The sequence below is a fragment of the Phalangium opilio genome, unplaced genomic scaffold, assembly GCF_054372755.1.
Source record: "Phalangium opilio isolate 3A_F unplaced genomic scaffold, DU_Popi_V2 ptg000352l_1, whole genome shotgun sequence".
Classification (NCBI taxonomy): Eukaryota; Metazoa; Arthropoda; class Arachnida; order Opiliones; family Phalangiidae; genus Phalangium; species Phalangium opilio.
In genome coordinates this window covers 1,679,981-1,751,633 of record NW_028324228.1, presented here as the reverse complement: position 1 = coordinate 1,751,633, position 71,653 = coordinate 1,679,981, and the positions used below count along the sequence as shown (strand labels likewise).

Genomic DNA, 71,653 nt, shown 5'->3' with positions numbered 1-71,653 from the left:
CAGCGCCATTTTCCACACCAAACTAGGACTGAGACTCAAATCGGCCACCATGCACGTTCTGTACAAAAAAGTAAGTTAGTCTTATCGTGATAGTGGGACACTATATTTCATTAATGAGATTCTTTCAACAGACATTTCGCTTGACGAGCAGCGATCGACGTGACTTGACAATGGGCGAAATACTGAACACGATGTACGTCGACACGAACAGATTCCAAATTTTGTCGCCACAACTGGGCCTCTTGTGGTCGGTCCCGGTACAAACAGTACTGTGCTTCGCCTTCATGTATCAAGAACTGGGCTATTCAGCCTTTTCTGGCATCGTACCTATTGTCGTTCTTCTTCCACTGAACAAGATGTAACAACACACATATGAACACCTTTTCTGAATGTATGATAAATGTCTGAAATACGACACTGCCTTTAAAACCACAAATCAGAATGAGGGACCTCATTTTAGGAGTAGTAAAGCAGGAGTAGTAAAGCGACATTTTACTCGAAATAAGTGTTCTTATCTCTTCCACCTTGAAAAACTAAAATGTTAAAAGCTCATTTTCTATTTTTTCGCTTTAATTATTTGACAGGGATAAGTTTTTAGGTGAACAGATTCTATATAATTTCATACGTGAAAATCTAAGCTCCCTTTATCTCGAAACGCCGCATTTATACCCGTTTTTGTTGTAAAATTTCTAATCATAACAAATGTTTGAACTACGCAATTAAAACCAAATTTCTCATATCGATTAAACTTAATTTCAAATTGCAATACATAAAATAATTTCCAATTTCTGGCCCTTTGTGGGTTTGAAAAAGTGCCGCGGATTGTGTATAAATGCAGTTTTTTAAGGACTGCGAAGCAAAACTCGTTTTTGTATAATAATAAGTTAGTTAAATATTAAAAAAACCTCCTCCTTAAACTTGATTCAAGCCGTATCTGAAGATGTTTTTTTCTATACCGGACTAATAAAGCGCCGTTGGTAGGAAGTCGAACCCTGGAATGGAAACTCAAGTGTTGTTGAAACAACACAGAGCTGGACGCATTACCACCAGGCAACCACACGGTTTGTTAATAAGCTCCTTTTACACTTTTTTAGTCGCCGTATATGATTTTGATACTGTTTAGCAATTTTCATATCGTTAATTTTTCGATTTGCGGTAAAAGCTTTTAGGAAAGCTTTCGTACTTTTCTTCTTACTTCTATGAATAAGATAGAGGGCGCTATACTGCCCACATACGCTACTTTCTAGCCTCTGAAGTTGTCGCTTACCAAAAGTCCATTTTCTGGAGTTTAAAGATAAAAATCTTCTTATACTAGGCAGAAATGGTGGCAAACCGTAGCTATCGAAATAATACCCTACACGAGCTCCGTCTATGAAGACCGATACCCAGTGAGACCCCTTTTCATAGTGGTGATCTAAATTTATAATTAACGATGCGGGATATCTGGTAACCTTAGGTAACCTATTTGACGCGAAAACACCCAAAAAGTTGGGCGTATCTGATAAAGCGAGAATCAAGTCTACGGTGGTGGTTGCTGACATTTTAATAATCTACAATTACTTTTCTATTTTTATCGATTTGAATCATGCTTTGAAATTCGGCGTATACAATGCAGACTGCGGCTTCGGGCAAAGGTTTAGCGAATCCCATGTCCAATCTTAATTGTCCTTGTTTAACGGGATTCCAGTGGTTTGTTTCGCTAGCAGATAGGTCCGGTGTCAGATCAAAAGCGTAGAGAGTTAACCCGTTGGCAAACTCGTTGGGAGTAATATCGTTACCGTCGTCTTTATAATGCATACCCGTGCCCGCGAACAATGTTTGATAAGCTTGTATATACAAGTTTTTACCGAAATCAGGAGTCAACGGTTTCGAAGGTATTTGTTCGTTATCGAGGTACAGAGACAAAAAATTTAAATCCCAAGTTTTAAAGTTAAAGGGATTCAGAGTGTAACTGCCCTTGAACGCCGCGTTGGATACTAATCCAATAATGACGCGATTAGGCTGAGGGCCTAGATATATATTGTTAAAACTCTCGGTGCTACTTCCGGTAGAGATAGTTTTAGTTTTAAGTTCGGTGCGCGTAAAATTATATTTGGCAGTACCGTTATTAAGCGCTGCTTCATGCGCTAACAATATTTTAGGACTGAGTTTAACTTTACGTACCGCGAGTGCAGCGTCTAGTATCTTGACTTTACAGTTTTTGAGAGTGGCTGTTTCTTGGCACATTTAGGCAAACTCGTCCTTGTTGCGAGTAAACACGACTTTAAGGTCCACCCCGTTTAAGAGATATTCGGGAATATTAAACACGTCACTAAACACGGGTGTAAAAAATTCAATCACGGCCGATTTAGCAGTTTTAGCCATTCGGGCGACGAAACCTTTATTTGAAAAGTCGTCAAACTTTCCGGCTTCGTCCTTTTCCCATCCGGCCATCATAAGGTGAGATTTTTTGGCCGCGGGTCCGTAATTTGAGACAGTTTCGATAAAAGACGTGAAGGCGTAGTTTTGAGCGGCTGAAGAAACTCGGGTATTGTTCAAGAAAACATCGCAAGTTCTCCACAATGCATGGCCAGCGTTGTTCACCAGAGCTACCACGGCGGCATCAGGAAGATCACTTCCATCTTCGTTGGTGATTTTGACTTTGTTGTAATGCATGGTGTGGGCTACATCGATGTAGCTATCTCCATTGCCCGAGATGAGGTATTCGAGGGTAGAGCTATCACCAATGGCCGCCAAGGGTTTGGCCCATACACCTTGAGCATGTTCGACACTAGTTTGAATCGGCACAGGGGCAAAAATGTCCAATTCACTCTTAAGAGCTTGGAGAGAAAACATGATTTTTTTCAGGAGCTAAATATATCGCGTGGCGTCTGCTTTGAATGACGGTGTTAAACTGATAGGCGTTTAACTTTGCGTCTCTTTATCTTTAATCCTGAACCTTGCTGTGCAGCAGTCATGTTCTCATAAGTTTCCTGCAATCTCTTTTTCGCGGCACTTTTCACATTCTGACCTTGCATTACGTCACCAAGAATCTTTTGTCCCGTACTAATGGCTCTAGGTGCCAGATACTTTGCACCTCTAATTAATAAGGGGCGTGCCCATCTAAATAACCCTTTCAGGGCGCTCCCTATACCGTGACCTTTTTGGTGGGGGGTCCCGACAAATACTTTTGACACCCCTCCACCCCCTACCTGATCTAAATAATACCTCCTATACTCGCAACGAGACTCTAATGTTTGGGGTTTTGGCATGGTCTAAAGTGTAGTTTACAGGTCGACGTTCCAAACTCGAATGACGCGGCTTGGCCTAAACTATTCCTTATATCAATGTCTATAGTATCAAAGTAACGTTTAGCAACTTTAACGTAATGAGGAGAGTTAAATGATTTAGTTATAGTCGAACCGTAAGGTTTTTCGCTGTCTACGCCTACTATACGAAGTAGTGGGGCTACCCTATCGCCTATAAATTCATTAGCTACTATATCGGAATAAATAAACAATTGGTCGGGAATATAATAATTTAAATTAGCGGGAACAGAGCTTCTATACGATTGGCTGGTTTTATCTGAAGGGCAAGAGAAAGACGTACTTTGGCCTTTTGGGGTTTTAAATCCTAATATCCTTTTCAAAGTGGGAGAAAGAGCCAAGATACCGTTAGGTTGAATAGTTTAAGAAATGTAATCAGAGAGGGGATCCGAATCAAATTTAAACTTTGAACCGTATTGAAAGCCGCTTAATCCGGAAGCTATTTGTTTAAGGAGGGCTTCTAATGATTTGTAATAACCCCCGGGAACTATAAAGGCCTCGACTTTAACAATAGGCTGTGATTTTCCGTCCCGACCTTTTTTATTTTCATGCGAGACCACCTGCACGTGACCTTCCTCACTGGGTATGTTAAAAAAGGACATTGGGTACAAAACTTCTACAAGAGCAACCTCCCAGTCATCCCCGATCAGCTCTATAGCCTGGGCCAACTTGGTAGTGTAAGAGGAGGTCTTGTTGTTGTCATAAATTTTCATGCTAGCGTTGCTCGGTAGCGTTAGGTAAAAGGGAGACTGCATCTTTAGCCGGAATCCAAGAATTCATAGAAGGGGGATAGCCTAGCCACTTTACAAAGAGCTCCTTTTGTCCTCTCCTAGTCCGCTTACGAATTACTTTCTCGATCTTGTACGTCTCGGGTCTAGCTACCGACTGAAGTTCCATCCCGTAAAACACCCCCTTTATTGGTTCCCCGTTTAAATCTTCTAGTTTGAATACCGGAGGGCGTCTGTCAATTTTTCCCACTATTTTAAAAACCTCTATTGTGTAAGTTCGTTCGTACCCTTTTTCAAAAATCATCTTATTCCTACTTACTCGGACGTATTCGCCCACCTTTAATTTTCTCCCGTAAACTTTCTTTTCGCTAAAGTACTTTCCGTAAACATTTTTAAAAACCTGAAGGACATTGGTGCCAGTAACTTCCAAAGGAGTCATTTTTAACGCGGAATGCACCGAGTTATTGTAAGCATTTACCAGGTCATCTAAAACATCTATATATCTATTGGTATTCTTTTCTGTAAAATACCTGTACATGCGTGACTTTAAAGTTTGATTTAATCTTTCTACCAGACACGCTTTTATATCGTCATTCTCAGTTGTAAAAAATATAACCCCTTTCTCCTTCAAGTATCCTTGTAAATGGGAATTTCTAAATTCGGTACCTTTATCCGTCTGTAGCTTCCTAGGAACCCTTTCTCTAAAGACAGACTTAAAAGCCTCAACCGTTTCAACACCGCTTTTTGATTTTAAAGGTACGGCCCAAGCTCTTCTGCTAAAGCAATCTATTACGGTTAATATGTATTTGTACCCGTCGTTGTACTGACTCAAAGAACGCATGTCGTTCAAATCCGCCTGATATTGATCCCCTATGTTAGTTACAACCACCTTGTTTCTTTTAAACTTTCTAAAAACTCTCTTATGTAAAGTGTACGCGTCTTTTCCCTTTAACCAATCTAGTACTTGTTTCTTACTAATCCCCTTTAATTTTACTGCTAAATATAATTTTTCAGCACCCCCAAAACTGGCGGGGTGGGAAGGGTTAAAGTAGATACCTTCTAAAATTTTGGAGATTTTACGTACGCTGCCCATTTCGGAGACTCAGTTTTAAGCTTTTTAGCTGCTGTCTTAAGACTATTCTCAGATTTAAGTTTTTTAGCTGCTGCCTCAAGACTATTCTCAGATTTAAGTTTTTTAGCTGCTGCCTCAAGACTATTCTCAGATTTAAATTTTTAGCTGCTGCCTCAAGACTATTCTCAGATTTAAGTTTTTTAGCTGCTACCTTGACACTAACTTTGGGAGCTCTAGTTCTTTTGATTTTAATTTGTTGGGGTATTGTATACGAAGCTAGAGGGGAAAAACTAGAAAGTAGCTTTGTAAATGCGTAAAAACCTCTAGGTTTTGGGTCTTTGTTAGAGGAAGGCTTGACAAATTCTAAAGCAATATCTCTAATGTTCGAGCCGGGTATTAATGAATCATTAACTATAACTTCCCCACTATCTGTCCACCTAAGCTTTTCAGGGTTAGTTGAAATCTGATCAACGATACTATGTACATGCCCTATATATTTAAGGGGGATATCGTCTAACCTAGCCAAGTTAAAATAGTTGGATGTTGGTTGGGGGACCGTGGGTATAGGTTGCCTAGCGATATTATGTAAATTATTATATCTCTGTACAGTCTGTTCGTTAAGCGCCATTTTGAAGCTTCGTCTAAATCTTTACGAGCTAAAATAACATTCATCTCATTGTCCAATTCCGAAACTACTTGTTGTTGGGGGTGTGGGAACGGGTCGCTTTTAAAGGTAGAGCTAGGGACAAGGAGCATTTTCAAAGCGTACTGCATATTTTACTGACTACCTCCTGTTATGGCGCCGATAATAGGGGAAACGAGAGGGAAAAGGAAAGAAAAGAAACTACCACCTTCCTGAACTAATATATCACGTTTTGTTTTCCAAGATATATGTCACGTTTTGTTTTCCAAGATATTCTCTTATTAGCAATTTTTCTAAGTTTTGCGGAATGCCTAGCTAATCTAGCTTTTTGACTTTTATTTAATTTAACGTTACCGTGTAAAGTATTTTCAACACACTCTGCGATTGCGTCAATTAAGGGCTTCTTGGCGTTACGTAAAATGATTCTACGTTGTTTTCGAGGGGATTTGGCAATAACGGAGAGCAAATTTCTTTGTGACCGAACGGCATAAGGCATAGTGACTAAATGAAGAGATGGCTAAACACCCATCTACTATTATAATTATTTGGGGATGTAAACTTCGCAAGGGTTGTCGGGAAATATTCCTGTCCTAAGTCTATGATTCTCGGGGCATCTTTGGTGTAGATCGAATAATAAATATCCGAAAGGTAAACTAGTAGCGTCACGGTAGGCGTCGACAGCGAAACGCCATTTATCGGCAAACATTTGTCTAGCTATTATTGAACTTTGCAGTTTGTCTCTAGGAGATTTCATAAGTATAAGATAATGAGCGTTCAAAGAAATATCTCTAGAGTCTTTGGATCGATGGAATACGTTTTGGACGATATAAATCACGCTCAAGTTGCGATGATGCGTTCCCTTGGTAAAAAGAGACCCAACTTCTCCTTTGTTCTCGGTCATCAAGTCATCGATGATTAAAAGGCAAGGCTTACCGCCGGTATATTCTGATAAATCTGGCATACCTTGTTTGAAAACCACAAATTTTCTCAAACTTTCGAAAAAAGGTTGCCATTCACCGTAGAACCAATGTATTTCGCTTATATTAGGGGAAAACATGACTTCCCTGTTCTCTAATATTTTTAAAACTAATTGAGTTTTCCCGCTTTGAGACGCGCCTGCTATCACCATGTTAAAAGGATGGTAGAAAGGATACATGAACTTACACTTTGACTTTCAACGAACGAATGAGATAAAGATTGTAAAGTGTTTGTATATATATATATATATATATATATATATATATATAGATGAGATCGACACGTAAAATGAACAATTGCAATTTCGAAAATACATGGGGTATTTAAGGAAGCATTGACGAAAAAATTAGTTAATCACAGGACATTTAACCGAGACGAAAATGACTAATTGACAATATTGATCAAAAACAATATGGCTAGACTTTATAACGACTAAATACATGTTGACTAGATAAATATATAAATAAATAAATATCACCGGGACTGACTAGATAAATAAATAAATAAATAAATAAATAAATAAATAAATAAATAAATAAATAAATAAATAAATAAAAAAAGAAGAGACCCCTCACAGAAATATATACTGTCGAATGTGCTCAAACTCGGTAACCGTAAGGTAGCGTGCGGAAATCTTCAATTAACCTAACCTTATCCACCACAGTTCTATAAACCTTGGATTGGTCGACACTTATTACAGTGTGATCAGCCTTTCGGCGTATTTGCTTGGGGATTGGTACTTGGATTGGTTCCGCCGGCGGTTCGTAAATGCCTATAAGCCCCATTAACCGATCCATGTTAACCAAATCTCTGGTGGTATGGTTAAGTCGGAACCCCTTAACCTTCATCTCGACGGCTGTCGATCCGGTATCAGGGTTCACAACTCGGTATGCGTAGTTCTTACATCCACCACTCGCATATTCTTCGATGTAGGCCGCGGGTCCGTACTTTTCAAGCTCATTGGTCATTTCACCTAGGAAATTCCCAGTTTCGATTTCGACGCCCCCTGGTGTGTAAACGTACAGTATCGAATCAGTGTCTGTATATAAAACAGACTCACCCAAGCGTTCGAGGTAGGAATAAAGCTTAATCCGAGCCATGGCCGTGGTGTACGCTGCGATCGGAACACTGACATTTTTATTAATTGGGTCAATCTCGTTGATATAACGCCACTTAGCAACGCAAATGTCGTCGCTAACTGGTATCAACGTCTTGACCTCAATTGCTGGGTCATAGAACAAGTTAAAGAACTTCTGTGGATCATCAAAGACTTCAACCGTGTCAAGCCGAGTCCTTTCACCAAATTTGCCCCAAAACGAATTCAAACACAGTTTGGCGATGGTACGCTTGCCAGCGTTCTTCTCGATACAGCTAGGATCAAGTTTTACCCCTTCCTTTTCGTAGTACTCGGCTACGTATTGGTCTTTCTGCGCTTGGGTTACTACGTCAGAAGGCCAGCCGCTACTTTCCTGTTTTAGCTTCAGAAAGCAGTTGACGTAATTGTTAAAAAGCCCGCCACTTTTTGTTAAGGGGTCGTACTGAGATATTTTGTACGACCAGGCTTCGTGGATTTTAACAACCACGTATCCCTTTCTAACTGCTAAATGGACTTCGTCCGCCACAAACGTCCCCCTAATAACTCTTTCCTCGTCGGAATGTGTGCAATCCCCCTGATATTTGTTTTCAGCGCACAGCTGACACAGGGCAAAGCACAATTTCCCCCGATTTTTTGGGGTAAAACTGGGTGGAAGAGGTTACGAGGGGGCTGGATATCCAGTTTAATAAAACCTTCAATCTCGTTAATGGGTGGGAAGTTGTCTGTCAAGATCGTAGGGTGGCCGTATGGTAGTTTGCCGTATTTGTTACACCATGGATACAGACTAGTGACGTCGACATATCGAATCTCCTCTCCCGGCTTAACCTTGTGATGAAGATATAGAGCGGAAGTACGTCCCCCGAAAAATGCGTTACGGGGATTGAGTGGTTCCCACGCATCGATTTGGACATGAATGGAAGAGAGAAAGGTGTTAATTTCGGGCTTTTGCTCCCTCAATTTGTGGAATACGCATTCCCACATTTCGATTACCTTATACCCCAGCTCCCTAAGCCTCTTATTACAGTTCAAAGTATCAGTATAGCGGGAGTGCAAAGTTTGGGTGACGTCACCGTGCAAAACCAGGTCTCTGTTTACCGGGAAACAGGCTCTACACCCGTGCCAAAAACAACCTTGGAATTGGTAGACGACCTTTTGATCTGCGCCAAGCTCGTCTACTAGAAGCCCGTCGACTTTAATGTTCAAAATTTTAGATTCTGAACCGTTAAAAGCCGACTTAATAACGACCCCGCGCTCATGGGCTTCCCACCTCAACCACTCGATGGCTACTTTAGATTGAGGGTCTTTCATTCTATAGCCGTGAGGTGGAACAATTACAATTGAATTTGGCGCTAGGTGGTCCTTCCTGAAAACGGCGTTGCAAAGCCCGGCAATTGTCACGGCAGTGTTAAAAGGGTTAACGTCCGCAATCTTCTCAAAAATCTCCCTGTACTTTAAGCACCCCTCTCTTAAAATCCTAACGTCCAAACGGCAATAATGTATCAACTCTTCAACATAGTTGAAACCTTTTTTGGCTTCAACTTGTTCGTTGTACCATGAAATTAAAACCGAACGTTGTTTTTCGGTTAGCCTGTCTGGCGCGTAAGATTCTAAAAGAGGCATGCTTTCCCTCAAGACATAATTTGTACGCATAGGATCTTTTGGATCAAACACGTGTTCGGGAACAAAGTTGAAGAGCAAGTGCGGGAAATGTCCCTTAATTAAACTAGGGTCTAAGCCAAAAGTGGAAACAAAGCTAGATAAGGGGGATGGGATGAAATTTAAACTATCTATAAATGTCAAATTCTCATATCGAATTTGCATAATCTTCGTTCCTGTCATTATCACTTGAGGGCGCCACGCTTTGATGGCTAACATGGCTTTGTACAGAAATTGTAAATCGTATCCCTTCGCATTATGGGCTATAACCGTTATTTTGGGAGAATTGTGGTATTCTTGAAGATAATTTAAAAAATCCAGAACAGGATCATTCCCGAGAAACCTAGGAGGATGGAACTCGTTCCGGGAGGGGAAAATAGCTTGCCAATAGTACAGAAGTCTTACACCCATGCGTGGCAGTGTGAAAAAGTGGGCATACGCTTTAACTGCTGCCTAGTGGACGAAAATCAAATCATATTTCTTGAGTCCCCTACTCCCCCCCGCCCCTTCTCTATGACCCTGAGAAAAAAAATTTGAATTCTAACCGTCCGTCTGCTTCACTCTTCAGTAAGTTCAGTGTTTGGATGTCTTCTGTTCGTTTCATTTCGATTCATTAAGTTTTAATGATTAAGTAGTATTTAGTTTTAATGATAAGTAGTATTTAGTTTTAATGATAAGTAGTATTTAGTTTTAATGATAAGTAGTATTTAGTTTTAATGATAAGTAGTATTTAGTTTTAATGATAAGTAGTATTTAGTTTTAATGATAAGTAGTATTTAGTTTTAATGATTAAGTAGTATATAGTTTCGTGGAAGAATGAAGTATTGTTGCTTTCAAAACTGCAATAGTGACTCTAGATGCCACAAAGATAGAGTTTTTTCCCTGTACCAAAACCTGGCAGAAATTTTGAAAAATGCATTAAATGTATTAACGTTATTAACCGCCCCGATATCTAGGAGGATGGAACTCCATCCTCCTAGCCGATATAACGGTTGATAGTCTCAAACCTCATCACCGAGAAAAAAAAAACAATCCAAGGAAATAACTAACAAAGCGCTCGATAGGTGGTGCCACTATCTTATGCCCACCTTTTTACACTGCCAATCATGGCGCACCCGCTCAGCTCTCTTTTCCCCTCCCGGAACGAGTTCCATCCTCCTAGGAGAAACACCCGTTCTCGAGGGCCGCAGGTGGCGCAAGTAAATTGATCAGATTTCTCGAGAATGCATTGATCACAGATTTTTTGAGAAATACATAAGATAGGAGTGTGTAGGAAAGCATTAGGGTTTGAAGGGTCTGGGGTATTTTGAACACATTCGAGATCATAAAAGATAGTAACCGAAGGATGGGTCTTAGCTTCTTTAGCCGCAGGGTGGGCTTTAGAGTCGGTAACCTGCATGAAACAATAGTGGGGGTGTGGGTTGAATTTATTACAGATGACGCAATAGACTTCACCGCAGTTGTGAGGTGACTTGCGTTTCCCCATATCTATTGTTTTCGCGCATCGGGGGCATTTAAAAACCCTTTGGCAAACGGATAAGGTTTTGCTTCCACTAGCCTTATGGGCGTCAAAGCATTCTTGCCCCCTAAAGTCGCGATGGCAGGTACCGCATCTAATTTCTCCCCCCTCGCAATCTTCGGCCCTTTGACAGGAAGAACAATACTTGTTGCAAGCGTGATTAAAATCTAAGTTGTTATACCCCACAAGGCAGCTCTCGCAGAAATATTCGAAATGGAAGAGAGGCTTAGGTTTAGTGATGACGTCAAAATGATTTTCATAGTTAAAAAGGTATAGCCGCGGCTTTGGATTACCATCGGCACCTGGAATGAAATTTGGTTCTCCGAAAATACGGTAGGGAACGTTTGCTCTAACTGTAAATACTATTATTTGGTATTCAACCAAGTATGATTGAAATCGAGGTAGAGCACCCGCCCCCGCGCATTCGTCCAATGGTATTTCCGCCGCCAGGGCTAATTCCTCCGCCATCTTCCTAAGCCTCTCTCCTTATTTTTTACTGATATCGGGACGACATAGTGTTTTGAAATCCGCCTCGAGGCTTTTCTCAAGGGGATGCATTGTATGATCCCTGTGTATTCTAGCAAAAATTAGAGCATATGGGAGGCATAACCGATCGTTGTTTCTGATCTGTACAATACATTTTTTCTCCCTGGATAAAGTCTCGAAGCTACAAATTCCAATAGCCTTACCTCGGCGAGCGCCTTGGGGCAACCTCACGCGCTGTATGTTTATTTCTATCGGACCGAGAAAAAACCTTGAACCCCCTTCGGAATTATACGCCTTATCAGCGATTACTGCAAGTATGAATTCAATATCTATTAATAAAAACTGTCTTTGTACACAAAGGCGCGAAAAAGTAAGAGATAAGTGTAGAAAATTAATTGTTTGAAGTAACAGATATTCAAATTTTCATTTTTGAAGACGTGATTAAAAAACATCAATTATTTGAAAAAATTTCTTATCTTAGTTTTTTTCACCAAAGTTCCTTAAGTAAAATATTTTATCCTTAAACATGTGCATCATTTTAGAAATAGAAAACGTATGCATTTTATTTTCTTTTTAAAATTTAGAGTTAGTTTGAGTACTCGGGCCTATAAGGAGAATAAAATGGGCAGAAAATTGTTGATAGCAGACAAAATAAAACAAGCATGAAAACTTAACAAAACGTGTTCGTTTATTTTAAAGTTTTCGAGGTTTCAAAAATTGACGTGTTGTATATCTCTCAAAGCTACAGATCCTTTTGACTCTAATAACTACATCACAGTCAAAGGGCGAATGTAATTTTCGGTTCGCAATATTTTCAATTTTGAAATATAAAAATAGATACTTCTAGCTCTATTTTTCAGATATCCCAGTATTTGAACTTCCTCGAAGCAAATGTTTCTCGAAAATAAACAGTAGTATCAAGGTAGTTTCTCTGAAATTTTTGTGAAAAAAACTAAGATAAGAAATTTTTTAAAATAATTGATGTTTTATAATCACGTCTTCAAAAATGAAAATTTGAATATCTGTTACTTCAAAAAATTAATTTTCTACACTTATCTCTTACTTTTTCGCGTCTTTGTGTACAAAGACAGTTTTTATTAATATCTGTCACTTCAGTCTTAATATGAATTAAAACAGTTTAGAAACTAGTATTTTAAAACGTATACTGAAAAGCAGGCGCTCCATTTAAGTCTTGTGGTGTTGCGCGTATATTAGTTACCACGTTTGAACTAACAAGGCCCTAACCATCTATTATAGAAGTATTAATCTTGATTGCTTCAACGCCCAGTCCAACTCAAATTGCCTTCCCGTCGTTTTCACGTGCAAAGCACAGTGGATGCAATAATACAAATAGATTCCGAAGACTCAGGCTAAAAAATTATTACGTAGGCCTGTGTACAAAAACAATCTATACACCTGTGCACAAACATATTCCATAGACCTGCGCTGGGTGACCACATTTCCTAAATTTTATAATTTTTCCTATTTTCGGATGTCTTCCTATTAGTTCCTATAATTTCGATAATTTTCCTATATTTTCCTATTTTTTGAAATTGTAGATATTTTGTGCGCTCTCACTTTTGGTTTTGTTATATATCACCAAAGCTATGGAAGCCTCTAAAAATATTTGTCAGGGAAGTCTGTGATGTTTTAAAGTTATAGCATATCTTTCTAAGATTACGTTCCATAAGTATGACACTTCCTATATTTCGAAATGATAGAGACTTAATGAGAGCTAGTTCGAGAACGACGCGAGAATTGACTACACGCGATTTTCTACTCCATCTTCCTATTTAGTCTGTACTAAGCCTTTGACAGGGCCTCATCAGGCGTCGCTTTACGAGAATCTATGACGTTTCATTTACGTCACTTCGAGACAAGCTCTCAGTTTCCAGTGACAAATTTATGTAACATATCTTACGAACTTATGGTTATAATTAAACCAAAGCTCCTTTGTAAATCTTGTCTTATTACTTTCAAAGCATTTGCAACCTATATTTTGCTATTTTTTCAAGAGTAGTTCTCTTGTCTTTTCCTGTTTTTTTAATTATACATCTATATCTATATAAATCAAAGTCCTGACTGACTGACAGACTGACTGATAATCATCGCCCAGCCCAAACCGCTGGCCCCAGAAGGTTGAAAATTTGGAGGAACGTTACTCGTAAGTAGTAGGCGCGTACTAAGAAAGATTTTTCCAATCCGCCGCCAACTTCATAAATGGCGCCCAGAAATGTAACAAATCTTCTCTTTGTAAGAAAGTCCGTGAGTTTCAACCGATTTCACAAATATTTAGTACACTGGATTCCTTTAACCTATAGACGGGCTATATGGTCTTTCGGGATCGATTTGTTGCCATCATTTTAAATGGCGGCCAGATATTAAAAACCATTCTTTATAGAATGTCTGCGTGTAAAGTAATAAAAAATGTCCCGACGAGCTGATGGGCGACGCCGAGTGCCTTCGCTCCTAGGATGCTACAAAAATATTAGTCGAATCAGTAAAATGTACCCATACTTGATGGAAGTTCTTACTACACTCAAGCGATGCCGCGGGTAACAGCTAGTCTCCTATAATTTCGTGTAAATCAATTGAAAATTTCCTATTTTCCTATAACTATTACAAGGTTATTTGTGGTCACCCTGAGTGCACAAACATATTTCGTAGATAACATAGACTTGTGAAAACACATGTCATATAATTGTGTACAAACAGATCCCGTAGACTTGGGCACAAACAGATCCCTTAGAATTGTGCACAAACAGATCCCTTAGAATTGAGCACAAACTGATGTCATAGACTTGCGCAAAAAATGTCATAGACTTACGCACAAACAGATGTCATAAACTTATGCAAAAAGAGATGTTATATACCTGTACACAAAAATATTCCATGGACCTCTGCACAAAAATATTCCATGGACCTCTGCACAAAAACATTCCATACCCCTATGTTCAAAAATATGCTCAAGAATATCTCGTACACCAGAGCACAAAAATACTGCTAATCCATTTGCACAAAAATATCCCGTATCCATTTGCAGAAAAATGTTCTTTAGACCTGTGAACAAACAGATGCAGTGGCCTTTGCAAAGACAGATTCCTTAGACCTCTGCACAAACCGATTCAGTAGGCTTGTGCACAAAAATATTCCGTAGACCTGTGCACAAACAGATACCGTAGACATGTGCACAAACAGATACCGTAGACATGTGCACAAACAGATACCGTAGACATGTGCACAAACAGATACCGTAGACATGTGCACAAACAGATTCCGGATACTTGGACACAAACGGAAGTCACAGGGTTGTGCACAAACAGATGTCATAGACTTGCACAAAAAACACATCGTAGACTTGCGCAATAAGAGATGTCAAGGATATGTGCATATCAGATTCCACGGACTAGTGCACAAACAGAAGTCTTAGACTTGTTTACAAACAGAAGTCATAGACCTGTTTCCATAAAGATTCCATACCCATTTGCACAAAACAATTTCATACCCATTTGCACGAAACGATTCCATACCCATTTGCACAAAACGATTCCATAGACCTGTGCACAAAAATATTCCATAGACCTGTGCCCAAAGAGATTCCATAAAACTGTGCCCAAAGAGATTCCATAAAACTGTGCACAAAAGATTCCCTAGACCTGTGCTCAAAAAAATATGCCGTGGCCTGTGCACAAACAGATGCCGTAGACCTGTAAAGAAACAGATTCCGTAAACCTGTGCACAAACAGATGCCGTAGGCCTGTGTACAAAAAACATTCTATAGACTTGTGCACATCAAGTTTCCATAGACCTGAGCGCTAAAGATTCCATAGACCTGTGTACATAAAGATTTCATACCCATAGCACAAAACTATTCCATAACCATTTGCACAGAAATATTCCCTAGACCTGCGCACAAAATATTTCATAAAACTGTGCTGTGCACAAAAAGATTCCATTGACCTATGCACAAAATATTCTATTGGCTTTTGTATAAACATGTGACATAGACCTGTGTACAAAATATTCCATGGACCTGTGCACAAAAACATGCCTTGGAACTGTTCAGAAACATTCCATACCCCTATATGCTCAAAAATATTCCACACCCATTTGCACAAACATTTTCCGTAGACCCGTGCACAAACAGATTCCGTAGACTAGCGCATAAACAGATTTCATAGATTTGCGCACAAATATATTACGTAGACTCGTGCACAAATAGATTCCACAGACTTGTACACAAACAGAAGTCACACGGTTTTGCACAATCCGATATTATAGACTTGTGCACAAACAGATGTCATATGCTTGTGTAAAAAACTGATTTCATAGACTTCCTCAAAAAAAGATGTCATCGACATTTGCACAAGAGATTCCGTAGACTTGTGCACATAAAGATTATTCAGACTTGTACACAAACATATTTTGTAGACCTGTACACACAGATACCATAGACTTGTGCAAAAATAGATGTCGAATATTTGTGCAAAAACACATACCTTAGACTTTTGCACAAACTGATGCCATAGACTTGTGCACAATCATATGTCCTAGACCGGTGTAAAAAACATTATATAGATTTGTGCACAAACATGAGTCATATACCTGTACACAAAAATATTCCACGGACTTCTGCACAAAAACATTCCATATACCTGTACACAAAAATATTCCATGGACTTCTGCACAAAAACATTCCATATACCTGTACACAAAAATAATCCAAGGACCTCTGCACAAAAACATTCCATATCCCTATGCTCAAAAATGTTCCTTACCCATTTGCACAAAAATATCACGTTCACCTGTGCACAAAAATATCACGTACACCTGTGCACAAAAATATTCGGTATCCATTTTCGCAAAAATATTCCGTACACCTGGGCACAAAAATATTCCAAATCCATTTTCACCATAATATTCCATACACCTATATGCACAAAAATATTCCGTACACCTGTGAACAAAAACAGTTCGTGCACCTGTGCACAAAAATATTCCGTACAATTGTGCATAAAAATATTCCGTACACCAATGCATAAAAATATTTCGTACACTTGTGCACAAAGAAATGTCGCAGACTCGCGCAAAAAGAAATGTTATAGACATGTGCACATCAGATTCCATAGAGTTATGCACAAACATTTTCAATGCCCCTATGCTCAAACAGATTTTAAACCCTTATGCTCTAAAAGATTCCATACCCATTTGCACAAAAATAATACGTAGACCCGTGCTCAAAAATATTCCGTAGACCTTTGCACAGACAGAAGTCACTCGCGTGTGCACAAACAGATGTCATAGACTTGTGAATAAACAGATGTTATAGACTTGTGCACAAAGAGATCTTAAGACTTGTTCACACACAGGTGTTATAGACTTGTTCACAAGCAGGTGCTATAGAATTGATCACAAACAGGTGTTATAGACTTGTTCACAAACAGGTGTTATAGACTTGTTCACAAACAGTTGTTTTAGTCTTGTGTACAAACAGATGTTTTAGACTTGAGCATAAACAAATGTTATTGACTTGCGCAAAAAGAGATGTCATAGAAATGAGCAAATCAGATTCCATAGACCTGTGCACAAACAGAGGTCGTAGACCTGTGAACAAACAGAAGTCGTAGACCTGTGCACAAACAGAAGTCGTAGACCTGTGCAAATAAAGATTTTTCACTTGGACACATAAAGATTCTTCAGACTTGTGTGTGCACATAATGTTTCTTCAGACTTGTGTGTGCACATAATGTTTCTTCAGACTTGTGTGCACATAATGTTTCTTCAGACTTGTGTGCACATAAAGATTCTTCAGACTTGTGTGCACATGAAGATTCTTCAGACTTGTGTGCACATAAATGTACCATAGACCCATGAACAAAAAATTCCATAGACCTGTGCACAGAAGATTCCATACTCCTATACTCAAAAGGATTCCATGCAGATTTGCACAAAAACATTCCATAGGCCTGTGTAAAACAATAATCCAGAGGCCTGTGTAAAACAATATTCCATAGGCCTGTGCACGAAATGATTGCATAGGCCTCTGCACAAAGAGATTTTATACTCCTTTGCACAAAAATATTCTGTAGGTCTGCGCTTAAACAGATTCCGCAGACTTGTACACAAACAGATGTTATAGTTTAGACTCGTGTAAAAATTTAATTACCTATAATTGGTAATTATCTTTAATTGCTTATTTTGTTTAATTATCTTTAATTGCTTATTTTGTTTAATTATCTTTAATTGCTTATTTTGTTTAATTATCTTTAATTGCTTATTTTGTTTAATTATCTTTAATTGCTTATTTTGTTTAATTAAGTTTAATCTGTACTTCGCAACTAAATTAGTTGGAAGCGCAATAGTTATAATGACAATTAAAGGAATAGCGACGTGATTTAAAAATTATCTCAAATCTAAAGAAAACCTTACTTTTTTGAGAGTTTAAACTCTTCTGATTCCAAAAATATGCTTGATCAATATTTAAATATGAAGGAAAACACAGAAAAACACTTTGAAAACTTGAAATTTGGGGGGACAAAAGCAAATTTGCGAAGAAGATTTTTGGCGGGTTTTCTCCTTGCTACATCACTCACGGCATCTCGCGGAAAAGCCAAACGCGCGCGCCCGAGACTCCCGAGTCTACTAATGCCGCGTGAATCTGAATAAAATAGGCTTAACACTTAGGCTGAGACACTAACAGGCGTCACGTGAGCGACATCTACAGTGAAAGTTTCTCCTTACTACGTCATCAAGCGAAACAAAATTTTAACTAGGCCTTTTCCAAACACTAAACTTTGATTGCAATTTTACAAATTTCTACGAAACCAAATACAAAAGTAAACATATCATAATAAACTAGATTTTTCAAGGATTTTTTTAGCATTTTAAGTTTGTGGGTGACGAAAATTATGTCACTAACACTTTAAGCTAGCTAATTGTCCTACCAATTTGATTATCCGCAGTAAAACGACGTAAGTCCTAGAATGACTTTCTTTATTACTTAACCCAAGCAAAAAAGTCTTAAGTTCCACAGTTTAAAGGTAAACCACGTAATTCGGAGCAGGTACTTAAAACTATTAAGAACAATACTTAAACTTTGTTTTTCTTAATGAAACAAAAATTGGCGCCCACTTTAAAAATGGGGCTTTCATTTAAGACCGTTTTCAAATCTATCAAACGTATAGTTATTTTTGTAAGAGTAGTTACAAAATGGGTAAGTTTGGAAAATTTCCCATGTTATTTCTATGGAGATTCTCAAGTTTTTCGCCAAAATCTGTGATTAATTTTATGGAAATGAAAACCACCCTTAGCAACTTTATGCTTTATAAAATAAACTATTAGGTGGATCATCTTGAAATTTTTACCACATATTAAGGGCCCGGATTTTAGTTCAGTAGAAAAATTTCGAAACAATAAACTTAATACGAAAAAAGTTAAAACCAATCCAAAAACCTTCCTTACACATTAAAGCCGTCATCAGGCCTTATCTAAGGGAGCTACCGCTCCCTTAGAATTTGGTCTCTTCTTCTAAAACTAAAGTCCGCGGTTTGAATGCCTGGATTACTAATGCTTGTCATTGAAATTGCAATCATGTCATCGGGCAAACAGTCGTCCAAAACGTATTCTAGGAAGTCGCTTACAGATTCAACGATGTTGTTGTTGAATTGTACTTCCATTTCCCATAAATCAAGATTAAAATTGGGGAAGGACACTACCCCGCTAGAAAGTACGTTTACACCTGGTGGTGCAACTAGCGAAGATGGGGGTGGAGGTGGAGGAGTAAGAACCCCACCCCCTAACTGTCCTTCCCCCAAATCCATTGACTCATTCTGAGATGGAGCTATAGGAGGGGTAGTATAACCGTATAAGAAAGAAACATCGTCGTTTTGAAACGCCTCTTCCAGAGGCGATAAAGGAGGAGAAGGGCTATTGTTTGCTATAGACTGCGGGGAAATGTTAAACATAGTCGGGGGTGTAGAATAGTTTGCCATAAACGTATCATCGGCATTTAAAAAGGCTATTTCTAACGAGTCTGGAAAGTCGACTAAAAAACTATCAACTTCAATAGGGAGTTCAATTTCTACATTAGAGTTGGCCATTGCGATAATTTAAAAATACAAATAAAACAAATAGCCCAGGACTTTTAGGGTTTGACCTAGAACATTTGAACATAAAGATATACTAAAAGTCCCCTGCTGTAGAGCGCGAGCTTTCGCCGCCATCTTGGAAAATGGCCGCCGGGAATGCCAGCTACAATGTATTCCACGTTCTTCTTCAAAAATTATGAAAATTGGTACACATAATGATTAAAATCTCATGAACATCATGACAAAATTTTACAGCTCTGTGTTCAATAGTTTGGTCGCCATATTGGAAAATGGCCGCCGCAAATGCTAAGTACAGTATATTTCACAATGTTGTTGGAAAATTATGAAAATTGATAAGTATTATAATTAGAGCTGTGTGAACCTCATAGTAAAATATTGAAGCCATTAATCAGACAGTTTGGCCGCCATCAATGTCATATAGATACAGTATATGGTTCAAAAATTATGAAAATTGGTAATAATTATATTGAAGACCGTCTAAACATCATACTTGAATATTGAAGACGTGCTACTGATAGTTTGGGCACCATCTTCGAAAATGACTGCTGGAAATGCTAAATATATTTCAAATATACAGGGTGTTTCTGATAAGTCTGCCATAAATCAAGGGGCGTGTTCTTTGGGTCAAACTGAGTGTAAAGTGTCAAAGAACATGGGGTGTAAAAGAATTTGCAACGAAGATATGGCCCCCCAAACATTGGCCCCTAAAACAAGAAAATATTCGAATATGTAGACTAAAACAAATTCAGCCTTATCAACTTGTTTAGAAATAATGAGACAATTTCAATAGTTTCCCTCTAACATCGTTATTGAACTTTCACCTGGCAGAAGTGTATTAAATGAGTAGAAGTATGCCTACTCTAGTAAAGTAAATTCAAAGTATCATGGTACCTTTCGGTTGGTATTACTTTTATTCTTAACAAGTTAACATGGACGTTACAGGTATTGTTCAAAATGTCCACCAACGGCGTTAAGACAAACATGAACCCGTCTTTCGAAAGATTCTTGGACATGTTGGAAGATTCCTGGCATGTTCCTGATTGTTTGACAACCTTCAATAATTCGTCTTCGCAAGTCTTCCTCATCACGGACTTCATTCTTGTACACGATGTCTTTGAGATGACCCCAAAGATAGAAATCGCACGGATTTAAATCCGGAGATCTGGCTGGCCACGCAACTGGTCCTCCACGCCCAATCCACCTCAAATTAAACGTAGCATTAAGATGTTCTCTAACTGCACGGCTGAAATGTGGGGGTGCCCCGTCGTGCATAAACCACATGTCACGAAGTAATGCTAACGGTATGTCCTCGAGTAGTTCAGGTAAAGTGTCTCTTAAGAACGTGAGATATGCTTCACCATTTAGTCTGGGTGGAAGAAAATGCGGACCTAGTAAATGATTACCGACAATGCCGCACCATACGTTTAAAGAAAATTGCTGTTGGTGACTTCTAACACTAGTTGCGTGTGGGTTTAATTGGCGCCATTCGTGGTGGTTGTGATAGTTCAGAATTCCATCCCGGGAAAAATGTGCCTCGTCGGTTACTAAAAGGACCCGTGGAAATTGATTGTCCACTACTCTGGCCAAAAACCACTCGCAAAAGTCGATGCGTCTTGGATAATCTGCCGGGTTAAGAGCTTGCACCTTTTGAATATGATACGGGTGAAACTGATGTCCGCGGAGAATTCGCCACACCAAAACGTGATTAACATGTAATTGTCGTCCAACTTGTCTGGAACTTGTCGAGGGGTCCTCATCGAACATGGCAAGGACGTCTTCCTCGATTTCCTCCATGTCGTCTGGAATGTCTCGCTCTCGAACGTTGTTGGGTTGTACTTGTCCGATGTCCCTCAAGCGCCTGTCAACAGCCTCGAACGTACGACGATTTGGTATGCGTCGTTGCGGAAATTGTTCCTGGTATCGCCGCTGTGCTTCCACTGAATTGCCCTGCGCCAGTCCATACATGAGATGCATGTCTGCATATTCTGCATTGGTATACGCCATACTGTACTACCACACGTTCGTTCGAAGTGATACTGTGACGTTATCAACAACATCGCGTTACTTTATACCAAACCACCGTTTAGTTTTTACGTTTGCGTCATGACTGTCAGCATTGTTTTTTATTCACGGACTTCATTCTTGTACACGATGTCAAAAAAATCTTTGAGATGACCCCAAAGACTTTTTAGCAAACCACCGTTTATTGTTTACGTTTGTGAATAAAAAACAATGCTGACAGTCATGACGCAAACGTAAAAAACTAAACGGTGGTTTGCTATAAAGTAACGCGATGTTAGGTTAATTGAAGATTTCCGCACGCTACCTTACGGTTACCGAGTTTGAGCACATTCGACAGTATCTATTTCTGTGAGGGGTCTCTTCTTTTTTATTTATTTATTTATTTATTTATTTATTTATTTATCTAGTCAGTCCCGGTGATATTTATTTATTTATTTATTTATATATTTATCTAGTCAACATGTATTTAGTCGTTATAAAGTCTAGCCATATTGTTTTTGATCAATATTGTCAATTAGTCATTTTCGTCTCGGTTAAATGTCCTGTGATTAACTAATTTTTTCGTCAATGCTTCCTTAAATACCCCATGTATTTTCGAAATTGCAATTGTTCATTTTACGTGTCGATCTCATCTATCTATATATATATATATATACAAACACTTTACAATCTTTATCTCATTCGTTCGTTGAAAGTCAAAGTGTAAGTTCATGTATCCTTTCTACCATCCTTTTAACATGGTGATAGCAGGCGCGTCTCAAAGGGGGAAAACTCAATTAGTTTTAAAAATATTAGAGAACAGGGAAGTCATGTTTTCCCCTAATATAAGCGAAATACATTGGTTCTACGGTGAATGGCAACCTTTTTTCGAAAGTTTGAGAAAATTTGTGGTTTTCAAACAAGGTATGCCAGATTTATCAGAATATACCGGCGGTAAGCCTTGCCTTTTAATGATCGATGACTTGATGACCGAGAACAAAGGAGAAGTTGGGTCTCTTTTTACCAAGGGAACGCATCATCGCAACTTCAGCGTGATTTATATCGTCCAAAACGTATTCCATCGATCCAAAGACTCTAGAGATATTTCTTTGAACGCTCATTATCTTATACTTATGAAATCTCCTAGAGACAAACTGCAAAGTTCAATAATAGCTAGACAAATGTTTGCCGATAAATGGCGTTTCGCTGTCGACGCCTACCGTGACGCTACTAGTTTACCTTTCGGATATTTATTATTCGATCTACACCAAAGATGCCCCGAGAATCATAGACTTAGGACAGGAATATTTCCCGACAACTCTTGCGAAGTTTACATCCCCAAATAATTATAATAGTAGATGGGTGTTTAGCCATCTCTTCATTTAGTCACTATGCCTTATGCTGTTCGGTCACAAAGAAATTTGCTCTCCGTTATTGCCAAATCCCCTCGAAAACAACGTAGAATCATTTTACGTAACGCCAAGAAGCCCTTAATTGACGCAATCGCAGAGTGTGTTGAAAATACTTTACACGGTAACGTTAAATTAAATAAAAGTCAAAAAGCTAGATTAGCTAGGCATTCCGCAAAACTTAGAAAAATTGCTAATAAGAGAATATCTTGGAAAACAAAACGTGATATATATCTTGGAAAACAAAACGTGATATATTAGTTCAGGAAGGTGGTAGTTTCTTTTCTTTCCTTTTCCCTCTCGTTTCCCCTATTATCGGCGCCATAACAGGAGGTAGTCAGTAAAATATGCAGTACGCTTTGAAAATGCTCCTTGTCCCTAGCTCTACCTTTAAAAGCGACCCGTTCCCACACCCCCAACAACAAGTAGTTTCGGAATTGGACAATGAGATGAATGTTATTTTAGCTCGTAAAGATTTAGACGAAGCTTCAAAATGGCGCTTAACGAACAGACTGTACAGAGATATAATAATTTACATAATATCGCTAGGCAACCTATACCCACGGTCCCCCAACCAACATCCAACTATTTTAACTTGGCTAGGTTAGACGATATCCCCCTTAAATATATAGGGCATGTACATAGTATCGTTGATCAGATTTCAACTAACCCTGAAAAGCTTAGGTGGACAGATAGTGGGGAAGTTATAGTTAATGATTCATTAATACCCGGCTCGAACATTAGAGATATTGCTTTAGAATTTGTCAAGCCTTCCTCTAACAAAGACCCAAAACCTAGAGGTTTTTACGCATTTACAAAGCTACTTTCTAGTTTTTCCCCTCTAGCCTCGTATACAATACCCCAACAAATTAAAATCAAAAGAACTAGAGCTCCCAAAGTTAGTGTCAAGGTAGCAGCTAAAAAACTTAAATCTGAGAATAGTCTTGAGGCAGCAGCTAAAAAACTTAAATCTGAGAATAGTCTTGAGGCAGCAGCTAAAAAACTTAAATCTGAGAATAGTCTTAAGACAGCAGCTAAAAAGCTTAAAACTGAGTCTCCGAAATGGGCAGCGTACGTAAAATCTCCAAAATTTTAGAAGGTATCTACTTTAACCCTTCCCACCCCGCCAGTTTTGGGGGTGCTGAAAAATTATATTTAGCAGTAAAATTAAAGGGGATTAGTAAGAAACAAGTACTAGATTGGTTAAAGGGAAAAGACGCGTACACTTTACATAAGAGAGTTTTTAGAAAGTTTAAAAGAAACAAGGTGGTTGTAACTAACATAGGGGATCAATATCAGGCGGATTTGAACGACATGCGTTCTTTGAGTCAGTACAACGACGGGTACAAATACATATTAACCGTAATAGATTGCTTTAGCAGAAGAGCTTGGGCCGTACCTTTAAAATCAAAAAGCGGTGTTGAAACGGTTTAGGCTTTTAAGTCTGTCTTTAGAGAAAGGGTTCCTAGGAAGCTACAGACGGATAAAGGTACCGAATTTAGAAATTCCCATTTACAAGGATACTTGAAGGAGAAAGGGGTTATATTTTTTACAACTGAGAATGACGATATAAAAGCGTGTATGGTAGAAAGATTAAATCAAACTTTAAAGTCACGCATGTACAGGTATTTTACAGAAAAGAATACCAATAGATATATAGATGTTTTAGATGACCTGGTAAATGCTTACAATAACTCGGTGCATTCCGCGATAAAAATGACTCCTCCGCCTATATTACATGTTCACTGCACATGTAGAGATATTTTTTATTTTTATCGGACGTCCATTCGACCCTCCCACTGTAGCATTTCCCAGGCAATCGATCGGAAACTAGCCCCATGTTTGAAGAGAGAAAGTATTGGAGATATTTCATTAAAACAAAACCATAACTACTATTTTCAAGTGCAAGGCCAACTTGGCGTGACGGGATATAAATGGTGCGATTTTTTTATTGTCACTGATAAAGATTTTTTTTTTTTTTGCCAAAGAATTAAGTTTGATAGTCAAATGTTTCTACAATCAATGGTTCCTAGACTTAGTGATTTTCATTTAAATTATTTTCAAACTTAACGAAGTTTTACACACTTCAACGTTCCTCTAATAAAGAATGTGATAAATTTTCAAATGACTCATCATTGCTTGTTTCCGTGCATTTTCTATTTAACAATGGTTCCTTTTTAAAATTTACCAAGTAGGCACAAATTTTCCAAATCTGATTTAAATTTCCATGCATGAGGTTAGGGAAAGTATATTTTAAGATACGAAGTCTTTAATTCCCGTATAACTCTTTCGACATGTATTCTCAAGTTTGCGATGTCTCTAGTTTTTTTAACTTCATCTTCGGTTAGCTGCGTTCGGTTCAGTAAAAATGGTGGTATGTTCAGAGTCACTCCAATTTGTTTCAACTTTTCAGATATTAGAAACCCTCTATCTGCCATAACTGAATCACCGGGTTCCAATTTCTTATAAAGACCACTGCTGTTTGTAATTTCTTTATCAGACACGCGTACTGGAGAAAGGTCAGATACAAAACTAACAAAACCATTTGGGGTTATGCCGATCAAGCCTTTCGCAGTATTATGGCTTTTGTAGTTAGAAGAGGTATCGCTTTGAGTATCATAATCACTAGGTGTTTCAATAAATAGTTCCGTACAGTCTATGGTGATTCGTGTAGTAGGATAGAGTTCACGGAACGATTCAGGCATATACTTGTCAACACTTTTTCTCGATGGCCAAATTCTCATTCGAGTAAGTCTCTTATACAAAAGGTCAATCCACGTTATCCATATATTGCTAACAGATGAAACACTAATTTGAAACCTGTATGCTAAATCTTCCTCTAAAACGCCAACCTTGAGTCGGCATAATACTAGAAATAATTGATTTTTAAAATCCAAAACCATAGGTCTACCTGGTGAAGACGCATTTCTAGGGGCGTGTTTCCTATCTTTTGGGTTATTTTTATACATATTTATAGTCGATAGATCATTTTCGACATATTTATAGAGGTCTAAGAACTCGTTTTTAGATCTAAATCCGGTGTAAAAGTTCAATTTCTTCTCATTTTCACTAATGTTTTCAAAATTAAACGCATTTTTGGATCTTTCTTCCATGGCTTGTTCCAAGACTTGTAACCTTTCCTTCAAAGTAGCATTTTCTTCAAGTAGCGTAGCCACTTTCAAATTTAGAACAGACACCTTGGCATTTAGTTCCTTTTCCGTTTTCTTCAATATTAAAATATCATCCCCTTTTGTTTCACAGTAGTTGTGGTCTAAATATTTAAAATAAGCGATTATGGCCATTATCTTGTGAACTATTAAGAATGTTTTAAACGTTCATACCTGTCGAATCCAATTTAGTTGTTGTAAATTGAGGTTCATCAACAGTGAGAATCAAACTTACGAAAACACAAGGCAACTAAGCCTTAGCAAAGAAAATATAGAACTATCGGGCCATAGTCGCACCGAAGGAACCAACCAAACTTGGGAAACAGAGCTGCCAGACTAACAGTTTTAAAAAACACAAAATAGTAAAAGTGTGCTAGTCCACTTACAAAGCAAATTATATAGTCTTTCTCGACTTGTACAGTTTTAGTACCCCCTTTGATGGAAAAGAGTAATTATTGGATGGTTAATTTTTTCGCTCGCTATTTGTACTACCAGGAATGAATGGAGGGGAGTTGAAATGGCTAAGGTCAAATCATAATAGGCGTGAAATGATCTTGGAAACATCTGCCGTGGTTTATTTTATGTTAGCGACGTCATAGACTGACGAAGTACGATTATTTCCCGCTTAAATATTTTCATTGGCTGCCAAAAAGTGAAAATTCTTCCGCTAACTCCACCCTCTATCCGCTCGGTCCCTAGTTTGAAACAACTAGACATTTACCGCCTTCAGCAGATGGCTAAGCAGACGATGGGGGAAGAGCTACACTTTTAAAAAAAAATTAAATAAGGCCTAGCCATATGTTTCCACCATCAAGGGAACACCGGTAGCCCCTTTAGCCTTTCCAACCCCCCTCCATACATTCCTGTTTTAATATATATTCTTTTGATATTATCAAATGTGGATGAGAGGGAAAGTATGACAATGGCCATAGAGCCTGTGTTAAAAAACGCGGACATCAATGTTTCACCAATAATTATTTAGTTTTCTAGTGACTGATGAACTTGCAAACTCGCGACTGAAAGTAGTTCAGACATTTATGCTCCTTGGTTTAACCATAGCCCTCTCGGTCACGCGAATCACGACGCAAGCTGCTCGCGCTATAGGTAAATTACCGAGATTTGTTTTAAACGTATCTAGTTTTATGTTCTCTTCTATTGCTTCGATAACCTTACTTAAATACATATTATACCTTCAAATACATATTATACCTTCAAAAACCTTTTAAAACATTATCAGCTACTCTGTCTTGACTACACACACAAATCGAGGAAGTTCTAGCATATACAATAGCAGACGACGGTAACCCCGTAACCGCGAATTAACACAAGACCTATTTTAAGGGAGTGAACAGGCCCAATAAAACGGTCAACTACAGCGAAACTCTGATGACTCGCGACTTTTGGCCATTTTCATACTTTTCCTCTCATCCGCTTTTGATATTATGTATCATTCTATTGCCATCGTCCAACTGCATAAATGAAACTTCTGAAATTATAGTTGGCGTCATTAAATAACGGCAACTAATTTCATGTCTTAGTATAAAACATTTTTCCAACAATGAGGTATCATTTTAAAAAAACAGAATCGTACAGAATTTTCTCGTGGACCATCCCTTTCGTAAAAACATCTCAAAGTGAAGCATGATCCACTAAAATATTCTTTACAGACACACGTTTCGGTAAAAAGAATTGCGAACATGTTGAGTCGTGGGGAAACCAAGCATTACGTGGAGCAATTGGCTAGCGACACCCAGTTTGGTATGTCAATTTATCAGTTATTTGAAAAACTGGGATTTGTTACTTATTATTTCCAACAGCGATTGATACACACGCGGGTGAATTTAACCTCAAAATTAAAAGGTTGAAAGGTAAAAGAAGAAGTCCATTAAATTTGCCTAGGAAGTAAGCAAATGGGGGTATGGGGCTCCCCTCTCTGTAGAGCAGTACTGAAGAAACGCGACACATTCGCCACCTCGCGATAACGTTTCTCAGTCCTTCGTTTTAGGTGCGACTCGTACGCCAAATTTTCCTTATTGGGAGAGATCCTGCAGAAGGGGTCACGCCCCGCTCGCTCGAAGAAAGGTTTCTAAGAGATGAGCTCTAGATGTCAAACAGGCCTTGGTAAGGGGAAAAAATAACCCCCATCCATGAAGTTAAAAGGAATTCTATCTCAGCAGAGACTTACGCTTTACCAGCTGTATTGTAATTGTCCACTTCCTAGGCTAAATTAATGGACTTGGTTGATTGGTTATAGCGCGAAATTGAGCACGGAGAATGAGACTATTGAACGAACTTCTTTAGAACTTAATCCACCCATCCGGGCATTGCTATAAACAGAAAGCATCCTCCCATAATAATTAGGTTTATTCCCATATTAGCTTTATACTGCGGGTCAAAAGGAACTGGGGGCTTAGCACAATAATCAATTTTAGAAGGAAACCCTCCTTTAAAAGTCTTATTTGTAAGAAAAGCAATTCAGCATGAGGAAAGCCTGAAGTTGCTTTTAGATTGTTTCCAGACATTTCTGAACTCGCAATTGGTCATTTTTGACCAAAGTTAACATCAATTTATTTCTATGAAAATTTCAGCAATTGAGATTACGAATGGAACGTTTTTTTGGAATCTGAAAGACGAAACAGCGGCGTCTCTTCAGGACATCAATTTGAAAGTGTCCCGCGGTTCGTTGGTGGCCGTGGTGGGTCCGGTGGGTTGTGGCAAATCTTCCCTCTTGTCTGCTCTGGTGTTCGAGATCCAGAAGGTGGAGGAGAAGGTGAGAGTGGCCGGAAGAGTGGGATACGTCACTCAACAACCCTGGATTCAGAACGCCTCACTCAGACAGAATATTCTCTTCGTCAACGAAATGAACCGGGAAAGATACAACACCGTCATACACGCTTGCGCCCTACAACCAGACCTTGACCAGCTTCCTGCTGACGACGAAACAGAGATTGGTGAAAGAGTACGTATTATCAAAGCAGATTGTCTTCTTCTTTAAGTATCCATCAATAGGTCTTTGATGGAACCGTACGTCACCTGACCTCTTTCATTATGTCAGCGCCTACGGGAAATCGGGCGCAAAAAATACAGGAATTTTTTTGTTTTGCAAGTGGTTCCGCCAAGCCACGAACAGCATATACACGAGTGAAGTGTATATGGAGTGGCCTGACTCTCGTGGGTGGAATGTTTACACCTAGTGGTTTTGTAGTAACTCGCACTCTAAACTGCCCTCTCGTGAGAACTTTATTATGAAAAGAAAAGACATCCATTGTCTGTAGTTGCGCAAACTGTACGAGAGTTTTTGAAATTTGTCCATTTTGTGTTGGCGAGAGATAGGGCTGTGCGAATAGTACTTTTTAAGGTATTCGTCGAATACCAAATAGCAGTGTTTTTGGGAGCCATCTCTCGGCTCGGAATAGGAAAATGACCAAATAATTTGACCAAATAGTGTGAAGTTCAAAAATTCGACCAAATTTAAATTTCTATAAAACTATTCTACCAAATTTCAAATTTATAAATAATGGGACACGGAAAGGTACTATTGAACATCTGAAAACTTATTTTTGAACGAATCAAATGTTATATTTATATCAAAATTAGGTTAGTTGTCAATATATCCCTACTCGTTTTGCAATGTATGACCTCTTCCATGATACTATATTTTTAATAGGTATACTGTAGTGACATATTATTAAGAAGTTCAATATAGTTAGCTCCGCAGCGAAAAGTTGATAATAACCATTACCCTTTAAAACCTTTAATGGTTTATCCTTGTCTATGAACTTCTAAAGACTGAGTGGCTGAATCCAGCTATAGCCTCCTAGATCACGCGACTCGGTGAACGCGGCTAATACTTAACAGTAGCCACGTCAGAATTTTAAGGCTGTGTCGGCCGAGTCGCGTCATCTAAGAGGCCACGGTCCAGCGGACACTATCACAGCGCCCATGGGGATAGGAGCATAACATTTATTTTCCTATCTCGATGACAGCGCCCTCAAATTCAAAAAATCAACAGAAAAATTCAGTAACTGGTTGCGAATACCAAATAATTTGGTCAATAGACTGTTAAAAACATTCACTTTCAAATTGTTTTATCCGCTATAGAATAGTTGGTTTTTCGAAGCTCATTATTTGGTATTCTAGAATTTTGAAAATCATTATTCGATTCGTCGGTGCGAATAGTAAACGTCAATTTTGACCAAATTATTTGGTCCGACCAAATAGTAACGAATAGTCTGCACGGCCCTAGCGAGAGAAGTCAATTTAATCCCTTTCGACCTCCATTCTAACATTGAGGAAGTTTAGGCTCACGGAGTAGAGCTCGGCATTATCTATCCATTATCCACGTTACTTTATCTTTATCCATACTCGAAAATTATCCACAGAACTTACATGTTAAATCGTATTATAATCCACAACTTTGTTTATAAATAATCGGTTATCCACCAATTTGTGGATAATGGATAGATAATGCCGAGCTCTATCACGTTTACCCCAAAACACGTCTCCTTTCGTTTTTTTTCGTGTCTTCTCAAAATAACGCTATACTAGTGTTTCCAACCAGTGCGCCTTACATGATTAGACTATCAAGCCCTTGGATACGCTAATAATCATGAGAGGTGTCGCGCTTCCTCGCGCTTAACATAGGACAGTGGAGGTTAGCGAACACATGCCCGAAGAGCGCCTTAGGGGTGTTTCACGGGTAGCTGTGGAAATGGGCTGGAAAACAATGCGATGTACTCGAAAAACGACGTTTCATTCATAGTTCCATATATGGCTGCTTTCGTTAGTAATGTGTCCGTTTACTAATTCTACATGATAGGGTATCAACTTGAGTGGTGGTCAGAAGCAAAGGGTCAACGTGGCCAGAGCAATTTATCGCAATGACGATGTTTATCTCTTTGATGACCCTTTGGGGGCGGTTGACTCGCACGTGGCCAAACATCTCTTCAACGAAGTCATCGGACCAAAAGGATTTCTTCGAAAGAAAGTAAATAACGCTACTCTTATATGTTACTCGAAATTTCTAAGCGTCCATATGTAGCGGTCGATAGTGTTTTTGAGCCCACAGGCTAATTAATTAACGAGCTACAAAGTTTTAACTTATTTTTGACTAAGTTTAAATAATAATCAAGCCGGTTGGGGTAAGTTTAAAAATAGTACACTTTATTGCGACTCTCTCGAAAGAGAGCCAAACCAAATCTGACGAAATATACAAAAAGGGTAGCAAGGGCTTAACAGGTAAAGTCCCTTGCTCCCGTGTTGACGATAAGCCGATAACCAAACAGTTTCTTTCCATCTCTATTCAAAAGCTCTAGTTAACCCCTTCGCTCCTCAGGTGTGGGTCTTTAAGAACATGGAAAATCTCCAAACTAGGGAGAAGCCATCGAGCATGGAAAATAACCAGGATTTAGTAAGGAATCTATATTCCAATGTTACAAACCCCCCCCCACTAGATAATACCTATTACGTGGGGCGGACAATCGTCGGGTGGGGAAGAGAACTCTAACGCATCGAGAGCGCTCTGAACCACGCCTGATATTTGAGCCTGGTCCTCTGCGGCTGTAATGGAAGCTACATTGCCACGGTTGCCATTGTTAGAATTATGATTTTGTTTACGTTTGTGCTTGCTACCACGACTAGAATTAGGACGAAGTTGGGGGCACTGATAGGATTTGTGATTAAAATCACCGCATTTATTGCAAGTTATGGCCTCTTCAGTAGTACGAACGAGCGCAGTGTTACCAACATTGGACCCTAAGTTGGGGGGAGTGGGTTTCGGCTGGACCGAAATATTCTGTCCCGTTGGGGTACGATGGGGTCTAGAATAGGTATAAGGAGGCACGGTCTCGCGACGGGTGCTCTTCGAATCGTATTCCTTACAGGAATTGTAAAGATTTTCGGCTTGTTGAACCGCGTCCTGAACTTCATTAAGGCTAGCATTGGGAGGTACGGTCAAGAAGGCATGCAAATGTGGGTTTATTCCCTGCAAGATTCGACTAATTATAAGTTGGGGAGCCATCGCCATATCTACCTGTAGGCAAAGCCGCTCCATTTCAAGCATGAAAGGAAGAACCTTTTCGCCTTCCTTTTGCTTTCTTTGGGTTAATTTAATTAGGAGGTCATCCTTGTAATTAACTCCCATGAAAGCGCGGCAAAACTGATCACGAAAATCAGCCCAAGACTGCACACTACGAGAAATCCTGTCCCACCAATACAGGGTGTCGCCCTCTAGCATTACCTCTATATAAGACATTATTTGCGCGTCGCTCAGACGACAGACTCTTTTGAAACGGTCGGCGTTAGCTAGAAAAGCTAGGGGATCCGAGTTAGGCCTAAATTTTGGAACTGGCGGGGGATCTATTCTACCGATAGGTTGAGGTGGGAATCCTGCGTGCCACATTTGACTTCCAAAATTGGGATTAACATTAGGCGCTTGATTTATAAAAGGCATATGGCCTTGATTAGTCGCGTACTGATTAATCGGATAATTTTGATTGTAAAATTGATTTTGAAACTGGTGACTTAAATTATTCGAACCAGCTGGAGTACTACCACTTCCAATGTAGCTATGGGCACCGGGGCTATTTGTACCTGGTGGTGCTGAACAATTTGGGAGGGTGTTTGAACCGCCCAATATAGGTGGCGCACTTGGGACTACAAAAGGTAAACTATTCGTTACCTGCGGTGCTGTATTGGTTAACGAAGCCGTTACGGGTAAACTTAGCCCGATGTTAGACGTATTCGAAGCGATAGTACTCTGATTATTTAATGTAAAATTTTGAGGGGTACTAGATAAACCTCCAGTGGTCGAGGGTGGCGTGTGTAAAGTTAAGGCTGCTAACAATTGCGTTTGAGCTTGAGTTTGGGCCAAGATAAAGCTAGACAACATTTGTTGTATCTGAGCAATATCGGCGGAATTTGACGTACTCGGCGTTACGCCAGAGCTCATTGTTGTGACTATTGTGTTGCTAGCCCCGGAATTCGCGACCACCAACGACTGGGAGACCGGAGAAGATACTGACGACATGGGTTCAGAATTTGTGATATCCAAATCACTGTCGTGAAACGAGTCAGTATCTTCGTCGGAATTATGACCGTCCGCGTTCAATAAAGGAAGGAATAGGACGATTTCTCGTGTTATATTGGCGAATAAGAGCGTCGTTTGACTTAGCCATAAACGAGAAAGTTAACAAAATATACAATAACTAAACCTCGAAGGGCGAAGTACAAGAAATAATAATAAAAAAAAATTGGGAACCAAAATTGAACGTGACCTGAACGATGAGATGAGCTTCAAGGTTGACGTGAGTGTGACTCGAAGACACAAGATGTAGTCCAGAAGAGTACACAAAGTTCAGCACGTAAAAGTTCGATATTCGTCGACGTCCCGCAGTCCGTGCGACGTGAAAGTTTAGAACCGTTGTCCCGCAGGTCGAACGGTGAAATCCCCCGGTGAAAAAGGACAGGAACGGGTCCTTAGATGTCGTCCCGCAGTCCGACAAATATCCAGAACAGCCAAAGTACCGGGCCCCGGAATAGACGGTGAATCCCGCAGTTTTCAACGGAAAAACGAGGCAGGAAAACGGCAAGTTGCTGGAGTCCAAGTGACGAAAAGTCACTGCCAGGAGAAAGGGTGAAATTTGGCGTGTACCACGTTGAGGATCAAGAGATCATAAGCATTTAACGAAATGCAGGCCGGCGCCTCCACCAAATTTGTAGCGGTCGATAGTGTTTTTGAGCCCACAGGCTAATTAATTAACGAGCTACAAAGTTTTAACTTATTTTTGACTAAGTTTAAATAATAATCAAGCCGGTTGGGGTAAGTTTAAAAATAGTACACTTTATTGCGACTCTCTCGAAAGAGAGCCAAACCAAATCTGACGAAATATACAAAAAGGGTAGCAAGGGCTTAACAGGTAAAGTCCCTTGCTCCCGTGTTGACGATAAGCCGATAACCAAACAGTTTCTTTCCATCTCTATTCAAAAGCTCTAGTTAACCCCTTCGCTCCTCAGGTGTGGGTCTTTAAGAACATGGAAAATCTCCAAACTAGGGAGAAGCCATCGAGCATGGAAAATAACCAGGATTTAGTAAGGAATCTATATTCCAATGTTACACATAATTTCGTTACGTTTAAATCCCGATAATAGTTGAATATGGTGTCCCGAAAGTTAACAGTGTCTTTGCTCTGAAATAAATTTCAGTGGACATCTTGTGTGTACATATTTATCTAAGCCGCATAGATTTTGATTTAAAGTCTCATAACTTCAATAATATTGGCTCGAAAAGTGATCAAAATGTATTGATCTCAAAAAACCCTTTCACTTTCGAAAGCAGCTTCTGTTTGGTAGTTCCTTGCTCGTTTTGACAAATAGCAATTTAATCTGTTACAGACAAGAGTTTTGGTGACGCACAACCTGAGCTTCATTCGAGAAGTGGACGAGATCTTCTTCATGAACAACGGACGAATCATCGAGAAGGGAAAATATGACGAAATCATGAGTCGTCAGGGAATGGCCAAGGATTATTTCGGGCAACACATGAGTGAGGAGAATAAAGAAGATCCTTCGTGAGTAAATGTTTAAGCTATATCAGCATTTTCTACCGTCAGTACGTAGTAGAAAAACGAAAAATTTAAGTCGTAGAAATGAACCATGTACTGAACAAAATAACCCAGCAAATTTCTTTCTGGATAAACGCCATGTGGCATGTACTGATTGTAGAACTAGCCCATATTTTAAATTTACTGAATTGTTTCTTTTCAAGTTGAGCAGACTTTACTAATTTATGAATTTTGGTAACAAACTTTTTGAAGTACGGTAAATATCAAAGTTGAAAGACTTCAATTTCCATCCCAAGGAAAAGTCTCGGATGAAGATGGGGCAAAACTCGTGACTAAAGAGACGCTCAAAGAAGGAAACGTATGTGATTATTAATATACTAGGGGAGTTTGGACTTTTCTTGGCTTCTCGAGGAGTAAAACTCTCTACACACATTTCCTTGTAATAATATTGTTGCGCATTTGCAGATTTCCGTATCACAATACAAACAATATATTAAAGCCTACGGTATAACATGGTGTGCGATCTTCGCAGTAATAGCCACCAGTGGCATAGTCCTTAATTTCGCATCAATGTACTGGCTGTCACTGTGGTGCGCAGACTCCATGGAAGATTTTAAGGCGAACCCAGACTTAAAAGCAATCCGTATAACGGTCTTATTCATTTTTGGTCTAAGCCAAGCCATTTTAACATTTCTGAACACAAGCATGAACGTCTTTCGCTGTCTACGAGCGGCAAACTGTCTACATGGGAAAATGCTCAATGGCGTATCTCGTTCTCCCATGTCCTTCTTCGACACGACTCCAGTTGGAAGGATACTCAATCGTTTCTCCCAAGATATCGACGCCCTCGATCAGCAATTACCTCCAGTGATATTGCAAACCAATAGAGGATTGATATATTTAGTTGTTTTCCCCCTAGGAATTGCAATATTTTTACCATTATTCATAATTCCCTACATTGTTGTTGTCGTTGGATACATTTTACTTCAGGTAGGAACTCTATTTCAGTCTCCTGTCACAAGTAATTATTCAGTATCACTCTCAATTGTTAATTTCCGTGGTTAAACACGGAATTCGTATCGAGTGAAGGGCAGCTGCTTCGAATCTCTAATAACCTGGGAGTTGGTTGCATTTCAGAGCTTCGAGCGCTCCAACTGAGACTATCAAAAAATAGAGCATTGAACTTAGTCAAGTTCGACATTTCCTTAAGTTAAGAGACGTTTTATAAGATTTTTTGAAGGAGGTTTTCTAAAGCTTAGAAAAGCGCCGAAGGCGAAGGGAAATTATCCTTCTCGCCACGACTGTACTAACCGAGACTTCTCAAAGTAGCACTTTCCTCGCGCAATTAAAATAACTGTAAATCTTTGAATTATTGAACAGCTTAAAGAGTTTAGGCACTGATATAATTTATTGCAAAATGTTGTAGAAGGCACGCGCAATTTACAGGCGGTGTGCCCGTGCCTATTGCTGGAGGGAATTACTTTATAATATCGCATTTAAACTTCGCATTGGGCAATGTCTTTTGCAGCGTTTCCTCATGTCGAGCAATCGGCAATTCAAGCGGATTACAAGCTTGAGAAATTCCTTCTTGTTTTCGCACGTGGGAGGATCAGTGGCTGGCAGCACTGTCATCAGGGCGTGTGACGCCGGAAAAACTTTCAAAGTACGATTCCTGAAACTGATCGACGAATGCACAGGCGCTAATTACATGATGAACATGGCGCAAAGGTAATTTTCTTATTGCGTCTTTTTCGTTTCGGAGCGAGATCTGTTTCGGCATATACACTACACTTATAACTGTGCGGGTATAACAAGCCGCTTACTCATTTCTTCAATTTACTAAAATGCAATTTCTTTCCAGATGGCTGACAGTACGCTACAATATCTTGGGCAATTGCTTGATGTTTTGCACCGCAATTTTCATAATTTTGAGCAAAGGGACTCTGCCAGCTGATTTTGTGGGATTGATCTTGGCTAATGCCGATCGGGTAAGAGCTACCAATGAAGACGAAGCGAGTACATCAAAATATTTTCCACAAGCTAAAATCTCTGCTGGTGTTTCGTTTAACTCTTGATATTAGCTTGAGTGACATGTCGCTAAAGGGGGTCGATATTAAAACGGCCAAAAATTATTGCATTAACAAAAGGTCACGAAATAATTGAATTGTATACAAGGGTTTGTATGGGAAATTAATATATAAATCTCCCATTCAAACTCCGAAGCGAAGCAAAATATCACGGTGATCAAGCACTGAATCAAGTTTAGCGATGATGTAATTTTAGACCTACTGCCGTATTCTTGAATTTTTTTTTAATTATAGAACATCGCTTGGGCGCCTTTGTGGTACGTTTTTATAAACATGTTTAATTTTTGGTAATACACTAAACGTGTAAAGGGCCGAAGGAAATTGGGGAACTTCTATGACCTGGCACCATGAACTGGCTCCCTGTACCCCTCTTAATAGAGACCTTTGTTTTAATTTATATACTTTTGGTGATCTATCATTATCCTATACAAGTCGTCATCAGGTCTTGATATTATATGTTTTAATCTAATTGGATAATTAAAAATGAGCCCCGAATTTTTGAAAATAACTTGTGCAGTCTTTTCTGTCTTGTGGAACAATTATTTATATTCTATAAATTAAGTACTAATTTCATATTTTGAAACCACAGCTCCTGCAATTGCTGAAAATCTTTATCGCTGCCACTACGGGTTTGGAAACAAATGTCGTCTCTATAGAAAGAGTTGACGAATACTGTCGTTTGGAGTCCGAGGCCGAGTGGGAGAAACCAAAATCTCAACCACCAGTCGAGTGGCCACAACGAGGACAAATCATATTTCACGACTACAGCACCAGATACCGAACAGGATTGGATTTGGTCTTGAAGAACATAGATTTCAGGATCGAAGCTGGAGAGAAGGTGGGCGTGGTGGGTCGGACAGGCGCCGGAAAGTCGTCGCTGACACTGGCGCTCTTCCGTCTCATCGAGGGGGTGCGCGGTCAGATCGTCGTAGATGGAGTGGCAGTGGAGGGGTTGGGCTTATCCGATTTGAGATCGCGGCTGACCATCATCCCCCAAGAGCCCGTCCTCTTCTCGGGCACACTCAGACTCAACCTAGATCCTTTTGGTCAACAAGACGAACAGCGACTGTGGTCCGCCCTGGAACACTCGCACCTGAAGCCCTTCCTGGCGTCACTGGAGCAGGGACTGGATCACCCTGTGACCGAAGGAGGACAGAATCTGAGCGTCGGACAGCGTCAGTTGGTTTGCTTGGCTCGTGCCATATTAAGGAACACCAAGATCCTGATCTTGGACGAAGCGACGGCCTCGGTCGACATGGACACCGACGATCTCATTCAAGAGACCATCAAAAGGGAATTTGCAAACTCCACTATCATCACCATCGCGCACAGAATAAACACCATTTTGGACTATGACAAGTTAGTTTATCTTCCTATTAATCCGGTTTAAAATTATTGGCTAATATATTGTCGTTTAACTCTTCATAGGGTGATGGTTCTCGATCAGGGCCGAATTGTGGAATTCGACTCTCCTGATGCTCTCCTGAGTAATGAACAGTCAATGCTCTACGATTTGGCTAAAGATGCCAACATAATCTAAATCACCTTTAAACAAAGCAGCTTTGCTTTACGTTTAATTTTATATATTGTTCGTTACAAATTTGACGGACTACCTTTATAAATAATTTTATTACTAATACAGCAACGTCACTTGGTGTACTTTACATAGACATTTTAATTGTCTCAACTAGTTAAGATAACTATAATACTTGGATCGGTAATTGCTCAACGCAAATTGTTAAACTTTTCAGCACAAATAATAATAATAAATTTTTTTAATGGAAACAAATTATAAATGAAAACTTTGAAAGTTTCATTTTGCAGGCACTCGCTTATCGTGATTTAACACTACTTCTAATGCGTTGTAGATTTTTGTGCTTTTCATTACTTTGTCTCATTTAATTAAGCTTATTTTTTTCATAAGTGAATAATTAAGTCACCTCTGATAAGCCCAGTTGCTAAATCCAGGACTGATTATGTGCCCTTGAGGTCCTCCGTCTTAGATTTGGTTTTAGTAGAGCTATATACTCTTCACGGCCTTAACTTGGTTATCTCCTTTGTAATTTGAGATTTATAGCTATCGTATCTTTCGTCAAATTGAAACGAATTCTTCTATTCATTCAAGGATTCCACTATCTTTACAAAGATGAATTATTAAAATAAAATTTACTCTTTAAGTTCTACAAATACAGTTTTTAATTAACTATCCAAAATCACTAGAACTATCGAAGTAACCAAATTCTTCACTTGGCGGTAGCCGTTTCTGAATTTTCCCTCCAAAACGTGAGACGCTCGCGGCGGTAGACGGTCGAACTAGATTCAAGCACCCACGTCCGTGTTCCGCGGCTTTAGGTTGAGCAGAAGGGGGTAGGAAATGTTTTTGGAACTCTACCAATTTTTTTCTCTCTGGTGTAGGCGCGATGGTAGCGGCATAAATCCTCAAATTTGTTCACTAGTGCCAGGGTCTATTACCAATGCTAGAATTCTTTACTTCTAGTCTCCTATCTTACTGGTGCTAGTAGTATGGAAATGTTTAAGACGATCACAGCCAATAGCTATTAGCCATGCGCGTAGTCCACTAGTTAATACACTTTCCAAGCAATAAATTTCTACTTCTAGGGTATACCGTATGCCAAACCACCAATTGGAAATCTTAGGTTCAAAGCTCCAGTTGAACCCGAAAGATGAGTGATAAAAAAATTGGCTTTGAGACCGTCCAAGGTTTGTGTTCAATTCCTTCACATCAACTTCAGTCTACCAATACCTCCGTCAGTATTCTCTGAGGATTGTCTATATTTAAATGTCTGGACCCCAGTACCAGTTCCAAAGAAGGCCGCTGTTATGGTTTGAATATACGGGGGTGCTTTTGCAACGGGAACAACCATTATTTACAACTAGAAGAAATTGGTGGCTACTCAAGGAGTTATCGTTGTGTCTATGAACTACCGAGTCAGATGCTTGGGTTTCTTATACTTGGGAAACGAAGACTGTCCCGGAAATATGGGATTGCTGGATCAGAACTTGGCGTTAAAGGTGTGAAGTGACACTCTGAAAGGTGCTATGCCGCACCCTTTAAGGAGTTGCACAACACTAATATGAGAGTAAAAATTCACTTTCAGTGCGATATAAGAGTTAAAAAGGTGTTAAACTGCACCTCTGTTGCACAATTTTATACTTATCTTTGACACCAATTGCTCAAATAAGTGTTATTAAACTCTTTCAGGGGTGTAAATGAACACCTGTAACGGTGTCAAATTTTGACCCATATAAACTACATTTAAAGGTGTTAAAGCACACCCCATTTTCTTAGAGTGTTCCATAAACCGAGTACTCTATTGAAAATGGGTGGGACTAGTATGGTCACTTACATTTCTAAGAGCGTATGGTACCTTTATAAAACACTGCTAAACGTACTAGTAATCATTAAAACTTAATTGGAAATTAAGGCTAGAAAAGGGCTTGAATTGAAATTTTGACGGTCGGTAAAAACTCGAATAACTAGTTTTTGACTAATGAAAAAGGCTCGAGTACTCGACATAACATTTTAGAGTCAGTTCTCGAAACTAAAAAACTTTGAGGCTCTAAATCGGCTTGAAACCCAAAAATCAAGACTTTCATATCCCGATAGACTATATGAAGGAATAAAGGTTGGTAAATGATTGGAGTTTAACTGAAACATATATATCACGTAACCTTTACCCTCGACTTCGTACGCGTGGAATAAGTACTATTTTGTAATAATTTATCGCAAAGCGTGCTAAAAACCTGAATTGCCAAAGCCAAGCAAAACGAATAGAACGAAAGTCAAAGAAGCCGCTAATTAAACTGGGATATCTCTTAATGGGCTTAGCCTTCAGGCTGTGGGTAGACCAAAGTCTTCAGTTCTCTTTGCGGAAAAGCTTAACGTATAGTGTTCAGTTAGAAAACCTTAATCTAAGATTAGTTTCACTATGGTCGTACTCAATCTGTTCATTAATTTTCTTTCCTAAGAACGTATCTTGTCAGATCACGGGGACCGATTAGAGCTCGGCATTATCTATCCATTATCTACGTTATTTTATCTTTATCCATACTCAAAAATTATCCACAGAACTTACATGTTAAATCGTATTATAATCCACAACTTTGTTTATAAATAATCGGTTATCCACCAATTTGTGGATAATGGATAGAAAATGTCGAGCTCTAGGACCGATTGAAGTTTCTTTTATCTATGTATTTCTCAAATCTTACTATGATGCACTTTACTTAGCTAGAAGCTTAGAAAATATTCACATAAATTATAATCTTTCTTTATTAGAACCGTAACCAGTTGTATTTAAAGTTGAATGAAAATTTAAGTGCTTGAAATTGAAGTTATCTAGAGAATATTGGCATCTTTGGCCAATTCGTAACATCGATTGATCATCCTTCAAAAGTGCTTGAGGAGAGTCAAATTCCGCAATTCGGCCCTGGTCAAGAAAAATCACTCTGTGAAGAGAAAAAGGAAACCAAATTAACCATCCACTTAGCCCCATTGCTTAAGCCTTTTAAATAAATCAGTATACTTGTCGTAATCTAAAATTGTGTTTATTCTATGCGCGATGGTGATGATGGTAGAATCAGCGAATTCCTTCCTAATGGTCTCTTGAATGAGATCGTCAGTGTCCATGTCGACCGAGGCCGTTGCTTCGTCCAAGATGAGTATCTTGGTGTTCCTCAACAAGGCACGAGCCAAGCAGACTAACTGACGCTGTCCAACGCTAAGATTCTTTCCTCCTTCCGCCACGGGGTGATCTAGTCCCTGTTCGAGTGATGCCACGTTGGGTTTTAGGTGCGAGTGTTCAAGGGCGGCCCACAGTCGCTGGTCGTCTTGTTGTCCGAAAGGATCGAGGTTGAGTCTGAGCGTGCCCGAGAAGAGTACAGGCTCTTGGGGAATGATGGTCAGTCGCGATCTCAAATCGGACAAACCCAATCCGTCCACCTCCAATCCGTCTATGACGATCTGACCCTTCACCCCCTCGATCAGACGAAAGAGCGCTAGAGTCAGCGAAGACTTTCCTGCACCTGTCCGTCCTACCACACCCACTTTTTCTCCTGCCTCGATCCCGACATGTATGTCCTTCAATACAAAATCCAATTTCTCACGGTATCTGGTGCTGTAGTTGCGAAATAGGATTTGACCTCGTTGAGGCCAGTCTGGTGGCGGTTGAGATTCTGGTTTGTTCCACTCGGCCTCGGACTCCAAATGGCAGTATTCGTCAACTCTTTCTATAGAGACGACATTGCTTTCCAAACCCGTACTTGCAGCGATGAAGATTTTGATCATCTGTAGAAGCTGTGATATAAAAAAAATTTGAACTGTTTAATGATTTTGACGATAAACAATTGTCCCACGTGGTAAAAACGTTTTCTTTTTTAGTTTGAATAGCTTTTTATTCAATCGATTTATTTAGAAATTTCAGAACCATTATAACTAGCTTATCAGCTGCAATTAATCAGACCGCTTTCATTCCGGTTAAACTGCAAACTTCTCAAACCATCGACTGAACCGTTCACAAATAAAAACGTCACTGGACCTGTTAACTATAAAATCGCTTCCAAAATCGATTTCCATCACAATCGACTAAAGAAAAGCTATTCTAGCGCTGAGAAGACGAAATGTACCCAAAAAATAAATTTCGGATACTAGAAATAAATTCACACCAAATCTGTATGAATTTACTCATCACTGACAGGAACCCATACTCTTTCTTGGAATTGATAAAATGCCATATATCCTGTGCTGCGATGAAAGGGATGAAAGAAAGCAAAGGCCTAACCTCGCTCTACTTTCCTTATTTTCCATTCTTGTGCACGATTAGGTTATAAAACGTTCTACAGTGGCTTCCGAAAATACTGCACCCCTTGTTCTAGCTATAGCCCAATTATTACTTCTCAAAAGCTTTATAACTTCCTGTTACTGAAGACAGATGAAAATAAGAAACAGGAGGTCGTGTTTTCTTGATGGGGAGATATGTAAAAGAAATAGTGTAACCATGCTTGCGAGATTACTAAACTCGCCCCACGTGGCCATAAAAGCCTTGGCTAATACTAAGAGTAACTGCACTGTTCCTTAGGTTCAATCATACTTTATTAAACTAACTAATTAAATAATAATTAAATGCCGACTTGCATTATACAACTAAAGAATTAAATAATTACTAATAATGGATGAAGTCCAATACCAGGGCAAGACGCCCTATGCTCGAGCATACTACTACATTCTAGTAGTGGAGAATGACTGACTTAATAGTGATAAGCAGTCGATGCTTATATAGTACGGGGAAAGGTCAGAGGTAACTCTGTGTGTTAATCCTCTATGTAACCTTACACCCCTGGAGTAGAAACCCAGGAGGTCCCTGAATTATTACGGAAGGTTACATCCCCCCAGACGACAAGATTTGGACTTCATCGGCAGAAAACTTAATTACATAAATCTTCTAATTTTAACATAACAGAATAATAGTAATTAACTTTAATTAATGTAACAGATAGTTAAAAGATTCCAGTTAACTAGCATACTAGGTTAATCATTTAAAGTTATAAGGAAATTTGATGAAAGCAGGAACTGTAGCAACGGTTGGCTCGTCCTGGCTTTCTTCCTCCCATGTTAGAATACGTCTAGTCAGATCTGGAGCAGCCGTATCAGACGATGTGGTTGAGGAAGTCTCCGCAGGTTAGTGGTGCGCGCTACCACCGTCCGTTGAAGGACTTGACTCAGGATCGTCCTCTGTAGGCGTTGACTGCTGACTGTAGTTTCTTCTCTTAAGGGAATGTCCCGTTGAGATAAGCCAAGTAATTAAACTTGCTTCTGAAGAAGTTGAGTATGAGTTGAACATTGTGATCGCAGTGAATTGTTGTAAAGGAAGGTTTTGAGCTCCCTCAGACTCAATAGTGCGTGTTACGGCTAGTCCAATCCGCAAGTCACTACCCTAACTTTACTCTAACAACTAATTACTACAAACTCCGATCACTCTAAGGCTTAGGATAGCCAAAGCAAGTTACAATAAACTAGGACCCGTCGATCGATCCTGGCAAGCTCGCCATTTATGTAACCACGCTTGCGAGATTACTAAACTCGCCCCACGTGGCCATAAAAGCCTTGGCTAATACTAAGAGTAACTACACTGTTCCTTAGGTTCAATCATACTTTATTAAACTAACTAATTAAATAATAATTAAATGCCGACTTGCATTATACAACTAAAGAATTAAATAATTACTAATAATGGATGAAGTCCAATACCAGGGCAAGACGCCCTATGCTCGAGCATACTACTACATTCTAGTAGTGGAGAATGACTGACTTAATAGTGATAAGCAGTCGATGCTTATATAGTACGGGGAAAGGTCAGAGGTAACTCTGTGTGTTAATCCTCTATGTAACCTTACACCCCTGGAGTAGAAACCCAGGAGGTCCCTGAATTATTACGGAAGGTTACAATAGTAACAAAATTTTATGTAAGAGGATTGAATTTAGATTCATTAGTTTAAACAACAATGTAGATTGTACAGGATTTGGAGCTAGGTTTTTGAAAAAAAGGAGAGCACGGAAAAAGTTGAAATACCGTTTGGTTTTGAATGCAAAGATGTTTAGACGCAACTGAAACTCGAGCTAAAATTAATGATATATTTAGAACATATTTTGGGACCAATTAAGGAGAACATACAACCCAAACAATTAACCGATATTCTGAGACGACAGAAGTATCTATGTACTTTAGCTTGTAGAAAACTAGTTGATTTACTTACAAAATCAGCATTAGCCAAGATCATTCCCACAAAAACAGTTGACATGGTCTCTTTGCTCAAGATAATAAAAAGTGCGGTGCAAAACAGCATGCCATTACCAAGAAGATTGTAGCGCACTGTCAGCCACCTGGAGAGAAATTATAATTTGTTGACTTAATATATCATTGTGTTCAGCCAAATGGGCGTGTACATTAACAGTCTGTTAAGAAAGTCTTTGCGCGTTGCTGTTTGCACACATATTTTACGATATGTCGAACACAACTTCAACGCGCAAACACTATCTTAATAGTTTGTTCATTTAAAACTGATCGAATAACAACGAAAAATAGAGTTGAACTTAAAGTCGCAATGCATTCTTAGCGTGATTTTTTCAGCTTCCACTAAAAATTGTCGCACTCTTAAGTATAGTTAGGCTTAGTTTTAAGAAATAACCGACTCTTTATATATAAAATGTTATCCTTTATTTCCTCGAAAATCCACGCGCACTTCACGATTCCAAAAACAGCTCTCCCCAAAAAATACCTCGTGTTCCCTTCCCTCGGTCTTCCTCTCGCCCCCTTTCTGGGTTCGATCCCCCAGATTCGCAAGAGCGAGAGGTGACCGACGTTTCCCAAAACGTTCCATAAAACTTTCCATAGGTAAAGGGTTAAAATCCCTGTAGGCCTACAATAACAAGTTGGCTGCCTACAATAGCAACGTGTACAAGGGCTGCAACAAACTCGGCCATCCTGCAAATACGAATGACCTCATTCGAAAACAAATCTTATCAAAAGGATTAAATACCAATAAACGAAGAACAATCAAAATAATCAGTTAGGAACAAAGGTTAACATTAAACAATAAAAACAATCCATTAATAAATCAAAACAAACATTGAAAAAAAACTAAAATGAACAATAACGTAGCACTTGCATTAACCATACGTACAGAAAACAGAACACACATAGTGCTATAAAGGCACAAAATAATACAGGATTACCATAACGGGCTACTGGGTAACGAATGCGGCGCGGCCTATTCTCAATAGGGAGGGGTTGTTCTTCAGTTCGTGTTTTATCTGTAAGCTCGCCATTAGGGGACTCTGGGTCGTAAATTATAGTGTCATCTGAACTACTTGTACTGTCATCATCTATGTCGGACCACTCGGAGTCCTCTAAATCTTCGCAGTCCTCGAGATCGCGACTTCGATATGGCTTCACGTGGTCCACATGTACAGTAAATATATGGTGGCGCTTCTTCGTACGCATGTATGGCGGGTCCTCAACTTTATAACTGACTGGTCCAGTTCTCCTGACGACCTGATAAGGACCGCGGTACCGTGGGAGTAGCTTGGTTGTTCTACCCTTCTTTTTTGCGAAGTTTCGTATCAGCACCAAGTCTCCGGGTTAATAAGAGGGTGCACCGCGCCTTCCTTTGTCATAACGTTGCTTTTGTTTCACTTGACTCGTCTTAATTCTGTCGCCCGCCAATTCTCTTTCTTTCTGAATCCGCCGAATTCGCTCGTCTTCGTCCACAGCAGGGTCTCCCAATGGATGAATGACGTTTCCTTCGCCCATAAGAACTGGGATTCTACCATAGAGAAGTTCGAATGGACTTCTTTTCGTCGTTGCTTGAACTGAAGAGTTAATAGCGAATACAGCAGACTGTAGGTGTTCATCCCAGTCTGTATGTTCCGGGTTGACGTAATTATAAATTATCTTCGCCATGGTTTGGTTGGCCCGTTCGACGGTTCGACCAATCCATTTGTTTGAGGCCGATAGCTTGAAGTTGCGGCAGGCTTAATTCCCCATTTTTCTAGTTCCTTTTCTGTTTCTCTTGATACAAAAGCGCTTCCTCTGTCACTTATGAGAAGCCGAGGACTTCCATGACGAAGGACTATTTGATTGCGAACGAAATCTGTGACGTGCACTGATTCGGTGCTCGGGACTGCACGTGCTTCAACCCACTTTGTGAGATAATCGACGGCGATAAGGATGTTCTTGTTTCCACTATCTGACTTTAAAAAAGGGCCACAGTGGTCAATTCCGACCACTTCGAAAGGCTCGGTCGGTGGCGGAATCGGGTGGAGTAAAGCGTCTGAAGGTCCCGGCGGTATTTTCCGAAATTGACAAGGACCGCATGACTCCACATAACGCCGCACCATTTTCCTCAGTTTGGGCCACCAGTATCTTTCTTGAATCTTGGCCAATGTCTTATCGAATCCCATGTGGCCACCTGTCTCTGAATCATGTGCTAGTCCAAGAATAGTCCGTCGCAATGAGGGTGGAACAACTAATAGATTTTTTCTACCATTGTCATGAGGATTGTCCCGGAAAAGTACTCCATTCTTTAAAGTATATTCTCCTAGTCGCGCCTCTTCATCACTTGTCTCTTCTAGTCGCTGTAACTTTATCATCAAACTTTTCAGCTTGGGCAGGCTTTGTTGCGCTAACGCGACCTCTTCTACGGGAATGGCTTCAAAACTTATGACGCAAGTTTTTATTTCATCGGCGGTATTATTGGGATCGTGAAGGAGGACTGGTGCTCTTGACAAAGCGTCGGCGTTTAAGTGTTTTTTTTCGCTCCTATGGACAGGCGTGTATAGGTATTCTCCCAAACAGATCGCCCAACGAGCGAACTTGGCGCTGTTGTTTTTCTTCTTTTGTAGCCATAGTAGAGCACTATTATCAGTTACGACTTCGAACGGCCTGCCGTGAAGATAGGGTCGGAAGTAGTCGATCGGAAAGACGACAGCCATCACCTCCAATTCGCTTGAATGCAATTTCTCCTCTGCCTCACTCAACCGTTTGCTAAAATAAGCAATAACTCTCTCTTGTCCCTCTTGGTCATACTGTACAAGAACACCTCCCAGCCCATGTCCCGAAGCGTCTGTGTGCAAAGCAGTTTTGTCGTTTTCGGAGAAGTGGCCCAATATGGGTGCGTTCTGGAGCGCATTCTTCAGATCATCGAACGCTAGTTGTTGGGCCACCCCCCAACACCATGGGCTGTCTTTCTTTAAAAGGTTTGTTAGTGTGTGAGAGCGTTCTCCATAGTTACGAATGAATTTACGGTAGTAGGATGTAAGCCCTAAAAACCCGCGAACTTCACGTATGGTTTTTGGTGTTGGAAAATCACGCACTGCTCGGAGATTATCTTCGTTTGGCCTGACACCCTCAGCGCTAAGGACGTGTCCTAGATAATTGATCTTTTGTGATGCGAAAACGCATTTTGACGGCTGTAATGTCAGTCCCGCCTCTTCAATAGCGGTAAGAACTTGGGTAAGGTGGTCCAAGTGATCCAAGAAAGTTTTTGAAAAGACGATAATGTCATCTAGGTATACTAGAGACATCGTCCATTTTAAACGACCTAGGACACGGTCCATGAGCCTTTGAAAACTGGCGGGAGCATTACATAATCCAAAGGGTAATCTCGTAAATTCATATAAGCCTTGATGAGTCACAAAGGCTGTTTTTTCTATGTCTCTCTCAGACACGCCCATTTCCCAATAGCCACTACGTAAATCTAACGAGCTGAAATACTTGCTTCCGCTTAATTGGTCCAATGTGTCGTCAATACGAGGTAGGGGGTAAACGTCCTTTTTGGTTACGTTATTTAAAAGTCTATAGTCTACGCAAAATCGCCACGTATTGTTCTTTTTCTTTACTAAAACTACAGGGCTTGACCAAGGGCTAAATGACTCTCTAATTATCCCTGCATCGAGCATCTCTTCAATCTGATCGGAAATTATTTGTTTCTCAGTTGGCGAAATCCTACGTGGGTATTGTTTTATAGGAGGGTGGTCCCCTGTATCTATAGTGTGTTCTGCTATATCTGTTTTTCCTAACTCTCTACTATTAAATGCAAAACATTTCCTATATTGACTCAAAAGAGAACGAACCTTCTGTCTCTGATCTTCAGATAAATTCGCGCCTAACTCAATGTCATTCATCTCAGCCAAAGTATCTAAACAACCACTGGGCCTTTCTCCTTTGATTTCTGTTCGTCTTCCCTCCAGCTGAATGGTACAGAAATTAAAAGGCTCGTCCTCCTTAATATATTCTTCCACTAATTCGCTAGCATTACTAATTTTTTCTCCCTTTTTAAAAGAAATCTCCTCGTCCTGAGGGTTTACAACAAATACCTGGGTTAAATCTGACTTTACGTTAACAATACTAGTGGGAACGTTAAACATTTTACGCGGATCGCTACAATTATGAACGAGTATTAATACATCCCGATTTAAAAGTTTAGAGTTACCATATTGTATACGTGCATTCACGAAAATGCCAGACCTTGACGGAATGGTTTGGGATTCTGTAGTCACTACGTTAAATAATTGTTCTTTTACCTCAAGATTTTCAACCATAACACTCGCTTCTTGTGGGGATAATGTTTCGGCTGAAAGTCCTCTGTCTTCAATTTCAACGTTGTCCGTAGATATCTGAGTGGGTGTTATGATTGTTGATTCCGGGTGTAGGTATCGCAGTCCTCTTTGTGGATCCATGGATATTAGGTGAAAACGGTTTTCGTCGAAAACTATCCCCGCGTTTAGAGCAGAAAAGTAATCAACCCCCAAAACCATCGGTAGGATAGAATTTGATACCACGAAACACTCTACTAAAACATCATCAAAACCGTCAACTGACACGGTCAAGTCTAGAACACCTTTGGGCGTCGCGATTCGTTTGTCAAAGCCGATAACTGGTGGGCCTTCCCATGGCCTCATCTTCTCTAGTAGCCTATGATTCGTCACTAGATCCGCGTCAATAACCGACTTGCGAGCACCTGTGTCTAGCACTAGTTATACCGATATCAGTAACTAACGCGTTCACGATCGGAACTACCGCGTGTGGTCCAATATTGTGGGAGGGATTGTGGTGGATATTAGACAGCTCGGACCCCTCCGTTATGGAGCTGACCTCCCGTTTCCCGACCTGGAAGTAGGGCCGTCGTTGGGACCTCTCGACGCGTTGTTATCGTCACGTGAAGCCGTGCAATCTCGCGCTAGATGACCGTATTTCCCGCAATTATAACAGCCGTAACCACGAGGGAAAAAATTCTGCCGATAGTTTCTCGAGTTGTGATATCCTCCCCTCTGATAGCGTGGCTCGGGTCTTTGTTGTCGCTCTTCCATTCTCTCTAAAACTATTTCAAGCTTGGATATTTTGTCCGATAAAGCTTGATACTTAAGGTCGTTCTCACGCGTATCCTTGGTGCTGGCACTACTCTGGGAGTTCGTTTCCGGAAATATTTGTGAATAAGCGATGGGTGCCATCGGGTTATACGATTGAACGTGGGCACCTGGGTATGGACCCGGGACGGGATAAAAGCCGTATGGAGCGGAAGCGTGAGGAGCATATGAGACCGACGCCTGACCGGGTAGCGAAGCAAAAGGGACCGGCACCGACGGGGGTAGGCTTCCAACTTGATGAAAGTGGTCAGACTTTGCTAGTGTTTTCGCTTCTTTCAATATTTCATCTGACGTCTTTGGTTCCTTCGAGCTGATAACAGCCGCGTGATTTCTGTTAGCCATACCAGCTAATAAATGTTGTTTCGTTTCGTCGTCATCCGGATCTAGACCACATCTCTTGCATAGATCGAGTTTTGTAAAAACATAAGACTCTAGGCTTTCATTAGGGAATTGCGTACGAGCCCTCATTTGTAATTTCCATTCATCCTTGGAAAAACGATCCGGAAAAGCGGCCAAGAAAGCACCTTTCCAGGTATCAAAATCAGCGCTTGCCTCACCTTTCACTCTGTGCCAATTATAAGCCGTGCTGTTGGGGACCAAATATCCCGGGGCGGCGCTCAGTTTTATCGCTGCAGTCCATTTTAGCTGGGCCGCTAATCTCTCGTACTGTACCAGCCATTCTTCAGCTGATTCTCCGTGGTCTTCCGAGAAGTAGCTAATTTGCAAACTTGGATTTGCGTGGCACGCCATAACGTAGTTTTCTTTTATTTCGCGTTGTTTTTGTGGGTAACTAGCAGACGTAACAGGGCATCTGTGATAATATCCCACTTCTGACACCAAGAAATGTCGCACTCTTAAGTATAGTTAGGCTTAGGTTTAAGAAATAACCGACTCTTTATATATAAAATGTTATCCTTTATTTCCTCGAAAATCCACGCGCACTTCACGATTCCAAAAACAGCTCTCCCCAAAAAATACCTCGTGTTCCCTTCCCTAGGTCTTCCTCTCGCCCCCTTTCTGGGTTCGATCCCCCAGATTCGCAAGAGCGAGAGGTGACCGACGTTTCCCAAAACGTTCCATAAAACTTTCCATAGGTAAAGGGTTAAAATCCCTGTAGGCCTACAATAACAAGTTGGCTGCCTACAATAGCAACGTGTACAAGGGCTGCAACAAAATTCACTTCAAAGCTAAAAACGCACTGTCGACTTAAAAAATGGGCCTAGTTATCGTCATGAAAATGCAGTGCTGCCTATACCTTTGCGCCATGTTCATCATATAATTAGCGGCCGTACATTCGTCGACCAGATTCAGGAATTGCCCTTCGAAGCACTCTCCAGCCTGACATGCCCTGATGACTGTGCTGCCAGCCACTGATCCTTCCACGTGCGAAAACAAGAAGGAATTTCTGAGACTTATTATTCGCTTTAATTGACGATTGCTTGACATCAAGAAACGCTGCAAAGATATTATAAATAGGAAAAAATAAGCGAAATTTCTAAGTTGGACCCGTCAGGAGCACGGGAAAACTCGCCAGCGGTAAGATCCATTGCCGTCGAGAGAGTTTGAGGGCTCCGGGAAAATGACAAAATCGCGTATCCGCATCAAGACAGGTGACCCGGACCCCCTAGAAAGTACGGACACCGGGAAAAACTGAGCCCCTCTCTCGACAGCCCTGGTAAGACCTGACTTTAACTCCTCTAATTTTTGATAAGTATGGTGAGAAATATTATTATACCGCTTATAACCATCTATTTTTTGGATGTAACACTTCTTTCCGAAACAAGTGTTGGGCAAAGAAAAAGGGAAACGGCCCATAGGATTTTGATAGAAATAATTTTAAACATTTTTTTTGCTGGTGCAGCTATACTATTTGCGTATACCCACGTGGCTTGGTTAGCCATCGGTTTGTTGAAAAAGAGGCTATAAATCTCAATAATCTACGATTTGAGGTCAGTTAAATTTTCGCTCCATAATGCTAATGATAGGTAAAAGAGTTCGATTAAACCTCGACGTAGACTATCTTCCCCAACTTGTAATAACATGAAAGCAATATCTAGACTCTGAAACAACAATAATTCAGGGAAAGTTTAATTTTTTAACTACCACGGGGCACCAAGAAAAACGTCCCAGAAATCTGGCCTAATTCCAAAATCAATAGATCGCAACCTTACGTTCCAACTTTAGCACCTCGCAGGACTGATGCGCGGAGTTTTTCTTAATTGTTAGCAAAAAAGAATTAGCAAGTGGCAACAGAATCATTGTAATGAGGATCTTTTTTTCTTTAATTATTTTTTATTTGTGATTTTCGCCGCTTCTTTGTATCAATTTTCTTAGTGCAAGCCCCTATAACCTCTAAATGAAAGTGCGCATCGCTCACTATGAACTATACTCACTCGAGTAGTATTGATAAAATATTTGCGAGAAAATTTATAAGACAAGTTCCTACCTGAAACAAAAAGGATGCAACGGTAACAGCAACGCAGGGAATTACGAATAAAGGTAAAAATACTGCATTTGCTATCGTCGAAAGACCTATATATATATATCAATCCATAAACAGTATGTCTTAACACTGGAGGTAACTGCTGGTCGAGGGCGTCAATATCTTGCGAGAAACGATTGAGTATCCATCCAAAGGGGGTCGTATCGAAGAAGGACATCGGAGAGCGAAATATGCTGTCTAGCATTTTCTCGTGTAAACAATTTGCCGCCCGTAGAGAGCGAAATAAGTTCAAGATTATACTCGCACATGTCACAAGGGCTTGGGTTACACCAAGAATGACTAAGACCGCGATACGTGTTGTTTTTAATTCTGGGTTTGCTTTTACATCTTCCATGGTGTCCGCGCACCACAGCGACAGCCAGTACACAGACGCCAAATTGAACACTGAAGCACTGGTAAGCGTTACAACAAATATTATAAACCATATTATCCCATAAGCTTTGAAATACTGTTTGTATTGCGATATGGATATCTGCAACATATTGTTAACATAAGTAAAACTGTGTTGAAAACGTGGAACTCCACAATCCTCTCTTTTATACAGTTCGTACATTTCCTTCTTTGAGCGTCTCTTTAACCACGAGGTTTGCTTCATCTTCGTCCAATACTTTTTGTTCCAATGCAATGTGAAATTTTTCAACTTCAGTCTTCATCCAAATATAAAATGTTACACCAGAATTTATAAATTAACAGAAGGGTTTTCAACTTGAAAGAAACAAATTCAAATTAAGGCAATTTCTGCAGGCAGTACAAGTCACTTGTCGGTATTTATTTTCTACAAAATATGGCTAATTTCTATGACTTAAAGATTTCTTCTGAAGATTGTCTATGTTCACACTTATCATATACTTTCTGTAGATACAGTTCCAATTTACTCACGATGTTTCTGCTTTATCCTCGTCGTTCATGTGTTGCGCAAAATATTCTCTGGCCATTCCCTGACGACTCATGATTTCGTCATACGATCCCCTCTCGATGATTCGGCCGTCGTTCATGAAGATCTTGTCAACTTCTCGAATGAAGCTCAAGTTGTGAGTTACCAAAACTCTCGTCTAAAATAAATTGAAAAGCTATTTATCGAACGAGGAAGAGCGTATCCTTGATACGCATCTTTAAAGGGTGTGAGATCAAGGGCCATATGAGTTTATTTAAGTTAACTATTGAATTGTGAACGAAATTCTTTTAATCGTGTTTACGTCAATGGACAAATGAGCCTTTTAAACCCAATTTCCTGCTTCGCAATGAAAATATGTCAGTTGAAGTCTACAGCTTTTGTTACATGAATCACACTTTCTTCACGGTATATTTCTAATATTGCTACATATTTTAAGGAATGGACAATCCGTTATGTAGTGGAGTGGCAAGAAGTATATTTTGAAAATGTAGTGGTGTTACTATTTCGTGGGCAATGTCACATGACTGTAAGCGTGGTACAACTCGGCGAATAGATTTAATAGATAAGCCGATAACCATGAATTTAAAAGACATGCCGACATCACCAACGAAATGATTTCGACTAATAGAAAAATGTTAAGATGAACTGATTTTAAACCAAAATTCTACTCGGCCTTTTCACGCTGTGCTCTTTTATGAGAAATACAAGACTGACGTCACTTACTTTGTTACGGAGTAATCCATTTGGTCCAATAACTTCGTCGAAGAGATGTTTCGCCACGTGTGAGTCAACCGCTCCTAATGGATCGTCCAAGAGATAAACATCGTCATTTCGATAAATTGCTCTGGCAACGTTAATCCTTTGTTTTTGACCACCACTCAAGTTGATACCCTATTATGTATAGGATTTAATTAAGCACATATACAAAGAAAGTGGCAGCTCTGAAAACTAAACCCTTCTACAAATTTTCGTTTCATCTTCTAAAATTTTGAAGATGGATCCTTTGATTCAACTTTCAAGATAAAAAAATCCACTATTCTATAATAATAGGAATAATTTGAGCCTGTAAGTATATCTATTCTGAATTTTGTTTGGTTTTTTTGTTACAATTTTGTTCAAGCCCACACTATCAAGACAATTTTTCCTATGAGATTGCACATTATCTGAAGTGTGCATATTTTATCAAATTCGCCTTGGAATGGTTAAAGACTAAAATTTTTCAGATTGTGCAATGGCGTTGGTTAAAGATATTAACTTATTGAAATACCCATTGACATAACCAAAGGTCTTCAATTAAAGTCTTTTGAGAAGAGAAAGTACCATGCAGCGTTATGACTTCTCAAAGTGGTCTTAACGAAATTAAGTAAAAAACTAGCTATTTTTGAAGTTTGCCTACGATTTGAGACGAAAGGAATTTCCAATGATACGTACTCTTTCTCCGATCTCCGTCTCATCGCCAGCTGGTAGCTGGTCGAGATCTGCTTGCAGAGCACATGCGCGTATGACGTTGTTATATCGTTCCTGGTCCATGTCGTCGATAAAGAGTATATTCTTTTTGAGGGAATTGTTCTGGATCCAGGGTTGTTGAGTGACATATCCGACTCTCCCGACCACTCTGACCTCCCCCTCTACTTTCTCAATCTCCGAAACCAGAGCGGACAAGAGTGAAGACTTGCCACAGCCCACCGGACCCACCACGGATACCAGTGAACCACGTGCCACATTGAAATTTATGTCCTTCAGAGATGCGACTGGCTCTTCCAAGTTCCAATGAAATATTCCCTTGTTAATCTCAATTGCTAAAATTTAATTAGATATAATCAATGCATGTTTTACTCCATCGACGACTGTTTAGCTCAGTAGTGACTAGGAACAATCTATATCGGCATATTCTGATGGAAAATGGCTCTGTAAGGGCTCTTTGGCTGAACAAGTTGGAAAACCAAAATATTAACTCTCCGAGTCTACAGGAATCGGAACAGGAAAATATGGTCTCGCCGAAATTTTGGTCTCGCCGATTTGGTCGCGGGACTAATTGGTCTCGGTACTATTTGGTCTCGTGATTTTACGGTCTCGGTACTATTTGGTCTCGTGATTTTTTGGTCTAGGGACTATTTGATATCGTGATTATTTGGTCTCGGGACTATTTGGTATCGTGATTATTTGGCCTCGGGACTATTTGGTATCGTGATTATTTGGTTCCCTAATTAGTTGCCACCTTTTCCAAAACAATGGTTGCAATAATTCGTTCCGACCTTTTCCAAAATATTCTCCTATTAATTAGCTACCACCTTTTCCAAAATATTCTCCTATTAATTAGCTGCCAGTTTTTCCAAAATATTCTCCTATTAAATAGCTGCCACCTTTTCCAAAATATTCTCCTATTAATTAGCTGCCACCTTTTCCAAAATATTCTCCTATTAATTAGATACCACCTTTTTCAAAATATTCTCCTATTAATTAGCTGCCACTTTTTCCAAAATATTCTCCTATTAATTAGCTGCCACCTTTTCCAAAATATTCTCCTATTAATTAGCTGCCACCTTTTCCAAAATATTCTCCTATTAATTTGCTGCCACCTTTTCCAAAATATTCTCCTATTAATTAGCTGCCACCTTTTCCAAAATAAAATCCTATTATTTAGCTGCCATCTTTTCCAAAATATTCTCCTATTAATTAGCTGCCACATTTTCCAAAATATTTCTATTATTGCTTATAAATTGTTCGTGCTAAGAGGCGGGCTTTTAATACTCATATAAGTAATTTTCTTACCTCCAAACAAGGTTGGGTTTGGTTAGGTTAAGTTTGCTTTGCGTTTGAATGGGTTGGGTTTGGTTAGATTAGGTTAGATTAGGTAAGGTTTGGTTTGGTTCGGTTAAATTTGGCTTGTTTAAAAAAATGCTGAAGGGGTGATATCTTTTTTTAAAACGAGACTTTCTTGTCCAGAGACCAATTTGTCTCGAGACCAATTTGTCTCGAGACCAAATTGCACTAGGACCAATTTGTCTCGAGACCAAAGTGTCCCGAGACCCATTTGCCCCAAGACCTTATTGTCTCGAGACCCAGTTGTCCTGAGACCAATTTGTCTCTAGACCAATTTGTCCCAAGACCAAATCGGCAAGACCAAATTGTCGCGTACCGACAGGAATACCTACAAACCTATTTACCTAGATATTATTCAAAGCTCTCTACATAACTAGTTTTTCAACTTGGCGTGTAAACACCATGCTCTCGTTATATACGGCACGTAAATTCGAATTGGTAGGTCAAAAGATCACATGGTCCTTGAAAAACATTATTGCATTCCCAAAGGACAACACATTTTCAAACCAAGGGTCTTGATGACCACGACTGGTTATGTCCTTCATATAGTCCTTCGCTATTAAAACCCAAGTCATTCTTCATATTCAATTATGTAGTTCTGACTGACCGTGGAATTTGTAACTTTACTATATACCCGCTGAATTACTGTAATTGGAACTGAAACCGCGACATGGGTAAAAACTACTCCTTTCTCATGGAAAATCCGCGTAGGAGTAATGAACGACGACTTAAATCTCAACAAAACTGAATTTAATAGATTATATTACTGAAATCTGAACCGCAGAACCGTCTTCAAAGTTCCATAGCTTAATACGGTCTGAACTTTAGGGACTAATTTACTGAACTCTGAACCGCTAAAACTGATTTAATAGTTCTATAGCTTAACACGGTCTGAACTTGTGTGACTTATTGTATGCATCTCGAGACCAAATTTGAAAGATTCCAATTTTCGAAACTCTATCTAGACCGAAAGATCACCAGAACAAACTCGCCAAAGATAAAATGATCGCGAGACCAATCTGACAATACCAAACTTCCCTAGACCAAATCTGTGAGACTAATATATCCAGCGACCAAATTGACTAGACCAATTCAGCGATACCATTTTTCTTGTCCCAATCTCCAGTAGCTGTGTTCTTAATTAACGTATCATTATGGGCATCACTTGCCATCACCTTCACAAAATTCATGGTTTCCCTACGACTTAACAAGTTTGCAATTCTTCTTACCGAGACTTGAGTCTGTAAAGAATCACTTCTTGTATTGGTGTTATTTTTAAAAGGAAGGGTCAACAGGGCGTTACTTCTGATAATTTTGCTAAAAACAAAACCTGTTTGACTAGGAAACTATTTTATAGTGCACAAGGTTTAACGCCTCCCAACAAATACTTGATTTGAAACAATATTGGTCCATAAGCGGCACATCGGGAACATTTGCAAGTGGTATTTGTAGCCAGTCATCAAATTAGAACCGGAAGCAAAATCATTCGTTTCATCTTATTTGCATTTTAGGGTCAGCAGAGAGAAAAATCAAAATTTTGAAATATAGACTAGAAATGTGACCATGATAATGCCGCCGATTCGACCGATTGTTACAATTTTTCAATGAACAATTTAGGTGGGTCGTGAAATGGTGTGCCGCTATTGCTCGAGCTAGTTTATGTTCCGAATTATGGTTGACGTTACCAGATAAAACGTTGCAATGTTGAAATTTTGCAAGCTCCAGAAAACATTTCAACCAGCCAAACAGTTTTTAATATTAGAAAAATTTTCAATAGAAATCAGTTATCTTTTGACCCTCCCTTCTATCTGTTTGACACTGATCTTACCATAACGAACGTGTTTATTAAATCCGGAAACGTAACCATTGACATCGCTAATAATCGTACCAATTGCCATGACACGAAAGCTTTCCTCATGGTAAGAACGTTGTCATCGTCAATTAAAACGTACATGGCGAAACATGGTGAACTTATCTGAATAGTTAGAAAAATATCTATCAATATCAAAAAGAATGTAAGTCCTGTAGTTAAATAGTATAATAGAATGATTGGGGACTCTATTCTGTAAGCGTTTTTGGCCGAAAGGTTTATATGAACCGTTTTGTGAAAAAGTCTATTTTGTAACGTTTTGAACGAACACTTAAAGGTAACAGTAAATGTTAACTTTTCGTAAGCTAGAAGACATCCCTTCGGGACCACACAGATTAAAAAAGAATTGTTAAGCCTATTCCAAAACACTCTTAGCAACTTGTTACAATGTATCTATTTTGGCCATAATTTCAATTAATTTTCGAGAGTGATATTTAAAATCACGGATTAATGCAACTGGAAATTATTCGCGTTGCTGAAGAAGAAATAAGGGAATGCTTTGCGTATCAAGGCTTTTTCGCGATAAATGAAAATTAATTTAATTAATTTGACTATTTATAAATAATTAAATAGTGAAGAAAAAGCAAGTCAACTATCTTTCTATAGTTCATTTTGAGGCTAACGAAAACACTATGAAATTTTATCGGTAATTTAAAAATGACTAATATTTTCTTTTTGAGGACGAAAGCTAGATTCTGGGAGTTGCGTATTCTATGAAAAGGGTCTCTCGCCTTATCGCTACACAGTATCCACATATGGTTGCGTTTGTTACAAATTGTAAAATAAGTAACATGAGACTATAATAATAGTCAAACAACGGCTGCAGGTTACTTATTCTTACAGAACGCGTTGCGTCTGGACAATGACGCACCGCGCTTAGTTCTTTCAAATTCATTACTGGTTAGTTACTACATTTCTAGTTATATATTTTATGTTCGTACCAAAGCCGGTACGACAGCAGCTATAAAAACGTTTATTCCTTGGAAGAAGGACTGTTTTTTCATGATGGCAATTTCCTTTTTCCTGAATTCAAGAATGATTCTTTGGAATGATCTCTCCCAGGCGTACAACTTCAAGACGCGAATTCCGTTCAAGATTTCGCTCATCATTTTCATTCTGTTGTCCTTCAGCTTCATCAGCTCAATCTAAAAAACCGTATATTTAAACAATGAGGTTTAGCCATAATGTATTTCGTCCGTGTTTATTTTGCAGCATTTCTTTTGTTACCAAAACTAGATACGCAACTAAGCGAGCCTTGTAAATCTACTTTAAATGGTTTAAATTTAAACCGTACATAAATTATTCCGTAAATTTCGTTTGTTTACTTCAGTGGAAATCAAAAACCCACAGAGCATGTTGATCTATATAATTTAGTTAACCAGTACACTAAATGCCTTACAGATGGTTGAAACGTTCGAAAGTTTTTCGATTGGGTTCAATTTTGCCTTTATGGTAGCAAATTTTCTAGATAATCCCTTATTGGTAACTTTTTACAATGAATACCAACAAAATAAAACAAAGTTCGTCTCTACTTTCACCCCTAGCATGCTGAATAGTCAATTTCAAACTCATTTTTCCTTGCCGAAGGGGCACCAATTAAGCCAAGCTTTGTCTTATGAGGAACGTCTTAGTTTGCAAAATAAATCGCTTAGCCTTAATGAAGCCAGTCAGTCTGGACTAAGAGATGTAAGATGCTTCCAGGAGCTGAAATCGTCTTTTAAAATTGTCTGTAAACATTTTATAATTTTTTTCCTGGCTTTCAATCTAACACCAATATGTATGATTATGTTATTATTATTTGTATAAAATATTTTTTATATTATTAGTTTTTGCACCAATGAGTCTAGGGGTACTACAACCATTAGCAAAATTATATGGTTTGCAAATACAGAATATTGGTTTTTATACCTGCAAGTTTTTGTATTTCTTGGTGCTGAGATAGGACAGTGGAACAAAAATTACGATAGGTATGATGCCTGCAAAGGCCGAATAGCCGAGTTCTTGATACATTAAGGCAAAACACAGAATCATTAGTACCGGGACCGACCACAAGAGACCCAGTTGCGGCGATAGTACTTGGAATCTGTTCGTGTCCACGTACATCGTGTTAAGAATTTCGCCCATTGTCAAGTCACGACGATCGCTACTCGTCAAGCGAAATGTCTGCTTTGACAAATCTCATAAGTGAGCTACATAGTCCCTTTGATTATACTAACTTACTTTTTTGTAAAGAACGTGCATAGTTGCGGATTTGAGTCTCAGTCCTAGTTTGGTGTGGAAAATAGCGCTGCCTTCTTGGAACAGAGATTGCACGACACCAGCCAGACCGTAAAGACAAGCGTAGAAAATCCCCTTCCAGAAAGGATCTTCGCTCGTGGAGTAGTCAATAATGGAACTAAAATCAAAAGAGAAGACGTTTTAGCTCGATTTGTCTAATAACTGGTAATTTCTCATTTAGAGAAAGAGAAAAATCTTCCCATTTCCTTGCTTCAAGTTCATTGCAAAATTGCCAACGCCTTGAAGCATAAGACAAAGGAAAGTCGGTTCCCGGGGTGACTCCATATTTCCATGAATGAAGAGGGACGGAGCCGTGTTGGTGAGGAAGTCTATACCAAGTTTGTGATTAGACCTTCCACAATGGGAGAATGGGGTGGGTTGAAAAAAGTGGGTACCGCATCTTCGAAAAATGTCGGATTTAGGAAGTTTAAATTTATCGCGTGACCAACCTTGCTAAACGCGCCGTCTAGCGCGCAGCGCCGATTTAAACTCACCGTTAGGGCATGATTAGGCTTAGAGGCTAGTGATTGCTGGATTTGTGGGCATGTGGGTCTCTAGTGAAGCATTCCGTTTTCAGGGAGTTAAATAATACCCCATATCAAAACCCAGGAAAAGTTTTGAAAAGTGTGTCAGATCGTTATTAGTGGTTAATAGAGATCATGTAACAACTCATAATGAAGCAAAACAGTATCATTACGCATGCTCAAAGCATTCATTGGTATTATGGTTCCAAAAAGGAATTCCCTGATCAAAGATATGGAAAGGGTAACTATTCATATTACCCTCAGTAAACATGATACCCAGTAGTTTTAGATTTAACTTAAAGTGGATTTGTGACGTTCCAAATATAGGCAAACGATGAAAGTATTTACCCCATCAAGAGAGGACAAGCGAAAGATACTACGTCGGACAGAACTTGTAAGAACACTCCAGCAAGCAAGCAAGGCCCGATTGTCCTCAACAAGTTCCACGTAATGGATTTTCCTTGATTTACTGTTCCCTTTGATTCTTCCAGAAAGTTATTCATTTGCATTTCATTGCCGTCACGTTTGTTTTTAGCTTTGGGTTTTAATTGTCTTTCGAAAATGCGTGAGACAGTCAATGCTTGCTCAGAGTGATTCAAGTCGTACACGTCAGAAGGCTCCAAGGTTTTCTTCCAATCTTTCCACAAAGTGCTACCGTTTTATTAAAAATTTCAAAGAGAAACTTCAAAGTTAGAATTATAAAACTATCAACTTCTTTGTTATCACGTCAACAACAGATTACCTGGTAAGCCACGAATGTACCATACGAGAACAGAACGATGCATCGTCTTCATTTGATTTCTTAAAAGTTTTAAATTATTATTTTGGTTGAGAGATTTAAAACAACCATATGTTTATGAGTTCTAAGTATAAGTATGAAACTTAGACAGTTTTTAACGCTAACACTTTAATGTGAGTTAGTTCAGGAACAACGAACGAATAACGAAAATCAACTAGCACTGTAAAAACAAGTTGAACAAGATGGCCCAAGGGCTGGGCCTTAATAGTAGCCACATCGTTATCTATTTAATTAGCACATAAATAAAAAGAAATGAAATATGAAGATCAAAAGACACAAAGTCGGAAGTATCCGAGCCCACAAATAAATAGGGCCCTCCCTCATTCCCGACCCTTTAGAGACAAATTAATGGAAGAAAACTCGCTATTCCGGTCAAGCCATCATGGTACAGTAGGAAAGTGTCTTACTGCAGCGCGTGCGACCCGGGTTCGAATCCCGGCTGCGCCCAAGAAATTTTTTAATTAAAATAACATCTCTAACCGAGCTCGGTTCCGTCTATGGGTGGGTTGAGGTACTATCGAGTTCCTTTTAATCCAAAATATAACGATAACGAAAGCGACAACCTACGGCTCGGGTCAAACTAAGAGCTTATCGTATACTACGATGTGGCTAAAAAAAACAAAAGTTTTCTTCTCCGAGTCAAAAGGACTTTAGCCTGTTTCATTGAATATACAACTTACTACTGCTATTTATTGATAAACAACTGGAGACGTTAAAATTATAAGATTGAATTACTCAAGCGTTATAAACAGTTTTATTCACAAGTTGGTTGGTCTCTAAACACTATCTTCTTCGTAAAGGCTGGTTTTCATGGGGCAGAAATCGAGGTCAAATGAAGCAAAAATGTGCCAAAATAGGGAAATTTTCGGCCAGGTGTCTAGACCTACACCGTAGCTAATTTCTGTACTGCCCTCGCTTTTTTAATCCTTTAGCTGTGGAAAGTTTTGGTAACCGTCGGACACCTCTCGTTCTTGCGAATCTGGGGGACCAAGCCCAAAAAGATGGGGGCTAGAAGAAGGCCGAGGGAACACTAGGTATATTTTGGGAGAGTTGTTTTTGCCATCGTGGAGCGAACATGTATTTTCGGAAATAAAGAACTACGTTTTATATTTCAAGAGTCTGCTTTTGCTTGAAAACGAAGCCTAAGTGTGGAGTGCTAGAATATTTATAAGGCAAAAGCGATATTTGATTTATATAAACCTATTGTATTGAACTGCATATAAAACTTCGCAATACATACATGTGATCTCGGAACGTTTTACCATGTAACAGTTTCCAAGCTTAGATTGGCATATCTTTATATGTTCATGTTTTAATAAAATTGTAAATTACCCATTTCACTTCGATTGCGTACGTATTTCTTCCGAATTGAGACGCGGTGTCAGTCAGCGTGTGTAGAATGAGTGTAACTACTACTAAAGGGTAATGTACCGCCTCAATTACCAGTTCAAAGTAATCGTATTTGTCGTTCTGAAAAGTTAGATTTTTATATCTCCATAATATTATTATTAAGTGGAAAGAAGAATCTACTAACTTGTAAATAGTATTTCATGATGGTGGATCTTAGTGTGATAGTTTGCGTTAGTGTTAAGATAAACCAAAACAATGTCAGGATTCCAGACAACAATGCACCACCGCCTTTGCCGTAAACAACGAGAAATAACGCCAGGATCTGAAACACGCAAGACATCAAATGTGGCCCGAATAGAATTTTTCAGATTATTTTACATAAGTTACGAATTGAAGGACGACCGCCAAATTGTCAACAACTTGAAAATCCCCATGGTACATTAGTTTTCCAAATTTTAAGGCGTCAACTGCGGCCAGTAAAAGAATCAAGAGCTGATATTGCAAAACGACAATTAGAACCAGTTTTTTTAACATTATAAACTAAGGCTGTGATTAGTTGTTCCTTTGCATACATTAGGGGTTTTTTTTCTTGTAAAATTAAAGTATTTACAAAGTCATAAATTGATAATCTACCAGTAAGTTTATATATCTAAACTGAGGGGTCCGACATTCCCAAAAAGCGTACAGATTTCGTGATTTTGCGATTTTGCCAAAGTTTTGTAATTTCACGATTTCGCAAAGATTTCGTGTTTCTTCTTTTATTTTGCGATTTCGCCAAAATTCCCGTTTTTTTCTTTGATTTCATGATTTCGACAAAGATTTCGTGATTTCTTCTTTGATTTCGAGATTTCGCCAAAGATTTCTTCTTTGATTTCGGGATTTTGCGAAAAATTGCTTATTTGATTTCAGGATTTCGCCAATGATTTCGTGATTTCTTCTTGATTTCCCAATTTCGCCAAATATTTCGGAATTTCCTCTTTGATTTCGTAATTTCGTGATTTCTTCAAAGATTTCGTGATTTTGTGTGAAAGATTTCGCGATTTTGCTAAAAGCGTACGGGACTTCGTGTCAATGTTGGACCCCTCTAGTGCACCACCAACATATGTCCTTTTGATGACTCCAAAAGACTGTATATATGGAACACAAACTCTAAATAACAATGTAACGTTTTGTGTATAAAAGAAACCGAAACTCGAAACTCGTGTACTTGGTGCTGTGAGATCTGTCAACACTATGACACTTGGTTTAAGTTTAGCAGCTTTCGCACACTTCTACCCATTTAAATGATTTAATATGCACTTCTGCCAAGAAAAGGTTCAAAAACGTTTTCATATTGAAGGCTATTGAAATTGACTTATATTTCTAAACGAAATGGGAGGAGCCAACGTTTGGGAGCAAAAAAATGGCTTTTGACCCAAAGAACGCACCCTATAATTTATGACATATTTATCAGAAGCACCCTGTATATGTCACTGAAAAAAGGATAAATTCAAACCCTTAGAGCTGAAGTCATTTGTATGCTCAGAGGATAATCACAAATAATTACATAAATTTTTAAATATTTGAAATAAAATGCAGGTCGGATGCGATCTCAGAAAAGGCATGCTTCATTTTTACCACAAATCTTTTAAAAATGTTGTCAAATAACGAATAAAATACTGAAGTATTTTTTTCCATATAATGTTAATATGGACCCGAGATAGAGTACGATATTTTTTGACAGCCACGTAACCTGAACATTAAATTTAATTCATCCTAATTAAATGCCATAAACCTGCTATAGCAGATATAGAGTCCTGTCAGAAGCCTTGGTTTTGAATTAATAATTCGTCACGTTAGGGCAACATTCTTTTGCCACGGTTTGCAGCGCCATCTCTATTTTAAAATTTCTTAATATCATCCAAAATAGGTGTCGTGGCGGCCATTAGAGTTACCGAACACACCCTATGATTTTCAACAGAGCTTGGGCTAAGGCTTAGCTTCTTTATCCATTCTTCGCGTCTTTTTTCGGACAATACTTTAGCTTTACAACATTGATTACTAATCACACTTGAAATATCAAAAAAGCGAAGCTCAGGATATTTTTTACTGCTTCTGCGACAAGTACTTACACCAGGCCCGGATCGCCCATAAGGCAGACCGGGCAGCTGCCCAGGGCCCCGCTGTTGGGAGGGGCCCCGCTAAATATCAAAGGCCCCCGGGCCGTTTAAGAATTGCAAAATTTTTCCTTTCAATTTATTTCAATAAATCGAACTGTTCGAGAATTCAGATTATGCAGACTCAATATTTTGCACAAATTGAAGGGGGGGGCATCTATAAATTTCATCATTTTATAGATTATTCCGAAACTTTTCACTTGTTGTGCAAATTAAAACCCAACATTATGTTCAATGGCCAATATTTAGAAAAAAAACTTAAAACTTTATTGGACAAGTATATTGATTAAATTCCACATGATATTTTAAATTATATTGAATTTATTTTTGTCACAATAAAACTGTGATGTTGAGTTCATAGACCGGGTACAATTTTATTGTCCAAAGATTACATATAAGGTGTCAAAACCCAGAGTTTAATGTTATTCGAATGTGAAATATCGTTCAACTGTTCAAATAACATTGAGCAATAAAAAACTCGTACAATATGTATTTTCAGTTTTTTATGGAAACATTGTGCAACATTTATTGCAAATGATGTTCCATTTCCAAAAAAATATTGTGGATTTGAACTTTGCAGAAAAGTCAGTCTGGATAACGTTTATTTACACTTTGTAACTAAAACAACGGGCCCCAGGTTTTTTGCGCAAATTATTGAGCGTGTAGGGTGGGCTTTACATTAACATACCACTGGGAACATAATAGAAAGCCCATGTTGCAATGAAAACAGGACTTAAGGGGAACCTATAAGCTCAATAATTGGCGCAAAAAACGTAGGGCTCGTTGTTTAAGTTACGAAGTATAAATAAAATGTTATCCAGACTAACATTTGTGCAAAGTTCAAATATAATGCCACAATATATGTTTTTTTTTTGGAAATTCATCATCATTTGCAGTAAATTTTGGACAATTTTTGCGTAAAAAAACCTGAATGGGTTTTTATCGTGCAAAAGGTTATTCAAACAATTCAACAATATTTCACTTTCGAATAACATTAAAGTTTGTGTATTTGACGCTTTATATGTAATGTTTGTACAATAAAATTGTACCCGGTCTATGAACTCAACATCAACAATTTTATTGTGATCAAAACATATTCAATACAATTGAATATATCATGTTGAATTTAATCAATATATTTGTCCAATAAAGTTATAAGGATTTTTCTCAATATTGAGCTTTAAACATCTTGATGGATTTCGCATTGCACAATTAGTAAAAAGTCTTGGGAATAATTTTTAAGATGATGAATTTTTTAGATGGCCCCCATTTAATTGCGCAAAACATTGAGCGTGTAAAGGCCACATAGAAACTTTCCCAAGAACGAGAATTATAAGCGTTCGGGAATGGTCATAACCCATGCAGACGATGCGCTAGCAGTTTTGTGAAGCGGGAATGCTTGATCTATTAGGCCATGCCACAATTATGGGTGGAACCTATATATAAGCAGACGACATTCTGACATAAAGTCCTCGAGCCTCGAGGATTTTGTCAATGATTTCGATATTAATAAATAAATATAGGATTTTTAACCTATACTAAAAATCAGGGGCCTCGCGATAGCAATCTGCCCTGGGCCCCGCATCGGCTTGATCCGGGCCTGACTTACACAGCAAACTCTACCCATACAAACTCAAAAGCGGTAACGGTAATGGCCTCGGTTTGTTTTGGTCTAGGGTTTGTGTCTGAAACATTTGTACGGAAGATGGCGCTACAATATGATTTGAAAACAAGATGACAAAGTCCGCTCGTAAAATGACGTCAAATAGTTCTTATTGACAGCACTCTATACAATGCATTTCGTGTTGTAGAAAGCTGCTAATTTAGCATACAAATACTTACACTTTTCGTAATGCATAGGAGAGAACAACGAACACTTCGCCTTTCCGACTTAGCGATTTGCGACAGTTCCAGGGGCAAAAACAGCCATAGTATCGCGCATGGCACCCAGACCAAGATGGTCTTTTGAAAACACGGTGTAAAATCTGGATTATCTGTATACCATGTTAAGTTGGCGTCCTGAAAATAATAATTACACACTATTTAATTCCCCAAAAAGCTGTCCTGGACTACAATAAATTTAAGTGACTTTCACAAGTAAACAACACGTAACGTAACCGAAAATTAAATTTAAAAAAGTCATTCAAAATTAACAAGACCATTTGAATACGAAAAACACTAAAATCATTGTCAAAGGGTAACTCTCATTTAAAACTTTAAATAAAATTTAATGAGAAAGGGGGTATTTGAATCTTTGAAATAAAATTAGTTTCGTTAAAAGTGGTTAAATGTTTTTGCAATATTTTAAAATTTTGTTCACCCAAAATCTCTTCGGAAATAGGATTATATTATTAAAATGAGTGCGTCATTTTCGTCGTGAGGACTTTATAATTTTTGTAACGTAAGTATGTAAAATTAAACTACGTAAATTAAATTCCAGTAAGTATAAATAGAATTATATTATCAGGACTCGACTGAGACTTGACATAATTTCTCAGGACTTCAAACCAAGTTTTGAAGCTGACTTAAGGACTCGAGGACTCGATTCTAATTAAAAGACTCAACTCGAGATTCTGCACGAGCTTTCTTTGGGATTCGAGTTTTGGCTTTAACCCCAAAAATTTGGACTCGCACAGGCCTATCTAATATTTGAATAACGATCCCTAACTAGCGGAGATTTAAGTAATTTGTTTCCAGACCTGGTAAAATACCCAAAATGTTGATGTTCAAAAGTCATCCAATATGAATCAACCCATTGGAAGATGAAAAACGCTAATGCATTTTCAAAAATGTGATGGTTTCAAACCCTAAGTTTAGACCTTGATCGAGTCTCGTTCGTTAACACAAGTGGATTTGAATACGAATTCATCTACACTAGAGATGGATAAGAAAATACCAGACTTCAGAGAATAAAAATAATTTTATAAACTGTACATTTTTTCTGTGAAATTTTTCCCTTAATATTTTTGAATATTCTTTGGGAAGATTATATAATAATCTTCATATAATATTCAATGACTGACGAAATCAATATACAGGGTGTTTCTAAAATTTTTGAAGAAAAATTAACGGAGTGTTCCATTGTAAATATTATATAAACAACTAATGCAATCCGTATCAATGTAACAGGCCCTCCAACAGTGCTCCCTAAAACAAGGGAACTATCTGAAATGTGAAACTTTCCTTGTGTGGATCACCAAATTGTTTTCGGAATAATAATCAATTGTGTAACCCGAGAATTGAAAGCGTTAAACATGAGAAAGGTCGGAAGTGTGGCGCAAGCCAAGATTGTAGGCGAAAAACTTTGCCTCCCTCATAGGTGCCAACTTCTCCGTGTCCGCCGGAAGTGACTTTACCCCACTATCCCTTCGAAGTAAACGTTATATGAAACCTGACTAATCGCATCCATGCCGAGAATATAGGGACTATGGTGTGATGGATCAGATACGGTAAGGTTTGAATACGTTTAACGTTAGGGTTAAGTTTATTTTAGGCTAGGTTGGATTAGGTTTTGAATAAGATTCAAATCGGGATTAAGTTAAGGTTCTTTCAGACGATCCAACTTTTTGACTCAGCTTGATGGGTCAACTCGAGTTGAATCAAAGTTGGATAGGAAAAATTGGATCAGTGATCCAATTTTTGCTGACTCAACTTTTTAAGTTCATTTCTCCAGCCAATCAAAATGAATTACAAAAAAGCCTTTTTCGCGGGTTATTTCATAAGTGCCAAGGTAGGTGGCACTTAAAATGTTCCATTTGGCGGTAAAAGTTTAGTCTTGTGAATAGGAAGGATTTATTTCACTTTTCCCTTCAAAAGTTGGGCAAGTTGATACAACTTTTTGACCCATCGAGCTGAGTCAAAAAGTTAGATCGTCTGATTAATGCACCCATGGTCTTTTTAAAGGGAATTCACAAAGGCTGATTGAAAATATGATTTTATGGAAGATACATAGGTATATATTTTAACGATAATTTTCCACAACTCTTGATAACAGCTTGGTAAAAAGATTGTAGCACATTCCTGTTTTGCTAAGGTTTATAACATACGTCACTTTCTCAACACAGTTAATTAAAATTAAGACTGAAGTGACAGATATTAATACAAATGCTTTTGTAGACAAAGACGTGATAAAGAAAAAGTAAGTGTAGAAAATAATTGGCTAAAGCAACGGATATTCAAATTTTAAGTTTTAAAATAGAGCTCGGCATTATCTATCCATTATCCACGAATTGGTGGATAAACGATTATTTATAAACAAAGTTGTGGATTATAATACGATTAACATGTACGTTCTGTGGATAATTTTCGAGTATGGATAAAGTTAAATAACGTGGATAATGGATAGATAATGCCCAGCTCTAATTTAAACAAATTATAATAAAACATTAATTATTTTAAAAAATTGCTTATATTAATTTCTTTTCACCAATTTCAAACATAACTTGTTGTTTTACCTAGTGGTCGGCATTTGGATAGGATAATATCTGTTTGTTTTATCTTTATTCATAATCAGTAGCGTCGCTAGGGTTTGAAATTTGGGGGGCTAAATCTGGGCAAACTAGTTATTATAAGAACTTAATAAAAAAACTGCATAATGGGTTCATTGGAAAATGTGTAGACCTTTAAAACTATCCGTGAATTTCTGTCAACGTGAAATTATTTGTATTTTAAAGATATACAACCTTTTATTGATAAAGAGTACGGAAATTATTATGAAGGATTTTCACTCGTTTTAAGTTTTAATCTTAGTTTTGGTTAACTTTGAGTCCACACTATTGGAACTCCCTTCGAAAGAACATGGAACATTTTACTTGTCTCCATCTTTTCTTTCTTCAAAATTGTACTGTTTTATATTGAAATTCATCGCTGCTGAGATGAAACTTAACGAATCTTTCATTATAACCTCTTATAAATTGCTACAGAATTTTAGGTTGCTAACAGCAATTATTTGGTAGGGTTTACGGATTATTTTGGGGGGGGGGCTAAGTTTGGAATTTGGGGGGGCTATAGCCCCCCCCAAAAAAAAGGCCTAGCGACGCCACTGTTCATAATTTGAAATTATCCACGGGAAGTCTATGATTAATGCAATGTAATCACGAAAAATTATCTGATTATTATTCATGAATAACTGATTAACCAAAATTCTGTGGATTATCTTGTCCAAACGCCGACCACTAGTTTTACCCATTCCCCTTTTACTTCATATATCACCTGAGTAACTGGTCCAATTACCCCTTCCAAGGAGTAGTATGACTTCCTGTCAACACTTATCTTATATTTTTAATGTCTTTGTCTACAAATACATTTTTATTCATTGTGTCGAACGAAAGTTATCGATAGATTTGATAAAATTTGCCCGCAGTGTGACAATCGTGGCGCGAGACATGGAGTGTGCAGGGGGTTACGCCATTGGTCGGAGGTACTTAAATTATACATAAACTCTCAAACTAATTTGATTTTAAAATCATTCGGAGAAATCTCCTGTATGTTTCACTATGCAAATTGATCTTATAATTAGTAGAGTAAAAGATAAAAAAATCACTTGATTTTCCTTTTCATCCTCTCTTTAAGCAACGATTCCATTCAAGTTTTAACATGGAAACAAAGAAACCAGTTAGAAGTGTAAGTTGGTCCAGAAGTACTTCATTCCAAGGTTTCTTTATAATTATATTTTTCTACTTTCACATTCAGAAAGGACGGAATGATACGAATTTCCAAGAACTAATTTGTTAATTACAATGTCTTTTAATTTTTAACCATTTACAGCTCGCACTATCTTTAGAAATTGTTCCCCCATTCTGAAAAAACACGAGCGGATATGTTTGATCGTAACAAAACGAATAAAAATAATTTCTCTTTGTAATCTCTGCTATGAGTCTGAGATCTTGCTAATTGATTTCGATTTTTGCTTTATGCAAGAATTTCACATATCGGATTTTTACCTGGATTTGGGGGGGGGGAGTAATTTTGAAACAAAGCATTTTAAGGAAACTTTTGGCCTACACATCACAAGACAAAGAAGAAAATTAAGTCAATGGGGATTAAGGAGCAGACTTTTTTAATGGAAGATAATCAGCGCAGCATTAAACAATTGGACTTCTTGGCATATGCCTTTCAGCGGAGGAGACATTTCTAGCCAATTTAACCCTTTTGGGGACTCCATATCTACGTTAAATGGTCTGAGGCCTTAGTTGTATGCCTACTGATGAGAAAGGGTAAGGCAAGACAAATTAATTACGCGTAAAAAAATCACTTCGGTAAATTTAATTGATTTAGTGCCAGACCCAGGTAAAGTAAACAACATGTAACATACCCAAAATGGAGATTTACAAAAGTCATCCAATATGAAAGAACCCATATGAAGACAAATAAGGCTAAAATCTTTTAAAATATTAATGAATTTTAGCAGTTTGATTAACAGGCTAGTCGCTGTTTTACGGACGTCTAACTGATTCTTTCAATGTTTTTCAGTAAACGGATAAATTGGTGATGGCTTGAAACCCTACATTTAGACCTTGATCAGATATCGTTTGAATAACACAAGTGGATCGGAATACGAATTCATCTACATTAGAGATGAATAATAAAATACCAGAATTCAAGCCATCTCTTTTGTATACTTTTATGAAATATACATTTTTTTTATAGAAATTATGCTATTAAAATTCGTGGGGAAGATTATATAAAATCGATGATG

The 71,653-nt window shown here is 38.8% G+C and overlaps 3 protein-coding genes and 1 pseudogene across 4 annotated transcripts; 1 reads left to right on the top strand and 3 right to left on the bottom strand.

The window, feature by feature from the left end:
* Window positions 1-25,087: 25,087 nt before the first annotated feature.
* On the bottom strand, window positions 25,088-26,384 carry LOC149602807 (uncharacterized; annotated as a pseudogene). The gene is made up of 2 exons (XR_016376964.1): window positions 26,343-26,384; window positions 25,088-26,272 (listed from the first exon to the last, which is right to left on the bottom strand). The product of XR_016376964.1 is annotated as an uncharacterized LOC149602807 (transcript).
* A 1,481-nt stretch (window positions 26,385-27,865) lies between these two features.
* Window positions 27,866-38,456, top strand: LOC149602806 (ATP-binding cassette sub-family C member 2-like). Its single transcript, XM_089860260.1, has 11 exons — window positions 27,866-27,926; window positions 27,986-28,036; window positions 28,757-29,127; window positions 30,988-31,155; window positions 34,560-34,735; window positions 34,982-35,087; window positions 35,195-35,719; window positions 36,258-36,457; window positions 36,591-36,717; window positions 37,406-38,175; window positions 38,245-38,456. Exons 1-11 carry the CDS (start codon window positions 27,866-27,868, stop codon window positions 38,354-38,356), a joined length of 2,667 nt encoding a protein of 888 aa, XP_089716386.1. The 3' UTR covers window positions 38,357-38,456.
* Window positions 38,457-41,096: 2,640 nt separating this feature from the next.
* Window positions 41,097-52,915, bottom strand: LOC149602805 (ATP-binding cassette sub-family C member 1-like). Its single transcript, XM_089860259.1, has 7 exons — window positions 52,814-52,915; window positions 52,251-52,734; window positions 52,153-52,205; window positions 51,015-51,214; window positions 44,590-44,716; window positions 41,364-42,133; window positions 41,097-41,286 (listed from the first exon to the last, which is right to left on the bottom strand). Exons 1-7 carry the CDS (start codon window positions 52,913-52,915, stop codon window positions 41,097-41,099), a joined length of 1,926 nt encoding a protein of 641 aa, XP_089716385.1.
* A 222-nt stretch (window positions 52,916-53,137) lies between these two features.
* Window positions 53,138-71,314, bottom strand: LOC149602804 (multidrug resistance-associated protein 1-like). Its single transcript, XM_089860258.1, has 17 exons — window positions 71,270-71,314; window positions 66,799-66,975; window positions 63,179-63,292; window positions 62,985-63,122; window positions 62,783-62,920; window positions 61,394-61,452; window positions 61,000-61,302; window positions 60,071-60,245; window positions 59,759-60,013; window positions 58,792-58,995; window positions 57,809-57,955; window positions 57,083-57,221; window positions 56,615-56,724; window positions 56,092-56,245; window positions 54,589-54,956; window positions 53,881-54,048; window positions 53,138-53,314 (listed from the first exon to the last, which is right to left on the bottom strand). Exons 1-17 carry the CDS (start codon window positions 71,312-71,314, stop codon window positions 53,138-53,140), a joined length of 2,871 nt encoding a protein of 956 aa, XP_089716384.1.
* Between the last annotated feature and the right edge of the window lie 339 nt (window positions 71,315-71,653).

Coding starts and splice junctions, on each gene's coding strand:
- LOC149602806 (XM_089860260.1), top strand. CDS start 27,866: ATGTTGAGTCGTGGGGAAACCAAGCATTACGTGGAGCAATTGGCTAGC. Junction 27,927..27,985: donor GGCTAGCGACACCCAGTTTG/GTATGTCAATTT, acceptor TATTTCCAACAG/CGATTGATACACACGCGGGT. Junction 38,176..38,244: donor ACCATTTTGGACTATGACAA/GTTAGTTTATCT, acceptor AACTCTTCATAG/GGTGATGGTTCTCGATCAGG.
- LOC149602804 (XM_089860258.1), bottom strand. CDS start 71,314: ATGGGTTCTTTCATATTGGATGACTTTTGTAAATCTCCATTTTGG. Junction 62,921..62,984: donor TCATGAAATACTATTTACAA/GTTAGTAGATTC, acceptor CTAACTTTTCAG/AACGACAAATACGATTACTT. Junction 58,996..59,758: donor AGAAATACAAAAACTTGCAG/GTATAAAAACCA, acceptor ACGGTTTTTTAG/ATTGAGCTGATGAAGCTGAA.
- LOC149602805 (XM_089860259.1), bottom strand. CDS start 52,915: ATGAAGACTGAAGTTGAAAAATTTCACATTGCATTGGAACAAAAAGTA. Junction 52,735..52,813: donor AGACGCTCAAAGAAGGAAAT/GTACGAACTGTA, acceptor AATATGTTGCAG/ATATCCATATCGCAATACAA. Junction 42,134..44,589: donor TCTTGGCTAATGCTGATTTT/GTAAGTAAATCA, acceptor TTTATATCACAG/CTTCTACAGATGATCAAAAT.